Raw genomic sequence first — 72,089 nt, 5'->3', positions numbered from 1 at the left:
GTGACGCAGGACATATTTGACCTATGGGAAGTGAAAACGCGTGAAGGGTTTACACGGAAAAGACACGAGAAAATTCCGTGACACGGCACACGTACCGTGACACGGAAGTGTCCATCCTGGCACGGTACAGAACACCGTGTCATGGTAAAAAAGTGCGCGAAAATTACACGGAACAGCCTCGTGTCACTGACTGGGCACCGTGATACGGGAAATTGTACCGTGACGCGGTGCAAAATCCCGTGGCGCGGCAATATTCCCATGACACAGTGGGTTTAAAGCATGGAAAAACGCACCTGACACGTTTTCATTTACTGTGTCACGGCACCAGGCACCGTGCCACGTCATCAGGCGCCGTGACACGGTGCTTTTACACCGTGCGCGATAATTTCAGTTTTTTACCCGTTTTTAAATCATCATAACTTTTGATCCGTAACTTGGAATAAGGCATATAATATATCACTGGAAATCTTATCAATTCTACTTTCCAACCCAATTTTAATCAGGTCAAAATTATTTGTAGATTTTATTATATGGCCGTTTTAGTAGAAGGGTGTCGGTTTTGGGCCGAGTTTAGTGTTTTGCTCATATCTTTTTCGTTATAGCTCGGAATTGGGCTTATGACATATGGTTGGAAATATTATTTCAAGGCCTATCCAACAAAGTAATAATTGGATCAAAATTATAAGACCTAAAAATCAGTTTCTCTCTTTTTGCGATGTGGACACGAAAAGTGGATAACAAGTTATGGTTTAGGGAAATGAGCTAGGAAATGTATTGGTTTATGAAATGTATTGGATAGAACATGGATTCAAGCACTCCAAAGATTAAATACTTAACTATACCAATAATGGCAGTGAAAGGTGTTCATCATCGGGTTTGGTTTTGGGGAGACATTTTTAGGTGTCTACAGTACACAAGTTCACAAAGTTTCTGCCAGCGTTTCGGGTTATTTTCTGTCTGTTTAAGCCTCGTATTAAGCCTCTATTTATAGGGAATGGGTGCATTTAGGGTTTCGAGCGTTCTTCCACAGCAAGTGTCACGCGCATTAGAATGGGTTGCGCGTGAATGCCCAGTGCAAGTGATTTAGATGCGCTGCTAAGGGAAGTACAACTGAATGTCTTGCGTGCGATATTATGGTAAGATTCGATTTTATATTTTTATGAAATTCTTAATCTTCCGCGAGCGCATCACTAAAGGTTGCACTAGGTGTCACGCACAACCTTGTGAGTTGCGTGCCCCAGACCAGCGCGACTCATTGAGATGCGCACGGATTTTTCTACGGCTGCTTTAATTTTTAACCTAGGCATCTCTAAACTGTCAAAATTAGGTTTTAATCTCAGGCTTAAGCCTAATCATGATCGGGCTTAGTTAATTGGAATTTAATTCATTTTGTTTTGGGTTAGACTAGTCATTTTTCATTCTTGTGATTTAATCAGTTGTCCATAAGTATTCTTCATGTTGATCCAACACAAAGATGGTTTTATTTATCGTCATAGCACTTCCTGTCGGGACAGGAGGCCAAAAGTAGATGTCTACAGTTAGCCCCCACTTTGATCGAGTCTAGAATAGACGAGGATCAAAGTAGCCAAGGAAATAAATCTAAGATTCATTTTGCGAAGTTCCCTAAGAATAGAGAATCTTTCAGTAATGTTAAGGATGTCGAAACGATCCTTGATTCGCTAAGTGTTTGAGAAAAGTAGCTATTAAGGCTAGAAAAATTATTTTCTATTCTTAACACGCTGAAGAATCTAAATTGATACTTTGCAAGTGTAGAACGCTTTCACAAGTAAAGGCTATCCTAAGTGATGTCACATCTGAGAAAATATCGGTTTTAAAAAGAGTAAAGAGGATGATATCCTCTCAATTATGGCATCGTTGATCTAAAGTCCCTCGATATGTCATTGAAACTTTAGTCTATGATTTTAACAAGTTAAAAGATGATAAAAAGGAGAGGTGTTTCAACATTTGTAGCCTAACAGATGAATAGAGGTTTTGACACTCGCTTGCCAAAATGCAGTATTCAGGGTCCACAAGATAGAAATATATGTCTCAGACAAGAGGCATATATCCAAATCCATTGAGAGAGAAGAAAATCGGCAACTCTCTCAGTAGTTTTGTCCGCAGGATGAAAACACACGTTTCAGGACTGGGGGCACGTGTCTAAATAGGTGCAACTTCAGTATGTCGCTCTTTATATAGGGGGTGGACGGACACCCTAATTGTCCGGTAAGCCAGTAAGCTCACTAAATACCGTATTTGCTTCCAATCGAGAAGTGTCTGTTCTTGATGGTTCGGCGTGCCAGTCGACTCGTTAAGCTAACGCCTAAAGTTTGTAAAGAAGTTCTACCGTTTTCGTTACGGGAGGTAGATCACGTTGCTGGGAAGAGGTGAAATTTTACGCAACACCTACGCCATAAAACTTTACGTTGTACGATAAGCTAGTCTTTTTGCTGTGGACGCCAAAAAGAAAGAAAAGAATGTGACATTTCTAAAGTAAGTACAGTAAAATGACAAACCTGTCTATGGGAGATTTTACGTAAAGCACCACTACGGAATGTTTTAAGACATGCTCACGAAAAACGTCCAAAACGTATGCTTAGGGCAGGCACAAAGCACGGTGTGCATTTAGGATGATGAAAAAAACTATCAAAAAAGACAATAAACTATAAGATGCAAAGAAAATTGAAATATTTCGATAATCTGCACGCCGTTACGTCTAATAACGAGCAAAAACCGTTAAAAATAAATCAAACGGATCAAAATCAAAATACCGGTCTTTTAAGTGACAAGTATCCGCGTGCAACTCAGTGGGTCACGCTAGCCGGGCGCGCGCAACAGAGACAATTGCGCGTGACATTTAAATCAGTAAAAGAAAGATCGAAGAGCGCAATTTCAGTTCACTCTCTCTCTTCTCTTTCTTTCGCCATTTTTGTCCCTTTCTCATGCTACAAAGCTCTTAATTCTTTGCTCTTTGAGGCCAAAGGAAGTAAATCTCATCCCCTATTCATATTTGCCACAATCCAATGTAAGTTTTTGCTAATTTTATTTCATTCTTTGGCTGAATTTGGGGAATTTCGAACCGTTAAACCCCAAAATTCGAATTTGGGGGTTTTTTATTTGGTCCATTATTCTTGAAATTGTTTGTTTCATAATGTCATGTTATGTTTAAGGAGTGTTTTGCAACAAATTTCATGAAAAATGGTTGAGTATTGAACCTTGTATGAGCATTTCAAGTGCGTTCTTGGTATTTTGGTCAAATTTTAGTTCGAATTTGTTGTTTTTTCTTGCTCATTTGGTTATACTTGTTGATTATGAAGTGAGTTATAGTATTAGAACTGCAATTATTTTCATGAATCATGTTTCGAAAATTTTTAATCCAAAAAATGGCGCGAAGTATACACTTTAGCTTATTTTTGCCATGTTCGAACCTTCAGATTGTTTGGTAGACGATAATTATGTTTATGTTATTATTATTCGCCTGAAAATAGTTGATTCTTTGAGATTTAGGAATATAATCTCTAGAATACTTTAAGTCAAACTGGTATAGGATGGCTTTTGTGGGTGTTAAAGCCCCATTTACTGAGTTTAACTGCAGGTATCGTAGCCCCCATTTACTGAGTTTGACTACAGATATCGTTGCCTCCAAGCGTGGGTGGCATTCGATTTTTGTGTTTTGCCTTCTCGGCAGTCGTTATGCTGCTGAAATGGGTCTAGAACACGTATATTAGTCTTTTAGGAAAGTAAACTAATAAGGAGTCTTGTCGATTATAGTATGGACTCCCCTCCATTCGTCGATGTTGAGGAGGATCTAGGAGTACCTGTGCTCGACGAGGCGATTCGCCCTCGAAAGAGGGTGACACGTCTTCGTGAGGAGGTTCGAGAGTGATGCGTCTAGGTTGATCGACATCGTCATGAGGATGTGGTCTGGGAGGCTCCTCCCAACTTGGACCCTCAGGTCCTGAGGTGGGACCCAGACCATCACGTTTTGATCCGGAGTTGGCGCGGCATAGTGACTTCTTTTGCGCCTCCGTCCTTTCATCGTTTCTTTCTTTCTCTCTCTTTTTTTTAAAATTCATAACCGCATTTTGTCATATATTTTCTTTAGATCGAGCCTAACATGCGTCTATATGGCTCGGAAGACTTAAGAGGTCGTTTTGCGAGATTACCCGACGTGGTGAAGGAGGTGGTGGAGCTTTCGGGGATCAGCCCCCAGCTGGCGGCTCTTCAGGACTTATCGAGTCAGCCTGCATCGTCAGCTTTCCTTTGCGGGTTACTGGAGTTTTGGTGGGATTCCACCAACACTTTCCACTTCTCGTGGGGGGAGATGAGGGTTACCCCTTTCAACTTCTCTGTGATCATGGGTTTTCCTTTCGGAGGTGAGCCTGTGGTTATAGAGACTGTGAAGAGGTCAGACGAGAGGCTGAGCGACCTCGTGGGGGACCATCTTGCGGCGGCCCTTCATATGTATGCGCAAACTTGTCCGTACACGATTCTTGCCAACGAGCTGTCGGCTGACGAGGTTGATCAGCAATGTACACTTGAGCTGCTGGCTCGGATATACATTGCCCACATTCTTTCCGTCACTATTCTAAGCGATCAGGGAGAGCGTTTTGCTATCGGGTTACTCGTTTACCTTAGTGATTTGGGGCAAGTCGGTAACTTGAGTTGGGCGGAGGTGTCGTATGCCCGTATGCTGACAACTATGGGCAAGGCGACCCGGGTGATGGATTCCGCAGCAGCTAATGAGGTGCCCGGGATCTCCATTTCGTGGCATGGTCATAGCCTTGTGGTGCGTATTTATCTTAATCTTTTTATTTTTTTCATTACCATTTCGGCTCTTCTTGATCACATTGTATTCTTTTTAGGCTTGGGGGTACTCGTAACTGCCTTTCCAAGCCCCCTAGGATACTCGGGGAGGCTCGTTTTCCTATCGGCCATCTTTTGGCCACAATAAGAAAGAAGCGAGCTACTACAACCGGCGACTTTCGCCAGAGGATTCTTTCGGCGACTAGTGCGTCGGTGAGTATGGTTTTGACAACACACATATGTATATTTTTTTCGAGTGGGTTTCTTATGTGATTGTGTCTTGTAAATCGATCTCCGTCCTTGGAGTTTGATCATCGGGGTCCCTGAGGCCGTTCGACCAAGCGCAGTTCGCTACCGTTTCCGGGCCCTTTATCAGGGAATTTCTGTGCCCCAGAGGACAAACGCTTGGTTTTTAGGCGAGCGTGTTCTTTGGCAATTCGTGTTCGAGGAGCCTTTGGTTCCTGCGGATCCTCCGATCCGGATGCTGCGTCTAGATTTGCTGTCTACCAAGGATCGAGCTCAGGAGATCCTTAGTTATCTAACAGAGCAGTTGGTGCTACCGGATGTGTCTTACCTGGCGTTTGTTACATCCAGGCTGATTCCTTTCCCAGCTTTTGTCCCGGTTAGCATTTTTCTTTTCTCTCTTTTTTTTTCTCTCTTTATCTATTGTTCGGAACTTTTACTCTTTTTATTGTATATATTTTAGCGAGTCGAGCTGGGTGGTTAGGTGGGCCTCCCACGGCGGAGATCACATATACTGATGCTTTCGGGTCAGTAATTCGTGAGATTCTTCCTGCGGCGGAGGATGAGGACATACTGTTCGTACCTGAGACGGTTGAGTCAGTATGCTTTATTTTGTATATGTATATATTTTCTTTTCTATATATCATATACATTTGTCTTATAACTTTCCTTTATTATTATGTTTTTTTTGGGAACAGGTTCCGCGAGAGACCGTGAACGGCATGGTGAGGACTATGCATGCTTTCCGAGCTGCTTATCGGAGAGCCCTCGTGGCTTTGTCATGCCGTGATCATCGGATGGTCGCGGTAAGTTTGTTTGCTCTCTTTTTTTTACATCAAAGTTATTACATGTTTTGTGTACTAATCTTTGTATTGGATTTTTCAGGTTGTACAGCAGCCTTCCGGGAGTCACCTAGCATCCTGACTTCCATATTTATTATCATTTTTTTTTTCCTTATGCAAAATGTATATAAACATTTTTATTTTTACTGTTGTACATATGACATATATTTATTTGTATATATCATTATTTATATTTTATTTCCATAAGTATTTTAAAGCGAAAAATTTTTCCGAGGGAGGGAAAGGGTTCACGACTTACCCCCATCGAAAAAAATAAAAAAAAACGAAAAGAAAACAAAGGGGAAGGAAAAAGGATGAAAGGAAAAAGAAAAGAACTTAAAAGAAAATAAAATAAAAAGGAAGTTAGAAAAAGAAAGGAAAAAAGAAAATAAAATAAAATAAAAAAGAATAAAGAAAGGAAACAAAACTGACAAAGGCAAGTGTATGGATTAGTCATAAGATTTCGTTGATATTCCATTATTAAGTAGTCTGAAATACGGAAATAAAACAACCAACATGTCGCGACATAATAGGGCGCGAGCAACTGGATGGGTTGCGCGCAGCTATCGCACACATGTAAATCGGTTGCGCGCGGCAGGCACGCGCAACTCGTGAGATGCACACGCCGCCTGCGGATAAACTTTCCTTTGGGCGAAAATTGCCAAAAAATTACCCCGTTTGGGTCTATTTAAACGTGGTTTCGTGTAGGCTTTTGATCATCTCACATTCATTCGTTGATAGTTTGATTCATAATGAAAAATATTGCTCTCTTTTTTACTTGTTCTTTTTCTCTTTCTTTTGTTTAAATAATGGTGAAAACATTTTACCAACGTTTGAAACAATGGGTCACTTCCCTTTCTACTGAGGATAAATTAGCTTTTAAAATGTACCATCTTGACCCCCTATTAAGTTATATGCAACTCAACATAAATTTCGATTTCCTCCATGCTGTAGTTAATCATTGGGACTCAAACCATCATATTTTCCTCTTTAAGGAGGGTGAAATTGTCCCACTACCTGGTGAATTTGAGGCTCTACTAGGATTCCCTACAAATACTCTCCCCGTGACGTATGCCCCTACCTTGTCAAATTCAAAACCTGTGTTTCAACGATTTTTTGACTTGAATGACAATGATATGGCCAAAATTGGGACAGAAGAAGGTGTGAATTTAATTCAATTTATTGAACACTTCGTCGCCCCTATGACAACTTCACTAAACAACGTTTTAAAATTCGTGATTTGTGTTTTTGTCTTGTTGTTAATTGTTTACTTAGGACAGGTAAAGAATATGGGGATTATTCTATGTGTCCATAGTGGAGCAAATAGAGGGATGTCATTTACCCGCTCTCTTAGCTTTGGCGGAAACTGTACTTTGCTTGAATCATCTTAGAGGAGACCCAAACGAGAACGGTTTCACGGGAATTCCACTCCCATTACACATACGCTTTTTTTCGTCGTATCTTAGGGCAACCTTGAAAGTTGCGCTAGTCTGACCAGCGCAATCTTCCAGGATGCACCTAGTGGTGCGCGCGACTATTTGTCATGCGCGCGCCACCTGCTGGTGTAATGTGGCAAATTAATAAATTTTTTTATTTTTTCAGATTTATCTCATGTAGTGCTTGCGAATTGTTTATCAACCACAAAATCTTAAGGCTAACAGAGTAAGAACGTTCCCAACTCGTCGCATTCTTTACAAACATAAGAATGAGGAAGAATGGACGTCCTTTTTCTGTCATGGGGTTCCTAACATACGCTTTGTGATTCATTGGTTGAACATAAGTAGTATGATTGGGAATAGTTTTGATTGTCCCTACATTAGGCTTTTAGGCCTCTCTAGTACTACTTATATCTTTCCTTGTAGGGTGATGAGACAGTATGAGATGAAACAAATTATTCCCCCACAAGATTGTGATGCCCCTAAAGATGTGAATTTTAAACCTGAAAGGATTCTTCGTTGGATGGAATATTGGTCTAGTCTTCCTAAGTGAGGGTGAAAAATCCCACGACGAGCATAGTGCTATCTTCCTTTTACAAAGCCTGGATGAAGGCGGCGGATAAGGGAGAGCTAAATAAAGCTCGTCAACAAAATCAAGCCGCCTCGGCTCGCAATCCACCCAAACCTTTGGTGCAATCGGCCACAACTACTCCTAGTGGTCAAAACAAAGGAGTGAGAAGAAATTTAGACTTCTCCTCATCACCTAAGGCTCGTTCAAGAGAACCTAAGAGGGAGGTTTCTCCAAAACCCGCGCAACAAGGAATAAACATTAAGGAACCTTCATCAAATCCCCGTAAGAAGACTCCATCCAACGCTAAAGATAAGGGAAAAAGACTTGAAAGGGCCCTTATACCTAAATTGAAAAATAATGTTTGGGTAAAAAAGAAGACAGAAGGAGAAAACTCTAAGGTTGCTTAGAGTACTGCAAATGGAAACTACTCCTCCTTCGACTGTGACAATTGAGGATATAGTAAAACCTTATGGTGTTACACAATATTAGTAGCTTAATTTTTTTTGAATAAAGTGTAATCACTACTATGTTTTTTTTTATTTATTATCTAGTTTTATGATGTATTTTGAATTTTTGTTTGGAATAAAAATGAGCCCTTTTTTTATTTATATAACCGAATAAAAAAAATTTCCTATGTATTTGTATTACGAAATCAGGTCTTTGCAAAGTTATATTATTTTTATTTGTTATTTTTCTTTAATCCTTTTGTAGAAATTAAATGAAAAATTAATCAAACTTTGTTTAAATAATTTAAATCAAAGCTTAATTTTGTTGTTTTCCGAGTACACATAATTCTTGGAAACGCCCTTAATTTAATCGCTAGTAAAAATCAATATTTATTCAAGCGAAAAATCCTAAGTTCGTAGTTCGTCATCAGGTGGCGCGCACAACGTCCAAGGTGGTGCGTGCAACGTCCAAGATTGCGCGTGCCTGTCGCGTGCAACTTATTCTGTTGCGCGTGACATCCGCGCGTAACTCATTTAGTTGAGCGTGACACCTGTCTACGAGCGTTGAAATTATTTTTTTAATCATTTACCCCCCAAGTGTAAAGAGTTTTTTCGTAAAGTTCGAAAAAATCTGAACACTTTGAATGGTACATATTTTTATGATTACCCCCCCCCCCAAGTATTATGAGCTTTACCGTGTGATTCGGTAAAGTGCATAACACTTAGAATCTTTATTTGAATGCTAAAACATATGATTGTTAATTATGAATGAACGAGTTTATCCGGATTTTTATATGTAATACTTTTTAAGTCGATCAATGTTTATTAGTTGACGGATTTCACCGCCACCAATATCCATTAATCGAACGGACCCTCTTGAGAGAATTTCAATTACACGGTATGGTCCTATCCAATTAGGTTTGAACTTCCCTTTTGGATCGGTTGGTGGATCCTAACCTCTTTTAGTATAAAATCACCTTCTTTAATATTACGGGGTCGTACCCATTTGTTAAAGTGTCGCGCGATGCGTCGTTGGTAGACTTGTACATGATGCAAAGCTTTTAATCGTCGTTAATTGAGGAATAAAAGCTCTTCATACCTTGCTCGTACCCATTCAGCTTCCGGTAGCTTACTTTTGAGTACGATACGTAGGAATGGTATTTCTAGTTCAACTGGTTGAACTACGTCCATGCCGAAAACTAAGGATATGGAGTTACTCCTATTGATGTTCGTATGGATGTTTTATAACCCCATAGGGCGAAGTGTAGTTTGTTCGGCCAGTCTATATAATTTTCTGCCATTTTCTTAATGATGATTGTTATATTTTTATTCGCCGATTCTACTGCTCCATTTATTTGGGGTCTATATGGAGAAGAATGATGATGTTATACTTTATAACGAACTAAGAGGGTCTCAACTTCCTCTTTGAATTGAGATCCCTGGTCACTAATTAGTTCATGTGGAACTCCATATCTACAAAATATGTTTCGTTCGAGAAACTTTGCGACATGTTTAGAAGTGATGTTAACCTAAGAAGCGGTCTCGATCCACTTAGTAAAGTAATCGATGGCTACTAGTACGTACTCGTGTCCTCCTGCTCCTGTTGGAGAAATTTTACCAATTATGTCGATTCCCCAAGTCGAAAAGGGCCAAGGGGAAGTGAGATTATATAGTTCGGATGGTGGGAGGTGTTGTAATCTAGCGAACATTTGGCACTATGGACATTTCGTGACATATAATATGCGATCATGTTCCATGGTGGACCAAAAGTACCCTTGTCGTGAGATTATTTTAGTAAGCCTTTTTCCATTTGTGTGAGGTCCACAAACACCTTTGTGAGTATTCTCCATAAGGCGCCTGGATTCAAGGTGGTCTATACACAATAAGCTTTGACCATTTGGTCCGTTTTTGCATAATTGACCATATAATAAACCATATTAGGCTGGGAGTGTTCTCAAAGCTTGTTGGTCTTTTGATGAAGTATTTGTAGGATATGTTCCATGAGTAATGTATTGGAGGATATGATTACACCAAGGATTTTCTCCTTCGATGTCATTTATTTCCTCTATTACGTTGCAATAAGCTGGTTTGTCTCTTCTATCAACGCATAATGGCATCGTATTTAAGTGATCTGGAAAGTTGATTATTAAGGCTAATTTTGCTAGCGCATCAGCAAATTGTTTCTCATCCTTTGGGAGATATTTGAAGTCAATTTAATCAAAATGCTCGATGAGTTGCTCTAGGTGTGCTTGGTATAATATCATTGTGGAGTTTTTAATTTTCCATTTTTTTAGTATATGATTTATTATCAGACTTGAATCTCCATATACCTCTTATTTTTGAACACCTACGCTAGTAGCTGCTTCTAATCCAATAATGCACGCTTCATATTATGCGGCATTATTATTAGCCTCAAAGTCTAGTTTGGCAGATATTGGAGCATGTGCTCCCTCTGGACTTATGAGTAACACTCCTACACCACATCCTTTTTTATTGGACGCGCCATTGAAGTACATTACCCACTTGTCATCTTGTGTCATGAGAATATCTTCATCGGGAAGATGAGTAGTTTCTGCATGATTTGTTTGAATAGGATGTTGAGCTAGAAAATCGGATATTACTTTTCCTTTTATTGATTTTTCAGGAATATATTTTAGTTCAAATTCGGCCAGCATTACCAACCATTTGGATATTCTTCTATGTATGGGTGGTTGTTCAAACAAATACTTTATCGGATTATGTTGTGAAATCACATGAGTGGTGTGGGGGAGCATATAATGTCGTAATTTTTTGGTTGCCCACACTAATGCTAAACTTGTTTTTTCCAGGGTGCTATACTTTGTTTCATATTGGATGAATTTTTTACTTATATAGTATATTACACACTCTAATTGTTCTACCTCTTGTGCTAACATGGCTCCTGTGGCCGTATTTGTAACGGTAATGTATAGCCTAAGAGGTAGTTTGGGTACTGGTGGTGCTAAAACTGGTGGACTTTTGAGATAGTCTTTGACTTTCTCAAAGGCCTCTTGGCATTGATCGTCCCATTTATGTTTTTCTTCTTTTTTCAGTTTTTTGAATATTGGCTCACAAGTCATTTTCAACTTATTGATGAATCGACTAATGTACTGTAGTTTGCCAAGGAACCTTCTATTTTCTTTTTCTATTCGAGGGGGAGGCATATCAGCAATTGCCTTTATTTTGGAAGGATCGATCTCAATACCACGTGTGCTTACTATGTATCCGAGTAACTTGAAGGAAGTCACTCTGAAGGCGCATTTTTGTGAATTCAATCGCATTTTATATTCTTTTATGCGAGTGAAGAATTTGCGTAAAGCTTTTATATGTCCTATTTTATCTTTAGACTTCACGATCATGTCATCCATATATACTTCTATTTCTTTATGCATCATATCATGCAAGAGAGTCTTAGCCGTTCTTTGGTACGTAGTTCTTGCATTTTTTAGACCAAATGGCATGACTGTATAGCAATACGTACCCCAAGGAGTAATAAAGCATGTCTTTTCTTCGTCTTCTTTTTCCATTAGGATTTGGTTGTAACCTATGTATCCATCCATAAAGGATAGCATCGCATGTTCAGCCGTGTTATCTACCAATATGTCAATATTGGGTAGAGGAAAATCTTCTTTAGGGCTAGTCTTGTTGAAGTCCCTAAAGTCGACACACATGCGAACTCATCCATCCTTTTTAGGGACTGGGACGATGTTTGCTACCCATTCTGAATAATTACATACGCGAATGAAACCAGTGTCTAATTGCTTTTGTACATCTTCCTTTGTTTTCAAAGTGACGTCAGGTTTCATTTGTCGAAGTTTTTGCTTGACTGGTTTAGAGGTAGGTTTCAAGGGAATGGTGTGTTCCGCGATTTCCCTAACTATTCCAAGCATGTCCTTGTATGACCAAGCAAACACGTCTTCGAATTCTTTAAGCGTCAATATGAGGGTCGATCGCTCTTCCGGATTTAATGTTAAGCCAATTTTAATATTTTCATTAGTTCCTATATTGACTGTTTCAGTTTCTTCAATTATAGGATTCTTTTGTTCTCGTTCATTCATTAATTCAACCAGTTTATTAACGTTATCATCTTCATTAGATTGATTATTATAGTATTCAAAAGATTCAAGAGAAGGCATATACTCAGAAATAGAGCTCATATTATTGAAATCAAACGAAAGTACATCGAGAGGAGAATCCTTTTTGGGATCCTAGTCCTTAGAACTAGAAAATAAAGACTCGGTTTTGCCCACAAGGCCTAAATTTTCAACTTCCTTAAAACCTAGACTAGACACATCATCGGATTCTTCGAACATCTCTCCTTCGCCTGTGGTGATCTTTAGCTTGTCACCTTTATGGTTAATCCACTTGAAAGTCTTTCTCCATCCATGCTCGAAGGTTTCGTTGGAAGAGGTGATCAATGAGGTTGGGTCAAAAGCTTCATCTTAGATAGCATTTTGATTAGTCATTGTAGCAACATGGTTTTTCTCTAGTCCAAACAGCAAGTTAAATGCTTGCCTATATATCATAGCACCCTGGATTTGGGTGTTTTGATTGGACGATTTTAAATCATCATTCAAGAAGTAGCAATCGTGGAATATTTTGAATCCACGCTTTATGCTACCTTCTAGAATTTGTGGTTTTGGAAAGTCATGGCTTGGGTAATCTTCTCCCTCCCTAAAGAATTGTCTGTTGAGGGTTTGATTGTAGGATGGGAGTAAAGAGATTATACCTTTCTTGTTGTTGTCCCTACGTGCTTTGATCTTAGCATCGTGACATTTGAGTTCCTCTTTGGTTGGCTTATATCCCAATCCAAAAGAAAATCTTTTCTTTGGGATAGGAAGTAAAAGAGATTTCTTTATTCCTATTCCCAAAGGCATCCTAGGAAAGTAACTACTCTTAAATAAGATGTTGTTTACTATTGGGGTGGAATATCGATCAAGCTTGAATGGTTCTTCAAGACTTTCCTCCATTTCTAATTTGCTAATTGCCTCCGTGGCGAATCCCCACATGTGCTCTTCATCATTGTCATGGTTTAATTCCAAAATGGATTGATCATTTATTGCTATTTTAAGAGGAGAAGCATGTATAGTCATAGGAAGACCTTGATAGTTCAACCTAATCATTTGGTGGAGCGAAGATGGTATTGGTCCAAGCTCATGTATCCAAGGACGTCCAAGAAGAAGATTGAATGTAGGTTTAATGTCCATGACATGGAATTCAACCATCTTTTGTATTGGTCCTGTGGTAATTGGTAGCTTAACAGTTCCACACACCGATCTCCTTGAATATTGTCATAGGCCCTAATGCTTTGTGTTATACAATGAAAATCTTTTTCTGGATTAAGACCTAAATATTTCGCAATTCGTAATTGGCATACGTTCACGGAAAACCCATTATCCACTAAAGTAATAGGGATGTTGTATCCCTTGCACCCCACAGTTAGATATAATGAATTGTTGTGGGTAGTGTCTTTTGAAGGCAAATAATCATTAGCAAAAACGATTGATTTGTCGGATTTTTCGCTAGTAAGCAAGTTAGTGAGATCTTGTGGAGTTGTGTCCGTACTTATGGACAAAGCAGTTAAAGCATTCATAAGAGAATTCCTATATTCTTTAGAAGTACTTAGGAGTTCCCAAATGCTAACATTCACCTTATATTAGCGAAGTTGTTTAACCAATGGATCTTCTACCTCAGGTGGAGGTGGTACTGGATTTTGAACTTGATTTTGAGTAGTTGAAGATCCATTTTGTTGCGTTTGATAAACTCGCCCAGAACGAGTTAAATGATCTATCTCGTTTGGGTTAGTTGTAGGGCTCGTGAACCAACTTTGTTCTAGAGGCTTTGAATGTGCCTCCATTTTAAGATGCTCCATGAGTTGTTTTTTATTCTATTGTTCATCCAAGGAGAGATTTGATAAATCTTGTGATTTCCCCAAGAAATGATCTCAATCAAGCACTCCACTTGTTTCGTTTCGGAGACAAGGTGGAGGTGGGACGGCGGCATACTTAGAGACATATAAGTCTTGGAAGTCGTCGTCCAATAACCCACACACTTCATTAGTTGCCCCTATAAGTTTTGTGGTTAGAGGCTTCCTTATGGGAGTGATATAATTCAAAGGACTGAATGTATCACTTCCCATATGATCCACATCAATGTTGAATATTCCCAATGGGGATATATTGTTATTAGGTTTAGGCGTGGGAATTCTCCCATCGTCTACTAGATCATGAATTTTGTGCTTTAGGACAAAGCAACGTTCAGTATCATGTCCAACACCTCTACGATAAGCACAATAGGCATTGCCATACCATTGAGGATTTCTTTTTTCTAGAGGAGTGGGTGGCGTTGGCCTTGTTGGTACGAGCAATCCTTTTTCATTTAGTTTTTACAGCAACTCTTTATAGCTCACAGGAACTTGTGTAAAACTCTTTATCTTGTCCACTATTGCATTGTGCTATTATATTGCATGGAAGTCGCAAATACATCAAGAGAGGATGAAGTGTTATTATTCCCCTTTTTGTAGTTATTCTTAGGTTGATGATGATGAGGCTTGCTTGCATTTTCTTTAGCAAGATCATCTTCAATCCTAAGAGGCATAGAATAGACCTTTTGAAAAGTGTCTAAACCAAGGTAGTGTAGATGTTTGTTGTACTTTTCATGACAATTGTCAATGAATTTTTGTACCAACTCGAGTTCAGCTGGCCTTTGGGCAAGATGGGCCGCCTTTTCTCGCCATCTACCATAGAAAGCAAGGAAACCTTCGTCATCACCTTGCTTAAGCATTTCAAGTTCACGTAAAGTTGATTTGAACTCTACGTTACTCTCATATTGGGTGATGAAAGCCAAAACTACATCTTCCCATGATGTCTTGAACTTAGAATCTTGCCCATAGTACCACTCTCTCGCGGCTGGGTCTAGAGATAAAGGGAAAGTCAAAACATAAAGCTTAGGATCAACTCCCTTTAAAGCCATGGTGCCAGTAAAACTCATTAAAAATTGGTCACCTTGAATATTGGCAAGTTCGTAGCAACGAATTTTTCTAGTAAAGTTAGTTCTGTAGGAGGAGCAAACTTTTCTGCGTCGAATTACTTGTTCCCCATTGTGGAACGAAGAACAAGCTTCTCCAACGACTTCTCTTTTATGGATACTTCAACCATCTTTTGTTGCAAAGCCAAAGGTTTGGCATTTTTCTTTTTAGCTTTTTCAAGTTTCTTAATTCTTCTCTCTTCGGCCTCTTGAGCCTTTTCCTCTCTCAAGTGAGCAATCTCTTCTTGGAGTTTCTCTATGGTTAACATTGTTGTTGGACTAGAGTGAATTGTTGAGGGAAGATGGTTTGAAAGGAGTGAATTGTTTGATGATAAACGTAGAATGCGAGTGCCCGGGAGTCTTTGTTCCCAAGCTTGGAAACCAGCCCTAAAGGAAGTACGAAAGGTTAAGGAAATCAATACCCTTGTTTAGAAGACAAAAAGAAGAAAAAAGGAAAAAAGAAAAGACGCAAGATGCATTCGAATAGATAACATCACCTTTAAACAATTCATTAATAATGATATTGTTTGTATGAGTCAATTGTTCTTGAGGAATCAAAAAGATCTCGTAACAGAAGGCGCACGCAAGTAACTAGGTTGCGCGCGCATCCCTGGCTCTTGCGCTGGTCGTGGTCGCGCAACTGAAGGAGTTGTGCGCACCACCTTCTCATGCAATTTTTTTTTTGAGCAATTTTTTTGTTTGTGTCTCTCTTTTTTTTTAACGATTTTTTTTTCATGATATCCTTCGAATGCGACTCGAAATTGTGAAGGGACAACTTCGCAATTGGGAACCTAAACCAAAACTAAAAAGGCTATCCTAAAACACGTCGCACATAGTCATGTAATCACATAAGCATACTATAAGTCAAGATTCACATAATGCCTTTCTAAGGTCGAAAGCTTGGGTGTCCAAAGGTACCATATATTAAGAAACGATGCACAAATCAGTCACTCAACGTGTTGACTCGTGACATAGCCCTCCCAACATTTTGTTGGCAATATTGGTGGGATGATTGTTATTGATTACGGGATAGAAGCCTCGTGTTGGCAACCCCTAATCAATACGCCAGTCCCCAAGGGTTATAGTGTGCTATGATTATGCATGATGCAATATTGCTTGTTTGGTTTTTACTTTGTGAAGAAGGAAGATATTGTGCGTTCAAGTCTCGCTCTCTAACCAAAGATTATCCAAGTTAATTCCCGTTACAACCCATAGGAAACCTAGTGTTAGAAACCATGGACCATAACTAAAAATTAATCTTGTAACCTCTAAGTCCCCAAAAGAGTCGCCACTGTAAGGAGGGTGTGCCCATCAAGGGATCCTTCTCCTTATATGCCCATGGTCATTTAAAAGCCTAGGACTTTACACTTGTTAGGGTGTATTAGGATTTGAATTCCTGACTGTTTGGGGGACCTTAAATTAGAGTTGATCCTATCATTAAGCTTTTTTGTAAAAAACTAGTAAGGAGTCGCCAGTGAGTTTTAGAAAAACTCACAAACCTCGTTCATGCCTTTCTCCCAAGTACAGTTCAAGAGATATTTAGCACGAATCGTAAGTTTACCCATGCCCAAATTGGTCTACTTATACCAGAAATGAGTTCGGGAGCGAGGGTACTAAAATAACGTTTCCTTTAGGGGGGAATCGTTATTTTAGCCCTAGTGCGGCCTCTACTAGCTCTTCCTTTTTCACAATTTCATTACCAAACAATATATGCAACGCGATACCTAAAAACTAATTTAGTCGATTTTATTTACAAGCATTTAATCCGTAGGAATTACACTGCAAAGTTGTTATTCTTTATTTAATTTATATTCGTGAAAAGAACAATAATAAACAATATTCGCCTTGTCTTAAGTGATCAAACAACAATTAATTATTCAATTCTATTCTTTATTTAACATAAGATGCTATGTGAAATTAATTAATTAAAAGTTTGTTTAAAATGGTCAAACAACACTAATTAATCAATTAAAGTTATTTAAATAATAAAAGAAAAGTGATTTATCTAAGTGATCGGGAATTTACCACTTTTCCTTGCTAGATCTTTGTTTAGAACACTTATGGACTCCTTCTTGTTCGGGAACCTCCACCGTAGTAACAAATAATAAAGGGGGTGAATGTTTAGGACAAGAGGGTTGAGAGTACACAAGTTCACAAAGTTTCTGCTGCCAGCGTTTCGGGTTATTTTCTGTCTGTTTAAGCCTCGTATTAAGCCTCTATTTATAGGGTATGGGTGCGTTTAGGGTTTTGAGTGTTCTGCCGCAACAGGTGTCGCGCGCATCTGAATGGGTTGCGTGCGACTGCCCAGCGCAAGTGATTTAGATGCGCTGCTAAGGGCTGCGCAACTGAATGTCTTCCGCGCGGTATTATGGTAAGATTCAATTTTATATTTTTATGAAATTCTGAATCTTCCGCGAGCGCATCACTAAAGGTTACGCTGGGTGTCACGCGCAACCTTATGAGTTGCGCGCGCCAGACCAGCGCGACTCATTGAGATGCACGCAGATTTTTCTGTGGCTACTTTAATTTTTAACCTAGGCTCCTCTAAATCCGGCAAAATTAGGTTTTAATCTCGGGCTTAAGCCTAATTATGATCGGGCTTATTTAATTTGGACTTTAATTCATTTTGTTTTGGGTTAGGTTAGTCATTTTGTATTCTTGTGATTTAATCAGTTGTCCATAAGTATTCTTCACGTTGATCCAACACAAAGATGGTTTTGTTTATCGTCATAGCACTTCCTCTCGGGACAGAAGGCCAAAAATAGATGTCTACAGCATGTCGGGCTATTAAATATAAACGTTAATTTGTTTAAGATATAAGTAGTAAGTAGTGAAAACTAGTACCGATAAAAGTCATTTAAGTGATTATCAAATCGAATTGTAGTAATAATCAGTGTATTATTAAAAACTGTTATTTTAAATTAAGGTATTGTTATTAATTTATCAAGTATTGTTATTGATTTACTAAGTACTGTTATTTACTTAAAAATAAAATTAAAAAAAAAAAAAAAAAACCTAACGTGACTTGGTATTGAGCGAGGTGACCTATATCGGGAAGCGGTCCATCATTCCCCCTATGAATGATGCTACTACTTGTAACTTGTTTCAGAAGAGAGAGAAGTAGGTTAGCTATTATAAATGAGGAACCTCTTTTTTCCATTTGGACTTTGATTAAAGCGATTTTTTTTTTTTTGTTTTTTGGCCCTCATAAATTGAGGAGCGCTGTGCAATTGCACACCCTCTTCTACAGGCCTGTTAAAGATATTGATGATCCAACCTATACATCGTTATGCATGAAAGTGTTGTGTGTCATTTTTTTTACTTAAAAACTGGATTATATATATGTTTTTCTTTGTACTTCATAATATATATACCTAGATTAGGTTCCGTGTCATGCACGGTAATATTCCCTTTATTATTAGTTTAAACTATATTTTATTATACAAAATTATTTAATTGCAAAAATAAGATGAAAAATTCAAAATTACAAAAATAAAAATTAAATTATACTCGTATCATACTACAAAAAATAGTGGATTATTACATGGACAATAATAAAAATAATTATGGATTACGCCATAAAGCTATATGTAGGAAAATTTATGGCATAGTATAAAACAAAAGAATAATATTTTTGTTGAATGTTTATAAATGGAATATAATTACCAAATATTAAGGGAAATATTATTGCATAGTATTAAATATATATTTAATAAGAAGCTTTGACAAACAAAAAAAATGTTGAAAGTTTTAAAAAGGAGGTGACACATACATATCATTCCTAGTTTCACCTTTAATATCACTATATAATAAAAATATAGTTACAGTTATAGATTTTTGCGTTAAAGTGATCAATTTAATGCAATAAATGTAAATATGTTTTTAAAAATTTTGTACTATTAATTAAATCCATTTGATTGTAATATATCTAGAAAAATAAAGCCATTTTAAACAAATAATATTAATATTAGTAATAAGAATCTTTGATTTCTATTATAATATATTAAATAAATATATATATTTTTATTGTCTTAAATAATTGTCAATAAAAAAAGATACAAAGAAAAATCATATTAATATAAATTAATTTTTGGAAAATAATATTTGGAGGGAAAAAACGACACCAAGAAGTGACATTTGTCATTCTCGATGTCTGTTTTAGTATTATGTTATTGACATGTGTAACCTTGTTAAATTTATTTAGATTTTTGGTTTCCAAATGTTACAATTTTTAAATTTGTATGTGTACATATATGTATATTTTTTAAAACCTATGCATTATAGTGCTTGTTGGTTGACAAAACAAAAGTGGAAAGCTAAACGACACAAAAACGCAAAAATAGAGGGAGTTGGAATTCATGGAAATATCAACTTCTCACAAAACTAAGATTGTACATAGTTTGGTCTAAACCGTAACCAAACCAGACCAAACCGTATTTTAGCGGTTTGGTTTGGTTTACGGTTTATAAAATTACACTTTGGTTTCGAATTTTTTGTAAATACGGTGTACGGTTTGGTTTGGTTTTTCAAAAATTATAAACCAAACCGTAAACCAATAAACCGTATTTTAATATTTATATAATTTTTAAATAAAAAAATTACTACCTTCGTTACATATTAGTTGCAACTTTCACCTGCACGGATTTTAAGACAAAATTTCATAATAGCTGATTAATGAATCAAACAATAGATAATTAAGGGTAGGAGAGAGAAAGTGAAGGTAATTAAAAAATTGAGCACCACCAACAACAGCAGCCACCCCGCAACCGTCACCCAACAGCAGCCACCCCGCCATCGTCGCTCAACAGCCTGAAACCACCTCCTCTCAGCCGGAACCACCCAGAATGTAACACCCCGTCTAAAACATAAGGCATGACGTTAGCGGAAATAATGTCGAGACGGAAATGTCACTCTAAAGGTTACCAAACTAAAGAAAATGATTAAAATATCTGAGATAAATAAAGTAAAGTGAAAGAAATCCCAAATGAACAATAAAAACTTCCAACGAGGGAGAACAATCCTCAAATCTAATAATCCCAAAAGAGTAGGTCCAAAGATAACTAAAGCAAGTCTATAAAACTGCTAGGAAATAAAGTAAACACTCTGCTCTCAGCCCAGACTCAACAGGAACTACTCTTCACCTGCAAATAACATTAAGGTTCCACAATCAGTGGGGAGTAACTAGTAGTTCTCCCAATACTTGTAGAAATACAAAGCTAAGTACAGAAAAGCTTAGACACTAGCGCAAAACTTAACAACATGCGGGAACATCAACTCAAATAATAATTAGCAGTTAAACTCGAGGAAAAAAAATAAAATAAAACATGGAATCATGATTATAATACAGATCAAGCATGTAAATATAACAACGTAAGAAAAATATTACCACAAGAATTCAGAATTAATATAGCAACTCAAAACAAATAGTAACTCATATAGACGATAATTAACACTTGTAAAGGTCCCTTCCCAAAACAATAGTATCTTTAAAATAAATAAATTTTAACCCTTTTGAAAATAAGATTTATAGTGAGGCAAGCATATAAAATATGAACGCCGGTGAAATCCGCAGCCCACCATCAAAGGTTTGTCAAGGCGAACCTACAGACGATTCCGCAGCCGTCTGCGTCTGAGAATGGCCAAACTCCCAGTTTTCCAACTCGAATTCCGCAGCCCGAGTAGTTCCGGACGACAACAATTAACCTAGAAAATACATCTCGAATTCCGCAGCCCAAGATGTTGGCATGTTCCAACCATTGAATTCCGCAGCCCAATGGTTGTCTTACACTCACAAAAATATATAAAATTTATAAACATACTTCTTTAAAATCATTTAAACACATTTAAGGATCATCAACCCCAATTTAAAGTATTGCAGGTCTTTACTCCTAAGACCAGAATTAAACAAAAAGCCCTTCCAAAGAGTTTAACTTCAGAATTCTTCAAAATATATAAAATAACTCATATATCATACTAAGGTGTCACTCTTATTGTCTAGATTTGGGTACGAAGCTAATTATAACAAAATATCACAATACACTCCGTACACAACCCTTGGCGAAGCGGTGCTAAAAACGGTGTGATTCTACTTTAAATCACGACGTCGACAACTTATTTGACACTTTAAAACCATTTTTTTTTTTAAAACTCCCTAGACACTCACAATATAAATTAACATTTGCTACTTGTTCATAGTATCACAGTACCAATTCATGAAAATAGATAAAGATAACCCCAACTTATCAATAATAAATAAAACTAGTTTAAATTAAATTACTCAAGGTACTATACAGTTTAAACACCTCACTCAACTAACTAAGCATGAACATTTCTTTAAACAACTTAGAATAGTACTAATAATATACGACTAACACCAAACATGAACCATCATTATTTATGCTCAATCAAAATTCACCCATGATTATACTATTGGCTAATGACGAAACCAACATTCTTAACATAAGTACTACGCATAAAAATAATCATGATAATACACTTAGACTTGCAGTAGCAACAATAATATGACATGAGCAATAAATCTTGGACTAAATTAATGTAAGTATACAACAAACTAATTTACTTGCTTTTGGAGTATTAATAAGTCAACAAGGCCATGAAATTTATCTTATAAAAGTAAGTGTCTAGTAACCACGCATAAACAAAAATGGCAGCACACATTAACATCAAAGTTCATCCATTATTCATGCTCACCGAAACAAAACGAGAACAAGCCACAGGTTTCAACCGAAATTTCATTTGTAATTGAATATGATCAAACAACAATATATACATATAATCATGATAATAAAGAAGAAAATACGTGATCTGCAACTGCTATAACTCACGCGAATCACTTCATCAAAACAGACTACAAGTTTAATCAAAACCGCAACCGAAAATTCAAACAAACTAATCCTAATTGCATCTAATCTTATCTTAACCCAACCATGATTTCTAGAGTAATGGAATAATGCTAGTTACCTCGATAAACTTCCGATAAAACCCACGAAACTAGTAGAACCCAAAAAGAACTAGTCCTCTTGATGACCTTGAATACCTATATAAAACAAGATTGAAATAAGAAGATGTATGTATAACAAACCATACAAGAGGGGGACGAAAAAGGGAAGGGTATAACCCATTAAACTTACTTATTTTCACAGCCAAATTAAGAGGGAAAATGAGATGATCCTTGCAACAATAAAACCCAGCAGCAATTTCACAAGAATTGAGGAAGAAGGAGATGTAACATGGAGGTGAAAGAAGGAAGAGTGCAAATACTTTTGAGAATTGATTCCCACGGTCAATGGGAAAGGAAATTGATGATTATTTTCTTAATGAGGGCAACAAATATAATGGGTTTGGGAGTTATAAGAGGCAAGAGAATATAAAGTGAAGGCAAGAATTAAGGGGAGCATTAACTTGGCAATTAAAGAGTCAAATGAAAGAATCCAATATCCAACTTTCAAAAACCAATTCAAATACTTGTATACTACTCCAATCCCACGCCAAAATCAGCCCAACACCTCCCAAGTTATAGCCCAAACATCGAAAATTGGTTCAGTCCATAAAAGTAACCTCGGTATAATTCGCCTCAACCGGCTCAACTAAAAACCGTAAATAAATAATTAACAAGTAATATTTCAAATTAGTTTTATACTCTTATCAATCATAAATTAAAAGTGTTATGATTTGAATAGAAAACAACATTATACACATAATAATTCAAAATTATTAGTTCAAAAATATGGGGTGTTACACAGAAACCACCCACGCGCAACTTCTAACAACCTAGAAACCACCCACACGCACATCGAACAACCCAGAAATCACCCAAAAACCATATTTAAGTGTAGAACTGAGGATTTTGTGAGGTTTTGAGAAGATTTCGTGATGAACTCGTGGGTTTTGTGAGCATTTCGTGGGTTTGAGAGCGACTGTGAGGAAATTCGTGACGAACTCGTGGGTTTTGTGAGGATTTCGTGGGTTTGAGAGCGATTGTGATGAATTTCGTGGGTTAGATCAGAGTGCGATTGTGAGGAATTCGTGGGTTAGATGTTAGATTGAGGTAGGAAAGTGAAATTCATGGAGGAAGGAAAGAGAAACTCATGGAAGAAGAAGAACCACTCATGGAAGAAGAAGAACCCAGAAGAACTACGATATTGAAATTTCACCAAATCTGGAAAATAGCAATGAATTGGTTAGATTCATTGAATGAAGTTGGTTGGTGAATAATTAATTTGTTGAGAATCATTAATTTAATAACTTTGGGTTAATGGTTAAGGTGATCAGATTATAATAGGTAATTGAGATTATGATTTTTTAAGTAAGGGTAAAGTAGTAATTTTATATGAAAAAATTTACCAAAAAAAGAAAGAAATAGAAAGTTGCAACTAATAGGTAGCACCTCTAAATGGCAAAAGTTGCAACTAATATGTAACGGAGGTAGTAATTATTATATATTATAAAAGAAAATAAAATAAAAAAAAAAAAAAAGACTACAGTCAGTACTCAATACTTTAATAGGTCATATTTTGCTGCCAATTTGTTGTTGCATGTATTATGAATTTATGATTGTTATGTATTATTTTTATGATGTGTTAGCACTTGATTAGTTGATTGTTATTTTTATTGTAACTTTGTAGTACAATTTAATCCCTTTGGGCTAATTATTTAAACTTCATCATAAATAAATGAAGTATTATTTAACAATTTTTAGAAAAAAATATCATCCCATCATAAACCCGCAAACAAAATCGCACCAAACCGTGTTATTACGGTTTGGTTTGGTTTGGTTTGGTTTCAATGCTAATATGGTTTGGTTTGATTTGAAAAATTGACCAAATCGTATTTTGCGGTTTGGTTTGGTTTAGACTCAAAGCGCACCAAACCAGACCATGTTCACCCCTACACAAAACATAAAAAGTTAAGGTCCTTTTAGTCCATTTAAATTTATGGAAATTTTAACTTTCCATTGTTAAACAATTTCAATGAATTTCATTAGGAAAATAACTTCATATGAATTACGACTTTCTATAGTAATATATTTCACATGTCAACCACTTGAATTGTAGAAAAACTGTGCAAGATTTTAAATGAGACAATTAGAATAAAATAAATCAATATTTGTTTTTTCTATTTTTTTTTTTTTTAGAAATTTGTTTTTTCTATTTTGGATAAGCCTAATTCTTATTTTATTTTGGATAGAAAATAAAATAATGTTGCTAAAGGTGGAGTTCCCCCACCCCCCTGAAAATATTAAGAAAGTAGTGGGACAACACCATGCAATGAATCAACGACTAAGTTGGTAACTAACTGTTATTTGCCCCCCACAAACACAAACCCTTTCATTATCATCAAACTCAAATACTAATACTAATATTCTTTCATTGAATTCTTCAATACTATTCCTCTTTTTTTTTCCTTCTTCTTGGCCTGTAATAACTTTTCTTCATACCCTCTTTGTCAAAACACATCAAATCATAACTTTGCTTCTTTACAAGTTTTAGTCTTTTTAAACCTGGTATATATTTTTAGTTTCTCTGCTACCTATTTATATACTTTTCTTCTATTTTTGCTGTATAAAATTTGTATTCTTCCATGAAATTTTTTAGTTGTACTGCATGATTGTTGTAGTGTTTTTGCTGCCATCGATCAACTAGATTTTAAATCTTTGTGTGTTTTTAGTAGGGTGCAAATTTAAATGGGGTGCACTAAAGAATTTTGGCTGTGTAATTTAAGGTAATTTGATTTTGTAGTTCTTGAAAACTAGAACAGAAAATTTGTATGCACTACATAACCTTGACGTTCAGATTTTGGTCAGATTCCAAAACGTCGAAAAAGATATCATCAAAATCATATGACAGTTTTTTTGTTGGTTATGTTTCATCTAGGATTTTTTTTTTTTTTTTTTTTTAATTTAATTTGGGTGGATGATCTAAGGATTAGAAGTATGTTTTCTTCAGATTTTTAACGAATAATCAACAAATTTGTTTAACTTTTGTATAACAACCAGGTGTTTGACTACATCAACGGATGCGAAAATGGGTAGAAAAGGTAACTGGTTCTCTTCAATGAAAAAAGCTCTCAACGGACCGGAGGTGAAGGAGATTGTTCAGGTTTGTCTTATTTTACTCGTCGTGATAAACCAGTTAGTCAACCTTATTAATGGATTATTACAAATGTTACAAGATTGATGTTTTCTACTTTAATTTTCAGGAGTCAGGAAAATCAAAGAAGAAATGGTTTAGGAAGAAAAAGAGGTCTGGTCTTAACACAACACCAACAGACACTGCCCCTGCAACAACGGCGTTACCTCCTCAGCCAACTGTGGCACCGGTGGTTGTTCCTGCCGCTGAACCAGCAAAAGTAAGTAGTGCAGCAGATAAGGAACAGAAATTAAGTAGTGCTGCAGATAAGGAACAGACGAAACATGCCTATAGTGTTGCTATAGCAACTGCAAAGGCTGCTGAGGCGGCTGTTGCAGCTGCTCAGGCTGCTGCAGAGGTTGTTCGTCTGACAGTAGCTACTACACCTGTTTCTGGCAAGTCTGAGGAGGAAGTTGCAGCCATTAAGATTCAAACAGCTTTCCGAGGATACATGGTATGTTTTTTGTTAAAATTATTATGATCACAGAACTCAGGGTAAATAAGATGGTAATTTTGTTTAGATTGTAAGCATATTAAGTATTACTCTCTTCGTCTCAAATTATATAATAAGCCATATCTGATTTAGGATCATTTTCAAGGGTTTTTAAACTCATCACCATATTCTTCATTATAATGACTTGGTCTATCATTGAAATTCTTATGAAGGTATCATTATGGGAATATTTGAAGTTTTTCTTTTTTTTTTTTTTTTTTTGCACGAACCAAAATAGAAATGTATCTTTTTCGAGGTGGAGTGACTCCTATCATGTAAGGAAAAAATAAATAAAAACGCTTCATACCATGATGAGCTTTTTTTCATTGCCTTTATTTTTTTTTATAGGGGAGGAGAACATTACGTGCTCTGCGAGGGCTGATGAGGTTGAAAGCAGTAATGCAAGGACAGGCAATCAAACGTCAGACTACAAACACTCTGAAGTCAATGCAAACATTAGCACGAGTGCAGTCTCAGGTACATGAGAGAAGACAGAAGATGGCTGAGGAAAACCTGGCTCGTCAGAAACAGATTCAGCAGAAATATGCAAAAGAGCAAGCCAAGGAACTTGAAAAATCACAAGTATGCTCATCCATCACTATGATTTCTGCAATTTTGAGTCAAACTACAATAATTTTCTTGTTTTTATAGTATTATGCTGATGAAAAAATGTGCTGAGCATGTTGCAGCAAAACGGTGATGGTTGGGACAGCAGTAGAAAGACAAAGGAACAGATCGAAGCAAAGTTGCAAAGCAGACATGAGGCTGCCATTAGAAGAGAAAGGACTCTGGCTTATGCATTTACCCATCAGGTAACGACTTAGACTTCTTTCCCGCTTACATGCCCAGCAACAATGCCCAAAGAAAATGAAGGATTTCAGGGTAGAAAATGCAAAATTTAAATCGCGCTGACAATGGAGAGGAGTTAGTGAGTCATGTACACAAGGTTTACCTATGTCGTTATGCAAAAGCATATTTATCAAGCGTGTAAACTACTACATGATTAGGCGTCTTCTTTTCGTACAACTAAGATTGTTTTTTGATTGAGCTAGGCTCAAACTTGGTTCAATTAATAAAAAATTTGGTTCATTTACATATTTATTTCTCCTGTACTGTGTGTTCTATACTTCTATTCAATTTTATTTCTAGATAGTGAGCTATATAACACTTTTTAAAACAACTCTAAAATTTGACACATTCATGTCCTTTAGAAATTGTTTAATTTCTTTTACTTAGGAAGAGTGATAAAAATAGAACACCTTAATAATTTGCAAAGTAGCTGTAATATGCAAGGTAGTTAACAGGAGAATAAGAGCAATCCAATAGCTTAGTTTGCCAACATAGCTAAATGAAATCATATGCTGTACAGCAAGCATGGAAGGCATCATCAATGTCTGCACACACGTTGTTTATGGATGTAAACAATCCCCACTGGGGATGGAGCTGGTTAGAACGATGGTTAGCTGCTAAACCATGGGAGACCGCAACCACTCCTGAGAAAGACTTTAGCAATGATAACTCCCCTCGCATTATGGCCTCCTCAAAGACCACTTTGTCTGGGAATCATGAGCTTACAAAAGCCTATTATGGCCGTGAAAAGCCTTCCCCAACATCCATTCGAAAACAACCCCGTTCTTCAACTGGTGGTCGCTTGTCCACTTCCAATGCTCCTTCAAAGTCCACTGCAGCAACCCGAAACTTGAGATCCCCAAGCCCAAAGATGAGCCCAAGGAAGAGCGTTTGGGGTCCAGAAGATGATGCAAGAAGCACACTGAGTATGCAATCAGAACAATCAAGGCGAAATAGTGTAACAGGTTCATCTGTTAGGGATGATGAAAGCCTAGCGAGTTCTCAAACTGTTCCAAGTTATATGGCTGCCACTGAATCTGCAAAGGCTAGAACACGATTTGGAGGTGAATGCAAGAGGGAGAAGAGTGTCACACCCGACAGAGTCTCTGTCAGTTCAGCTAGGAAAAGGGCTTCTCAGCCTGCTTCTCCTGCACGATCAAGGCGGTCTACTTCCTCAGATCATACTTAGAACCTAAATGAAAACACAATTCTTAATTTTAAAAATAACTGATTTTGATTTTACTACTCCCTTATTTATATCGGTTTGTATTATTGCTGATAAAGTACGTGTTTGCTTGAGGCTGGTCATTAGTCTATTTGGCATAGTCTTTAGAGCTGTATGTTTGTTAAACCTTTTGGTTTCTTTATTTTACATTGAGGATAAAGCATGATGATTTTGTAATCAATAATCACTGGCATTTATTTCTGAGTTTGACTGATACAGCAGGAACTACTATCTATAACAATGTAAGGCAGACTGGTGTTAGAGATACACCAAAACAACGAACACAGCTTTGCTGATTCCTACAGCATATGCTTTTCATCTCCTGCTTTTGATTGCAGAAACATACTTCGTACATTGTTACAATATCAGCAAGACTAATTGGCTTCAGGATTTTCAAGAGCAGGAACTATTATTACCTTTACCTGCCAAATCTGAATTCTAGTAAATAACAGCAAATTCTTTATACCCAGTACAGCAGCGCAATGTATACTGCATTTCTACCACTTGGAAGTAAAATCACGCGATCAGTCAATGCCACAGCCCACAGCTGATCATCCCATAGCTTAAGAGCAGCTACTATGTGTTACCTGCCATAGAAACAATATGATACAGCCACGTTTATTCTCATTGCACAAAGTTCAAAACTAATTTGTTGGAACATTTTTCCGTTAGAATTGGATACATTATAACAACAAATAAAATCGCAGAAAAAATAATTCCTTATGTCCAACTTGCATAACGTATTATCGTATCAATTTAAATTCCCATGTAGATTCTGATGCAGGGATTTATTCTTGAAATCATCAGAGAATTTTTGCAGCACTTGTGCACTTGACAGAGTTGACACTGGCCAAGGAAAAAAAAAAAAAAAGAGAGAGAGAGAGAGTACTGGCATGACAACTGGATGGTGTAAGGCAATCTTAGCTCAATTATCTATGGACCACCCCCCTCCCTTTTAACTCCTCTCTCCTACTTGCTGACAAGCTCTCCAATGGTTCATGGGATTTCTAAAAGCTCTACTTCAGTGTCACTCCTAAGATCAAAATTCAAAAGCCTCACATCTCTTACTTTTCCGCCCCTTATGGAGGTCGAGCTTTTCCCTTCTACTCCCTCAGCATTAGTGGAAAATTCAATTCAAATCTTACATTCCACGCATTTGGAACTCCGGAAATTTTAAAAATAAAGCGCCTATTTCTCTGAACTTATACTGTTTGAACTTACGTGAACTTAGTTTGTTTTAACTTATCTGAGCTTTTTCTTCTTTGAACTTATCCTATCTAAAGCTTATTTTGTTTGACATAAAATAAATATAGATCAAAATAAGATGAAACAAACAAGCCCTAATAAATGTTAATACCTTGACCTAATAAAAAGAAAGTCTATGACAAAAAACAGTGGAGCATATGAAGAGTAGTCCAAGTATCTGGTTTGAATCTAGATTACATCCCTACATTGAGTAGTGACCTATCTTTAGTTATATGCACACCAAATATCTACCTTCATTGCAAAAAAAAAAATAAAAAAAAAAATTAATATAGTAATACCTCTTTATTCTTTTCTTTAAGGGTTAAACTTTGATCGGCATATAGTTTGAGATGATTTAAGTGACTTTAATATAATAAGATGTGAGGTAGTTGTTAGATTAAAATTTTTTTAAAAAGAATAAAAATAATAGTTAATAGATTGAAAAGCGCGTGCACACACACACAGGAGTAGTAAACTAATTTTATTATAAAAGAGCCTAATATGTTACACACACACACAGGGAGTAGTAAACTAATTTTAGTATAAAAGAGCCCAATATGTTGGGTAGCCCAAATAAATCAATGAGCACACTTTTATTTAAGGCTCCCTAGGGTCTGTTAAGATTAATAGGACCAACAGACACTGCAGATTCATGATATTTACTCTCACAAGTAATCTGAAATTAGTACATTAAAACCTGACATGCATATCTATATTGAAGATCATAGCCAAACTCAAAGACAAAAGTAAATAGAACAACGTTGAATCCTAAAAACAATAACTATAATCAGAAATTCTACACAAAACCTATATTCCATTATACCAGAATTATAAGCAGGGTTAGTAATGTTTAATTATTCTAATTATTTATACATGTTATAAAGTGTTAGGCATTAACAGGCTATCAGTTCATATTATTATCAAGCCTCAATAACAAGGTTCCACATAACATAAAAAATCAGACCTATATGACAATTATGCAGACATCCACCAAAAATAAAAAAAATAAATAAAAAATTTAAAGGTATATACAGAGAATTCAGCTGGAGTTCATCAACTGTACAGAAACATTTCTCGTCAGAAGTGGGTGTAAAAGGACTAGTATAGTAGAATTTAACTGAAAAGAAGGGAAAAAATACCTTATTACTTTCCAGAGCATTGGCTACTGCATGGGTAACTTGTTCATCAATCTGGTTGGTGCACTGCTATGCTTTCTGCTGAAGTGGGTGTAAAAGGAGGTCAGCTTCCTCAACGAGGATTCGGGCAAAACTCATCCAAGAGCAATGGACAATCTTCAGCTGCACTGCAACCAAGATAATCCTCATATCCACATCAGCCAGAACTTGTGAGTTGAAAAGTTTTGTTGTGCTCTCTCTATGACTTGTTTCACTTTTAAATACATAAGATCCTCTGCAAACCTTCGACTCTATTGAATCTCAATTCTCCAGAGCTATAGATCGACATACTGACAAAGAAGGTGCCAAAGTTCCATCTTCTGATCTCTCATCATGATCAATCTCAACAACTGAAGATAAAAAAAGGTATAGTTATGGATCAAAAGGCATGTGAGATGGATAGATAAAATCATTACTACGATTTTGATGAAAAGACAAACACTGAATTCTAGAATGTAACTGTGGGACAATTTACAGTGTTTCATACTCACCAACCTTTCCACCACTATCAGATTTAGCTTTTTAATTGCGATGTGGCAGAATCATCTAGTAATACAATGAGCAAGCTAAAGCCAAACAACTCCTTAAAAGCTTCTGAGTATTGAACTATTCACACAAAACTTTATCCTATTAACATATTTGATGAGAACAGTACCCCGGAACATTTATCTCATTAGTTTCCAACCGTAGCCTAAAAATATCAAAACTATGCCTTTGACGCCATTAGCACTAGAAGCATTCCCACCAGAAACAACCGCTCAGAAACAAGGACCAAGCGTCTAAAGCACAATTTGCATACAAAAGGCAGATCTCAAGGTGTTCCACCGTTCAATAAACAACACAACTTACTAACACAAGGCTTCTGACTATCAGAGTCCTTGAAATGTTGCTTAAGCTACCCAATACACATAATCAAAATCATGTTTTCTTATATTCACTATAGTACTTCCTTCAACCCAAAAAGTATGCACCAAGTATAATGTACACAATATAATTTTTGGTTAAGTGGAATTAATGAAAATGTGAAATAGTGGGACCGCACATTTTTCAATGGGCCACATGACCATAAATATAGAAGAGCATTCTTCTAGGAGGTCCAAAAAAGGAAAATTGCGCATATATTATTATAAAAATTAAAACTAATAATCCCACATTTGCGTGGTCCTATCAGAACAATCCCACATTTGAGTAATCGCAAAGCCATCCCACCCATTACCTATATCTTCTCAAACTAGACCCTTGACCAGTTTCGTTAGGTTGGTAACAAATTGAGGGAGACATTCCACGTGTCGCTTTCTAATTGGTTTTTTTATAATAAAAAAAGGGAAATTATCATTGATACACCCCAGGTTTGGGCTTTTATCAATGATACACCTCCTTAGGTTTTAATTATTAGCAGTACACCTATACTTTCAACTAATTTACTACAGTAAGCAATATTGTTTTGGTATCAAAAAAAAATTAACTATAAGAAGCATTCCGTTAATTAAACGTTAGTAATAGGTTAATGACTTCCAATTTTAACTCCTTCCTTACTTTTCCTCCTATATTTAAAGTAACCCACCCACCTCTGTCATTATATAAACGAAGCCCCCTCATTTGCTCTCATTTAAGCAGCAGCTTCTTCATTTGGTACTCAAATTAGCCAAATGAATAAGACACTTCATAAATTAGAGCAAAGAAGGGGGCTTCATTTATATAATGACAGAGGTGGGTGGGTTACTTTAAATATAGGAGGACAATTAAGGAGGGAGTTAAAATTGGTCAAAATTGCAAGCCATTAACCTATTACTAACATTTAATTAGTTGCAAGTACAGATGTACCACTAATAATTAAAACTTAAGTAGGTGTATCATTGATAAATGTCCAAACCTAAATAAAACTCTCCTAGCTAGCCTTAGCCTTCCCCTTCCCTTTAATTTTCCTCTTCTTTGCCTGAACCACACCCCCATTGCTACCCCTTTCCCCGCCGAGCTCCACCCCCCATGGCAACCCCCCTTCCTTGAACCCATCTTCACCGCCCTTCCCTATCCCTTTCCTCTTCTTAGTGTTCTCCTTCCCTTTCCTCCATTGAAGCGGCCTATGGTGAACTTTCTCTTTTGAGGTTCGATTTACTTTTTGCTCGTAAATAGAAAATTTTTCACAATCTAGGACCAAACCCACCACCACCATTACAGAAACTTATAAGGTAAGATGGTGGGGTTCGGTTTAGGGCTGGGGTTGGGTTTTCATGGTGGGGGTGGTTATTTTAAGGGTGGGGATTTTTGTAGTAGGGGTGGTGATGTTAATGGTGGTGACGGCGACGAGTTGGTGGGTGTGATTGGAGTGGTGGTTGTGGTTGTGGTGGTGGTGGTGATTACGGTGGGTTGCCATAGAAGGGGGTGATGATGTGGGAGGAGAGATTTTTTTTTAAAAAAAAAAAAAGATTTTAAACTGTTAAACAGATTATAGGTTAGATAGCTTGTTAAAAGAAGATTGGTGTCAAAGTTGGGATTGTGTTGGAAAGATCGAGCAAAGGTGGGATTAATAGTTTCAAATTTTTCAATATTATTTAGGGACAAAAGAAGTAACTAGTAACTACATGCCAATATAATTGTCATACTTTCTTTTTATGTTTGTCCCAGCTTAACTATCACACTTTCTTTTATGAAATGGACTTACTAATATTTTATTAACTCTCTCTTCCTATCCCAAATACAAAAGTTTGGGTCCCCACACCCTTTCTCATTCAATTAAAATAATCAAATATTTTACATATACATATACGTTGAGACAAATCTTATAACAACCATGACTAAATAAATCACAAAAAAAAAAAAAAGAAAAAAAAAAAGGTCAAAACAACTTATGTTAATAGTATCCAAAATATAAACATGTCAACTAAAAAGAAATAGAGGAAGTTAATAGATAACACAACAAGTTACTCCCTTTGTTTTTTTTTTTTTTTTTGCCATTATATAACTTTAATCATTAATATTTTTGATTTTGTATTAGTATAAATTATAAAACGTTGATATTATGAAAATATACATTATAATTAATTCAACAACATAGTGCAAGACATAATTTGTTTGTTACACATTAGTTAAAAATACAAGTAAAGGCCACTAAATGAATATTTTAAAAGTTAAACTGTTGCAATAAAAAACGGAGGGAGTATCACATAAACAAGGTTGGTGTGATAATTATTTTGGGACGAAGGGAGTAAATCCTTTTCTCAATGCTAATCTCTTGAAACTAGTAGAAATTTTTAAACACTTTGCAAGATCAAGCTTATTTTTCTTGATAAAAAAAATAAATAAATAAAAAAACCAACCTCAACAAATACATAGAACTCCACAATTTATTTATCAATGATAATCGCCATTAACACTCACTTTGATTTACTTCTTCAAGACACTCCATACGTTTTTTCAAAATGAAAAGCTAATTAGCAAAATAGTTAATTCCTTCGTTTTTTTTAGTTGCACAAGGTTTGTCTATTTGTGATATAACCCTTGCTATTGTTTTGATTGAGAAACTCCCTCCCTTTTGGAAGGATTTTCGTAACCAATTGATGCACAAAAAGAAAGACCTTACCCTAGAGGAACTTGTAGGTCACCCGAAAATAGTTTTGCCTTATTTAAATTGTTTTGATTTTTTTAAGAAACCTTCAAACATAATTGCATAATTCAAGGGAATAATTTCTTTACTTAAAATCATGTCATCAATTCACAATAAATTAATTAAACCAATCAGAATTTAATAAAAAAAATAGGAAATAAAAACTAAGTTAAAAGTGGAATACATTTAATAAAAGTAGATCTTTTTTAAACGCCCAAAATAGTATATGGGACTAACAAATTGAAACGGAGGGAGTAATATATATTAACACCTATAAGTGTAAAATTTGTTTAAACATGGTGAATTTGTTTGTAAATTCTAAATTAATAAAATATATTATCGAGTTGCTCACGAGCTTATAACTCGTGCTCGTTAACATCTCGAGTCGAGTTTTGACCGAGCGTTGATCGAGTGGAGCTGATATGCCTAGTAAGCAATCTTTTACTGCTATGTCTACTATGGAATATGAACTTATTGCTCTTGAACTCGCAGAGGCATAAGGCATAATGGTTGAGGAACATGCTTGCTAAGGGAAAGCCAGCTCCTTCACTTGCAATTCATTGTGATTCGCAAGCTGCGATTGCTGTTGGAAACACCATGCCTACAATGGGAATAAGAGACACATTCGTCTAAGGCATAAAGCTGTTAGAAATTTGTTGTCCAAAGGGGTGATATCACTAGACTATGTAAAGTCCGAAAAGAATGTTGTGGATCCGTTGACTAAAGGCCTATGTAGAAAACTAGTTTTGGAAACATCGGAAAGGATGGGGCTAAAGCCCGTTGTATGAATTGTAAAGCAATGAACTCCTAGTCACTATAAGTTCAAAGGGGAACATTATATAATAATTCGGAAGCACAATTTTATTTTTGTTCATCCCTAGATGTCTGTTTTGTGCCTTGCTACAAATGAGTAAGAGGTTGAGCATATGGCTCTTAATGAACCCATATCCATATTTTTGGTGGTGTGTTGTAGGATGAGATTTACTTACTTAGGTGTGGAAGTGTGGCCGCTTCCTATGAGTATTTCATGGGCTTATACTCTAGAGCACCTATGAGCATCCAGGCTCGAACGTATTCCAGAATATTATACATGGTCAATTGTGTGACTCAAGTGATGGGTTCCTAACCCCCTATTAAGTTCAAGACAAAGGTCACTTAGTAGGAAAGGGATCATAAGTTAATGTTCACTATGTGTCAATTCAAGTCGCGAGACATTGGCACTCTAGGAAGCTCGGACTCGGGTACGGGTGTCGGACTCGGGTATGGGTCCAAGTGTCAGACTCGGAATATTATAAAATTAAGGATCCGCGGACACGTTTTAAAAGAGTCCATATTTTAAATTTGGACTCAGGGACACGGCAATTTAAAAAATATTAGAGTTGAAGGTAAGTAAAAATAGGTCAAAGTAGAAGTTTAGAGTAGTACTTATTGTTCAGCTTTTAAAAAAAATATAATAGTACTGTAAAAAAGAAAAGAAAGAAACAGTAAATAAGATTATAAATCACGTGAGTTTTTCACCCACCTCCACATTCACTATTTCAATTTTCAAGACTGCCTACCCCACCCACGTTAAAAAAAATAAAAGAAAACAGAAATTGCAGTTGAAGTTGAATGGTCGAGAACTCGAGACTCAAAGAACCAGTTTTCAGTCGCCGACAAAGAAATCCAGCAACTTCTGGGTGTCAAACTGCTCGTTTTTCACTTTCGATCAAAAACCCTAAGGTTAGGCTCTAGGTTTGGTGAATCTGTCCTCCTATTTTAGATCTAGGGTTCACAATTGGCGAGTCCACTTTTTCACGCAAGGGTCCGACCCAGATTTCGTGTCCGCACCCGGGTCGCGTCGTGTCGACACGGGTACGGCTGGGTGTTTGGGCGAGTCCGAGCTTCGCAGTTGGCACTTATGCAATTGTTTGTTTTGCCAGAATTCATCTTTTTTCTTATTTTCTTTTTCATCTTTCTTCTTATTTTCTTTTTTCTAAGCTTCGAATCTATAGGGGGTTGTTGGAAATTCTTGATGAAAAACAAATTTAAAAAGTGGTATAAAAGTAAGATAAATGTCCCACATTGAAAGAACAAGAATGCTCTCCCATGTTTCAATATTGTAGTACCTTAGTCCTACTTAGTTGATTAAGTGGGAAGTGGGTTTTTGACTATACCACACACGCGCACGCGCACCGAGCCAAGCCGGGTCGGGTCGGGCCTCGGAACTTGGTCTTGGGAATGCAATGCGTGGGTGGGCTGTTTGGAGAAACTTTTATCTCTTTTCTTTACTTTGGTCACAGAATATTGTCAATTATATTTCGGCTATTACAGTTTAATTAGCCCTTGATTATGGCTAATTAATTCGCAGAATTATTCCTTGCCGTTTTAGTGTAACATATCTATTCGCTTGGCTAAACGAACCTCGACACTTTCTTGTGGTAACCGTTGATTGTTTCTTCCCTATAAATACCTATGCTTTCATCGGTCATAACACAATCACAATTACTCTTTTATCTCTAAAATCACAAACACTCTTATCTTATTTCTAGGCAAACATTCTGAGTTATAGTCGGGTTTGTGAGTGCACACAAACTCCGGCGTCGTGCTTATCCTAGAGGGCGACCACTTTGCGTCTACTGCACCAGGAGGTAGCGTGAAATCATCTTTGTGGGTCAGTGGTTATCCACGACGTGGCTACTATCATTTGGTTTGCATCCCATTGAGATAAGTTTTTACTATTTTTTTAGCATATAAGTCTAGCATGCACAATCCGGACAATCAAACATCAAACACGAAGCTATGGATCACCAAACCTCTAGAGTAATATTTTAAGCAATTAAGAGCAATCAAAACAAGCATTGAAAAAAACAACAAAAAAAAATTTTATTTTTTACCAAAATACACTATAGAATAGCAATACAAATTACTTCATAACTCATAACTAAGATCAGATAACCAAAAGCTTTCTTTCTTCTTTCCCATTTTATTTTATTCAGATCTAAATAAAAGTACTAGAAGCAATGTACACCAACCAAGATTTAAGGATGTAAACCAGTAAACCGAATATTATGTTTTAGCAAAATCATTTAAAAGAAAAGCCTAACAAGACAAAGAAGTCAAAGCTTCTCACATGTAAATAGTATAAAAGTATATAAATATTTGGCTTTAAATATATTTATTTCTCCCTCAATACAGCTTCTTCATTACAGTTAATCATTTAATTAGCTCATCTTCAGTTCTTTGGGCTAACCTTCTCCTCTTTCATTTATCCATTAGTTCATTTGTCCAAACACATCATTTTTCATTAGTTCATGTGATCATATCAATACTATTATTTTAAAACAGGAAATTTAAAAGAAAATATAGAGTGCCACATCATCTTTTTTTTTCTAATCCTTCTATTTTCCTTCCAAACAACGCTTCATTCAATTCCAAATTATTTTTGTTTTTTATTTAATTTTGGTGAGGAAGCAGTTATCCTCTTCAATGTTCATTTTTTTTTTTTTTTTTTTTGAAAACAATCTTCTCCATAATTTCCAAACATTGTATCTGTTCGGTTTCAATTTTTTTTTTTAGGTTCTTATCAATTTGTAATTCCCAAACGACGCAATTATCCTCTAATTCCTCCCTTAAATATTCATAGATAAATTGATTTCAAATTCTTCATTGCTACTTTATCAATCATTTTTTTCTCTCTTCACAATTTATTTGATTTTCCGAGGTTGGTTATAATTTTCCTTCCCCCTAATTTCTCATTTTAATTAATTCCTTTCCTGATAATTGTGTTGATTGATGGTGTTAAGGCGACAATTCTTCAATTTGTTGATTAAAATATTTATTTTGGGTGCAGGAACATGATAAATGGATTTCATTGATTGAATGTTGATGGTGTTGGCGTCAATTCTTCAATAATTAATTGGTAATGAATATAATTTATCTTCCGCAATTTAATTTTAGCAATCAATTTAATTTGTATTCCCTCTTTACTTCCCTTAATTAAATTTCGGTAAGAATACTATCTCTCTTACCTTTTTTTTCCCGGTTTGGAGTTTAATCATTATTTTACTTTTTCAAGGTTTTTCATTATTGTAATTTAAGTTTTGGTTTTTTGTTTTTTTTTTTAAAAAAAAAATAAAAAAAATAAAAAATTGAGAACATTTGGTCTCGGATGTTTTGTTTATACAATTTCTATATGGCTTGATTAGTCGATTTGTTAGAAGCTGCAAATGTTTTGCTTTTGATTTTTTTTTTTTTTTTTTTTTTTTTTTTTGAAAAATACGTTTCATATGTGTTAAGGTTGAATTTATTCTGATTCTATGTTTTTAACCTATACAGTATTAAAATGATTGAACATATTTGGTTAGTAATTAAAACTTTATAAGGCTTGGTTGTTATTCCAAATTTATTTTGCTTTAGGGATAGTGGAAAGTTTTAGTTCATTTGATATCTTCCATAATTTTCTGGGCTAGATGCATGAATAATTATGTTTTTTTTGTTAATAAGAGTAAATTATTGTTTGATGGGTTTATTTTTAAAGAAATAGATTGATGAATACCTTTATTGTAATTATTTCATAAAAAATACGGAGGCCAGAAGGTCATATTGAATTCCTCTGTATAATCCTTTCGTTTGTTTACAAATAAAAATTTAATTCAATTGTATCCATAATATAGTTTCATTTTATATTTGGATCATTAGAAGGTGAGGTAAGCAATTAAGCATGGCTATTCTCCGAAATTTAGTGATACTAAAATTTATATTTAACAAACCTTAGGATGAAGAATTGGTAGGTTGATTTGGCTTTACTTCTCTATAAGTATTGTTGATTTATTTATTTATTTATTGTGATTTTTTGTGTTTTGCAGGTGAAAATTTAATACTGAACAATATTTTGGATGGTAGCTACATCAATTTTGTGAGAAGAAATTGTAATAATTTAAGATTTTTTAAATGATTAGTTATGTACAAAGGATTGAATATTCATTTGCATTTTCAACAGTGTTAAATAATACTATAATCAAAATTGAAAGTATTAGTGTTTAATTATGCTTGATGATATTTTTGAATGAATAAATTAAAGGAAATATAAATTGTTCTTGACGATCAATAAATTAAACATGCATAACTTTTATGATATAATACAATTTTTTAGTTAAAAATAATATATTAAATTATAATTAGCATTTCTACAATGCAATTTATGTAAACACATAATTTGATTTAAATAGAATGTAGAGCAATCCGAGTATGCAATACAATAAATTTTTAATCAAATTATTAAAAAAATATTTAACTAACAAGTTTGACCCGTGCATCGCACAGTCTAAATAATAGGTACTATTTTACTAGTATACTTTTCTAGGAAAAACTTTCAATGATTTCAAGAGGGATGTGAAAACTAAAAGGAAAGGAAACATTATCACACACAATAAATACCCTACCCACTCTTAGGCACTGTTCTCTTCACCTTAAAAAAAAATATTAAGTAAAAATAATTTCAATTCATTAAAATTAAGTTCAGTTCAGTAAAATTAATTTAGTTCAGTAAAAATAATTTCAGTTCAGTAAAAATAAAAATCAGTTCAGTTCACTAAAATTCAGTTTTCTTAAAGAAGAATTATAATAGAGAATCAGTAAAAATAATTTCAATTGAGTAAAAATAATTTAAGTTCAGCAAATATAATTTTGTTTCAATAAAAATAATTTCAGTTCAGCAAAAATAAGGTGAAGAGAACGGGGCCTTAATTGTTGTATAATATACTCTTGGGTATGTACAGAATAATGGAATAATTAGTGATAGTGTCATGCATGAGGTTAAGTCCTTGATGCTAAACAATATACGAAGTACATGATATACAAGTGAGAACTGGGAACAGAACACTAGAAAGAGACCCTTTTACGAGAAGGAGTGGGAGGAGGCTATAGTACATGAATCAAATAAAAACAAATACTTACCTTGGCAGCAATAAAATTGTAATTTATGAAGTCCCTTCTAGAGAGCTGCTGAGGGGTTTTTGTACCATGGCAATATTGTACCTCTCCAATGTAATGAATAGTAAACTCATTGCTCCAATCTTTTATGTAATACCAAGTCAGAAATAAAGCCAGTAAGGATGTAAGATTTATATAAAATATTACAATGTTAATATAATACATCCAAGAGTGGAGACAATCATACCAAGAAGCTAAAGCACCATAACTTTAATGCAGTTGATTGATAAATCTCCTATGGTCCTAGAAACATTGTTACAACACATGCGATCGCATGTGTTTTACTTTCTCTATCATTCAATTTGCTTGCTCTTGATATAGGCTATACCATGATGCCATAACGAGGTTTTAGAATTCCAAATAAATTTCAAAAGTTCATTTGTTCCTAAAACTCAATGCCTTTCGTTTTTGACTTAGTGCAAAATGTCTCGCCATAGCAGGATTGAAAAACCTTTTCATGTGCTCTGAAAGTTTATGAATTCTACGAAGATCGTCAATCCTTGACAGATGCCTCAAAAATATATCAAACTTCAGATAAGGTATCTTAATTCTCTGATTTACAACATCATCCAAAAACAAACATGCATTTTCAATTTGGTCACAATCAAAAAATCCTTCAATCATCACACAGTAAGTCTTGACATCTCGATCACATTTTTTCTTGCCCATTTCATCCCAAGCCTCAAGCGCTCCCTCAGGATCACCCATGGCAAAGAACATCTCCAGCAGCATATTAAAAGTGTGTGCACTGGGCATACAGTCCACATCAACCATCCTCCCGTAAAGCTGAATTGCTTCATCAGCCTTCTTATTTTCACAAAGAACCTTGAGGAAGCAGTTATATGTGACAATATCAGATGGATACCCTTTCCTTTCCATCTCTTCCAAAAATTGGTATGTTTCCTTCACCTTTCCAGCTAAGCACATTCCTTCAATCAACTCCTTGTAAGTGGAAACATCAGGAAGACAACCGCTTTGTATCATATCCCCAACTACTCTAAAACACTCCTCCATTTGATAATTCTTAACAAGCGCCAAAATCATTATTGCATAAGTCTTTGCTGTAGGAGGAGATGAGATAGAGGATTTTTGTTTCATCAACTCCAATAAACCAACAGCCTCAGTCACCTTTCCTGCTTTACAATAGGTTTCAATTGCAGCATTATAGGCAAAACTATCGGGAGTAAAACCCATGCGACACATCTCCTCCAAAATCTTCGTTCCTCTAGAAGGGTTTCTAGCCCTACACCACCCAAAAAACAATATATTGAAAGTATTGGCATCTGGAGGAACCTTATTCTTCACCTTCTTGAACAGAATCTCTGCATCCTCAACCAAACAACACTTGCAAAGAGCATCAAGTAGCAAGTTAAGTGCCTTGATCTCCGGCTGCACTTTAACCCTAACTCCTCTCTTTTTCTTTGAACATGTCAAGACTTTCATCAAATGCTTTTCCGTGTACTTTTTCAAAATAGTCAAGAGAACTTCAATGGGTATCGACGTTTTATCATTCCTTTTCATGTAATCCAACACATCACAAACAATCCTAAATTGTTTCACCTTGAACTTTGTAGAAGATAATATATCAATCATTTCATTGTAAGTCTGGTATTCATGGTAATAATGCTGCTGTCGAGCCGCCCACATGAAAAACCTAAAAGCAATTTTCTCCTCGAACCAAAACCTATTAAGGGTTTCTATAACCAACTCAGTTGTCAAGGAAATCCCAGCTTGTTCAAGAGCTTTCTCCATATTCTTATCACAACCCACATTTTCAATAATAATTTTATGCAACCCATCAACACTATTACAGACTAAACTCTTTTCATATTCACTAACAAAGTCATTGGACACTCCAGTTGAGTGAAATTTTCTCAATGGGTTCCCAAATTCAGAGTAACCCTTTGATGAATATGGCTTGGAAATCATTCTAAACCCGAAAATCGAAGAATCGTTACGAAATAAAAAAGTAGAAACAGAATAAAAAATTGGGTTTTGGAGGGTAGGGAAATCAATTGAATTCTTGTACTGCTTAACAATTAAATTTGCAAACGTTCTCCACATTTTGAAGGAAATTAGCTGGTGCTATTTGATAAAGAAAGATTGGAGAAGGTTACCTTTTCACCGATAACAATTGAAAGAAAGCTCAAGAGAGTGGCAACAATGGCGGACCGTTTCTTCCCCATGAAATGCCCGTATACATCCCAGAAATTTCAGTGATTCCTTGTTCAATAGCTGAAACAGTGAGCTCTTTCACTAAACTTCTTCATCTTCACTATAAATCAATCTGCGAATTACTACTCCTAGGAAAATTTTACAACAATAATCTCTTCTTTTGCAAGTCTTATTAAATAGACTAACAACTTGGTTAGTATATATTTAAGTTTTTTTTGTTTTTTTTTTTTAACCAATTGATGTTTGGCAGTTTTAAGTATTATACAAATAGTTACAAAATATGAAAGAGTTGGGAGAAAAAGAATAGACGTACAAACTGTATATATTATTTTATTTTTACAATACAATTATTGTATTACATAAGTAAAGCTTGTTGCAGAACAAATATCTAAATTTTGCTAAACCTATATATGTTATAAAAGTCCTTACATAAATATATTATACATAATATAAACTCTAGAGAGTACACACACACACACACATATATATATATATAAAACATTAGTTATTAAAAATAAGTACATGTATAAATATAATTTAAAGCTTAAGTTTAGTAAAATTTGCTGGCATTTGTTGTAAAAGTTGTTTGTAATTGTGTTCTTCTAATTTCAATTGATAGTAGTTATAGTCGCCAACATCTATGTTGTAAGTTTGCTGAAGAAATTTGAGTGCTTGTCTAGCAGCGTTTTGTTGTGATGGACCAATTCGAGTAGCTGGTGTCCCAATAAATCGTATAGGACATGGGACATTAGGAATACCATTTATATCTATATAAGCTTTTACTTCGTCGTTGGTGACAGCATATATACCGAATTCTGCTCGAGGTAATCCCAGCTGAAGTAGTATATCGTGTAGAATTATTTTGATATTTGTTTCCAGGACTCTCCGTGGTTCATCCATTATATGCTGGTTAAGAACTTAGTATTTTAATGTGAGCTAATGAATTTTTTACGTATGAAGTGAATTTGCAGTAGCTATTGTTTTGAGAGAAAATCTTAGTTTCTATATCTATTTATAGGCATACTTTAAAAGCCTTATAGTGAACCTTTATTACGTATTGAGTTTCAAATACGCGTGTCAAAACAAAAATTGTTTTACAGTACACATGTCAGACATGTATTATGTTTTATGTATACTGCACAAGTGTCTATAGTGTAAATTGTACAATTTACACGTGTGTGTGTGTATTCATTTCTAATTTATTATTAAATCCTATGTGCTTTGAATATATTATATTAATTCTATGTATTTGGTATCCCAATAAATTGTACAGGATTGATTATGTTGTAGAGTAAAGCATTAAAACATGATAAATACGTAAAACAAAAGGTTATTTAATGTGAATCTACACGTAAAAATACATATGTATTCAAACAAACATTATTTATAATACATTTTAAAGTTGAAATTGTCTGAGGAAACAAAGTTCGGACTAAAAGCGTGAAATTATACACATACGTTCATAAATACGACTGAAAATTGTTATACATCTAAGCTTCAATTATGCGTTTAGCTTTCCAGCGGAGCTGTTGAAATCCTTCTCCCAACATGTATGTGGTCATCTCCATGGTAAGCTCCCTGTCTTTCAACGTTGCAATGCAGCTGTCTACAAGAGATCTCTGCTCCTGTAATTGTGCAAAAAATGATTAATGTTTCTCCTAAGTTTGTTTATAGCTTTGAACTTAATATAAATTGTAATTGTTAGGTAATAGTAATAAGTCAAATTATACGTACCTGTAGTGTGAGCGTAGCTATGTGATTAGCGTGATCATGTATCAGCTATTCAGCAAGATGACCAAAAAGTGTAATCGGTATGTCGCCACTATCATCAGCAAAAGTGATATGCAGTACAGTTCTACAACGCGTATAACTACACATGATTATATAGTTTACATAATAAAGAAAAGCAGTGATTGTATGCTATGTTATTAGTAGTGATTTATCAATTACCGTGGTTCGGACGTCCCTACATGCGGGGAGCTAAATGCACGACAGTTAAATACCGATCCCTTTTCAACGTCACATCGTTTGCTACAGACATTGCAAGCGTTGTATACTATGCTGTTTTTGTTTGTGATGTCAATAATGCGTCCAACGATCCGCAGTGTTTTTCCAGACTTGTAAAAAAAATACATGATATAGTTATACAAAACATTATATTGTTCACTCTAATTTATGTAGTGAAACATATTATGTAATTTACCTCTTGTTCAGGTAATTGTGAAACTAGAATCACTAATTCAGATTGCTGCGAGCTTTCTGCTGCTGCGGTTGCGAATGAATTTTTAAGGATTCGAATTTCATCCTTATTATTTTCCGCCCTATAAAGGAACATTGTTAGGTAGGTAAAAATTAGTACTTAAATAGAACCAGTTTCAGAAGTTCTGCTTACCAGTCTCGCAGAAGTTGTGCTTCTGGATTACTTGGGTTAATTTTCACTGTAGAAGCGAAGGTTGTGTTGAATGAACCCTCTGTAAACATATGTGCAAAAGATAATTAATGAAGTCGTACTCGTTATTTTATAAATATTTGTTAATGTTGTATACCATCGAAAGTTGATGCTTTGACGCGAGAAACTTCTACTACAGGCATCGTGTCTATAATGTCAGCAATAGCAACAGCTTCATGTGTAACCAAACTATTCCACATTGATAATTTAACACGCTTCATGCTGGCAAAAATAGAAGAAATTAAATGTTCAATAAGCATAGATTTAATTAAGTTAAAGAACATACGTAGTGGAAAACCAATTTGTATTAATATAGTGTATACACATACTTGGAATCTATTATCTCAATCCTACGCACGTCATTAGGCAGCCCAGATTTCTTAGAGCGAATGGTTTCTGTATCATGTACGTGAATAGCAATTCCAATGATATCTAGGAAAAAAGTAAAACAAAAAATTAATCATATGTCAATTAATTTAGATGTAGTCACTATGCGCACATAGTAATTACAACATTTTAATATATAGTAAGTAATATTTACCTATTCGATCGGATCTGCCAACAAGATCCAAAACCTGGTTAAGTGAGAAAAAGTATGAGCTTGGTTCAAACTGTTGTTGTGTTTCACGGACTCGTGTTGCAGAGTTGATTGTCATCTAATACAATTGCTGTTGTCCAGTAAACATTTCAGATGTACGAGTTATGATAGAGTTGGTAATGTTGTATTCTTTTCCCTCAAGAAGAAGATTACAAAATAACTCGATATCTCGTTCAAAGATCACAGCCCTCATTTGTGTTTTCTGGCAATTTCAATATTAAATAATTGGTAAATATGTTAAGATAATGAATATTCTATAAGTTGTATATATATACCTCTGCGTCTTCAAAAATCAGCTGCTGTAAATTTGTTGTGCCGCTACGGGATTTTTTAGGTGGGTGCTTCTTTATTAGTTTAGCGGTCACAGTAAAGTTTCTGCTCTGGTCTGTCAGTCTTGCGAGGGTAAGTTGTTGAGTAGCCATTATGTTGTTCTGCACTATAATTTGAACCTGTCATCAATGCATTGTTAGTACACGTTATGAGCAATAAAATAGCAACAGCATCATATAATGTAAAGTAAAAGAAAAAATAAGTGTGTTAACCTTCTGCTAATACCGTATACTTAAAAAGAGTGGTTTACAATATTCCAGCGCGCCTTAAAATCTCATAACATACAACATTTTTAGTTCTTTTCCATCCATCTAATTCATCTGTGGTGGGCTTTATCAATATCCGAACATGTTTGCTTTTCTTAGCACGAGACAATGCAACGTACAGCTGACCATGAGAGAAAACTGGTTGTGGTAAATATATGCCAACTCTATCAAGTGTTTGACCTTGAGACTTGTTGATGGTCATTGCGAAGCTCAGATTGATTGGAAATTGCTTACGGGTAAATTTGAATGGGTACTTATCCGTAGCTGAAGGCTGCAACGGGATTCGAGGTATAAAAACCCATTGGCCACAACGATGTCCAACAATAATTTCAGCATCAATAACATTAGGGAAAAATGCTTTGCATACTAATCTTGTTCTGTTGCATAAGCCTGATGTCGGGTCTATATTTCGAAGTAAAATTATTGGACTGCCTACCTTCAAAGTTAAATGATGAGGCAGAAGACCAGACGGACAAAGGCTGTTGAGAAATTCAGTTGGGTACTGTTCGCTCGACTCGTCTGTGCATCCGTCAAAACTTCTGTACTCATAAGCTTTTCCTGGCTGTTGTTGAACTAATAGAGAGTTTATTGTTGCAGCATGTTCATTTTTGGGGGTTAAAATAGCTCTCTTTGTTGCAAAGAATGATTCAGAAGTCGTATTCTCTATATCAGGATAGATATTATTCACCAAGAGATGCAGAGATGACTGTTCATTGTCGTATGGAATAACTAACGGCTTGGGTAGCTCTATATTTTTCCCATCTTCATAAGGAGGCGTGCCATTTCCAATTTGCAACACAAAGTTACAGAAAGGTAGGTCGTTGATTGCTCTCATGTTTTGTGTTAAGTGAATTTTCTGGAGCTCGTGCCATAAAGGAGACATCACAAAACTCGTTGTAACAACTTCACGCAGACTTCCTTTCGGTATGACAGGTAATACTTGTCGGAAATCACCACCAAATAGAACAACTTTTCCCCCAAATTTTTGTTGATTCGAACAAACATCTTGTAGCAATCTGTCAAAGTATTCAATCGTTTGACGCTTTGCCATTGGCGCTTCATCCCATACAATAAGTCTTGCAAGACGAATGATTTGTCCTAGAGAACTTTGTTTAGAAATACTGGGGCTTGGTATCTCGTCAACATCAAGAGGGATTTTGAACCGAGAATTTGCAGTTCTACCTCCAGACAAGCCCGATGCAGCAATTCCAGAACTCGCAACTGCTAAAGCAATCATACCCTTTGCTCTTACATTAGCAAGTAATGTAGAATATAAGAAAGTCTTTCCAGTGCCACCAGGCCCGTCTACGAAGAAAGCAGTTGGTTTATTATTTAACACTTTATTGTAGATAGTGTTGTACGCAAGTTTTTGTTCATCATTAAGCAACTCAACTGCATTTATTTCTTCTGGACGTATAGGGATCTGAAGTTCTTCCTCAATTTCTTTCATTCCTATTTCCAAGTCGTCTTCTTTGAGTTCTAGTAAGCCAAAATTGTAAGTATCAAAAGACTTTCCCATCGATTCAACAAGGTAACAAATGCTTTTCACAGTTAGTTTGCGAGCCTTTTTTTTGTCAGTAGGGAAATTATGATTGTAATCTTCAGAGAGATATTGGTAATATTTTTCCCACAAACTGTTAGGGTCTTCAGGGTTGCAGTGTACTAACAATGTAGCAAATAGCCGTCGCAAAGCAAACGACATCTGGCTTTGACAAGCTTCTTGTAAGCACTTGTCTATAGAGTCATCCGCTTCAAGTAAACCTCGTTGGAATGCTGCTTCTCGAAATGAAGAATATCTTATGTTGTTGAAGGTCAGCAAATAATCAAAAGAGGTTGGACCACGAATGTGTGCAAGTAATAGCCGCAAATAAAAGCGTTCACCTTCTGAGGGATGCGCATGTACAATACGGCCAATCGCAGCAGCTTTCGATTGACGTCGTTGCCAGAATTTTTCCCTTTTTTTTGGATGCCATGTGTAGTGTTGAGGAAATTCCTGGTACAGTAATGTACGCGCAAAAGCATCAACTTGGTTGATCTCAAAGAATGTAGTTAGCATAGTTCGTTGGCTGGCTGAAGCTGATGCAATATTCTGTAAGTTCTCTTGTGCACGGAATGTCACTGTTTGCATATTCGGCAGATGTACTTGTAGAGAAACAACGGGTGGGTGTATGGCATTCAAAGGGAATCTGAAAATCCTCCAAGCAGCTTCTGGTGGTGATATCCACCTTGCTTTCTGAAATGATGAGATCTCGTCACCTACCATGCTAGTGTCGTCGGGGTTAGATAGTGCGAAAACAACCCGGTCATGACCTTTGTATATGTATTTATACAAATATTTAACAGCCTTTACTGTAGAACACACTTCTACGTTTATATGGCAATCATTTTTTGCAAGTAAATATGGATTATATGGTATTACCCACCTATTGTCAAGCTGTACTTTTCGTACCAAATGTTTTTTTCCATCATCACAGCGCCGATATATAGGGTATGAGTTGTGACTCGTTGATGTTGTCTCCGCAAAGCTTCGGGGGTAATGATTTTTACACTTTCCATTTCGCATGCATACATTTCTTGGATTATCATTTCCACAGGGGCCGTGCATCATATGCTTCAACACAGCTTCATAAAGATGAGGATTATGTGCTTGTTCGGGTATTTCTGCACAAACATGTTCATCGAATTGATCTAAAGTTCTAATCTTAGCGGATGACTCTAAAATAATAAGAAAGTGTGCATGTGGTAATCCTCTTTTTTGAAATTCAATCACGTAAACATACGCTGCAACCTCGCCAAACAGTTTCTTTTCAACAATGTCTTTTTTTAGTTCTGCTAGTTTTGCATGAAAAACTCGAGCAATTAGATCGGGCCTATTTTGCGCCTCTTCAGTTGACAGCAGTTCGTCTGTGATTTCAGGCCATGATGGGTTACAGGTCATGGTTAAGAAAATATCAGGTTTGCCATAGTGCTGAACTAAAGCCATCGCATCAAGATATCTTCGCCGCATATCTCGTGGACCACCAATAAACGATGGAGGGAGAATAAAGCCACGTCCAATATTTGAGCCGTGTAAGATACCAGTATTCAAGCTGTCGAGAATACCTTGGTAAAGTTCGGCTCTGATTGTGTCCTGGTTGCGGCGAATAAAATCTAAACGTGAAGTTTCAATTTTGATGTACATATCAACAATGAACTGCTGTAGTAAACGACCACATCGCAAAAGAAAGGAGGAATCTTTTATGCGAATCTGTAATCGATAGCAGTAATACTCTCTGCAAGAAACCTTTTTCTCAGATACGGAAGAGTGAATTCCTACATTAAAAAAGACAAAAAATTGAATTAGCCTTTTTTTTTGTTACTTAAAAGTAACCTTGTTTACACGTAACATGGTAAATAGTGCACCTTGTTCTTCAGCTTCAAGCAGATCGTCAACAGTCTGAACCAGAACCTCATTGATTGGAAACGTAGGACATTCTTGTCGTTTTTGATACTTTGTTTTGCATCTGTATATCCGTCGATGCCAACCAGTTTGTCCGTAAGGAAATAAAAGCGGATACTGTAATGGATCATAACATCCATAATAATGCAGTATGTGATGGTTTACACCTGAATGTGCACGAACCACAATATCGTGCTCAAGTGGAGCAGATGAACCTGCATCCTCTAACCAAATTGCTGCAACTTGGGAAGTAGTAGGTGCATTATGAGTGCGTTGATCTTGATTTGGATCAGATCGGATTATAATTTGACTCGTGTCAGTCATGTTAGCATCCTTGAGCGAGCGAAAAAATTGGGCATACGGATTTAGCTCCATTAGTCGCACTAATTGGCCAATAACATGTGGATCAAGGTCCTTAAACATCGACACCCGAGTTGAAACTCGACATCTGTGTCGTAGAAATATAGTTGTAGATATCGTGGTTGCTCATCATTTCGATGTATATCATTTATGTAATGATAAACTTGTCCTTGAACTCTAAAAGTATAAATACCACGATGTCGTTGTGCTAATTCCTTGTCTTTTTTCACACCCAAAGATGTGAACGCAAACATGTTATTGTATAGAATAATGTATTTGCGGAAACTTTCAGAGCTGCTGTCTAGTGACAAAAAAAGGCTGCGCAGACTATCTGGTATATGGATAGGGACAAGTCGAATCTCCCCTTGGTTGCAGCATAGGTTAATTGTTTCACCTCTGAACAATTTTGCCCCACAATGCTCACAAAGCGTTGGGATCGGAAGAACGTACGCACGTTTCGGAGGTCTTTTCATGTCGTTAATACTGATTTGACTTGACATATTTAGTATTACTAAATAATAGCAAAAATAGATAAAACAAATGTAAACATACTAATTTTAATTAAAGAATTGGTATATACAAAAATTAACTATCACATTTATTTGCGTAATCTATTTAGTGTAAGTAGTTTTAAATTGTAAAGGATGGTATTGCAGTAATCTAAAGATGTATTGGCAATTATATTAATTGCTTTAAAGTATTTGAGTTTGTTTTAATTAATTTCTCTGTTTTATAAAGTAAAGTACTAATAATGTCAAAAACAATTACTTCTTTTTTTTTTGCTACAGTATCTCACCTAACCATTGTCATCATTTAATGGATATAAACCCATCATGCGGTACACTTCTCCCATCTAGATTAGAAGGAAGTATTATAGTGAAGTAAATACCCAGTAAGTGTTATCAATAAATCAATTGTCTAACTTTTATAAAACTTAAATTTAGTTTTTCTTGTTGTTTGTAGAGCGACAACTACTCCCTCCGTCCCCTTTTGATAGTCCCTTATGGACATTTTTCACGGAAATTAATAAACACAAATAAGAATAGTAAAAGTGCATTGAAAAAGTAAATTGACATTGGGTATGCAAAAAAGTAGAGAGATAAAGTAATAAAAGTACATGAGAAAACAAATCAGTAAATGTGAACAGGCCCTTAACTTATCTAAACTCATAAAGGCTGATATGATAACAAAATGTAAACGCATGCATATATGATTTAGAATATACTTGTATTTTGTTGGACTCTTCTTGAAACAAATGATATATACCAACTTTATACTCTTTTATGCGAAGTATACTTGTAATGTGTGGAATAATGATATCATTACTACCCTAATATATTCCTTTGATTTAGTTTCATTTTAAGAATATGGTATGTATGGATGGGGTTGCTAAGTTGGTTTCGTTGTAGTTAAAATGGCTAATTAATTAGTTAGTTGGATCTAAGGACAAAGTAGTCATTGCATGCAAGATAATGAAAGAATTTTAACAAAGGGGGCAAAAGGGTTCATGCATAAAGCGTGATGCGTATGCGAGTGGTATGATTAATCAACGTATTTAGGTCAGACATGAAATGATTACACCCATCAGTATTTTTGGTTCTCCAAATACCAATCACTTCAACTTTTCATGTAATTGGTTGGTCCCCTTTTTATTTACTCCTTAATTTCAACCTTCTATTTCATGGGATTCTTCTGAATCTAAACCCCAACACCCATCTTTTAACTTCAATCACTAACATGATTTTATGTTGATTATGATATGATAACTTTTCTTTTTTTGGAGAAACATTATGATAAGATACAAAACTATTACTCCCACCGTGTATTAGCTAGACATATCAAGTAGATCATCTTATTAGTGTCTCTCATATTATACACCCAATTACTATTTAAAATCATATGCTTATGTGAGAGCAAAGTATAATAGAACTAATTTCAATTTGTTGTGTAATTAATGGAAAAAAAAATTATTATTCACTTGAGGGAATTGATTTTGGTTTTGGCACACCATAAGTTAATGGTGCCACACCTTATGTGAGATCAAAAGTTTTTTTTGTATACTCTTCTTACATGAAGGTGTGCCAATATCAATCAAGGGTGTACCAAAATCAATTTCCTTCACTTGGGCACTTAGATTTGTTCATATTTGAATTCATTAGTTGTTATATTGCAATTTAATATTATCATTTTTCTGAAGTTCTTTATGTTTAGTTCTTTTTTTTTTAAAAAAAAAATTAAATTAAATTAAATTGGTTCATAATAGTTGTTGGGAAAAACAAATGGGGTGAATATTTTGGGACTAAATTTTGCCCATAAGGGAATATCAAAAGGGGACGGAGGTTGTATAAAATTTTAAAATTGGGAATTGATGTTATTAAATTGTCAATAATTATTTGTATTTAGCTTTGACCTTTGACTCATTTATGTAATACCAAGATTCAGGGCTAAGTTTTGTACTACGTATAAAAGAAACCATGAAGTTAATTCATTAATTATGAGAGAGGAAAAAATATCTTTTACATTACTCCAATGGCAGTGCTTGCATGTAACATGATTTATTTATTAATTTCTAAAACCATATGGTAGAAACAATATTTGGATTTACAAGTTATTTTAATACAAGTACTAACTAACAAGTCCTCTATTAAAAAAACAAGTAACATTAGAGAGAGAAAAGAGTACAAAATTGTTTCTAAGAAAAGATTTTGTTTTTTTTAAAAAACCAAATAAAGCTAGTTCCCACTACTGTATATAATCAAAATCACTTTTAGCCTTCCTCTTCTCTTCTCTCATGTCCTCATTTCTTATTTGTTTGTAAGGTAGTTGGTAATTACATATATAACTTATTACCGAAAAAAAAGAAATACATACATATATACATATAAAAAATATTATAGTTCGAATTCATTCATTCTAGCAACAGATGAGCGGTAATGGCAACATCATCGATGGGGGTGGTGGTAGTGGCGAAGGAGAGAGCAAAAAATTACAAATGAAAGGTGATATCTTATGTTGTCATTGCTTGTATTATTGTTGTTGCTACTGATGGTTCCTTATTTGGTTATGCTACTATATATAATCAAAATTTATTTCCTTGGGATTTTTGGTGTGGTGTGAAATGGGTTTCAATTACTTTTGTGGGTTTCTTCATTTTTTTGTGAGAAAAAAAAATTCATTTTTTCAATCGGGATTTTAAAAAAAAAATTAAAAAAAAAACATACATTTTTGAGAGGAGAGAAAGAGGGATGGCATTGGGTTCTATACTTTGTTGCGGCAACAGTATCGGTCGGTATGTTTTATTCGTTTTTTTTTTTTAAAATCTAATTTTTAATGCTGTCTTAATTTTAATTTAGAAAATTTGGCTAAAAATGGTGAAAAAAATCTAATTTTTAATGCTGTCTCAATTTTAATTTAGAAAATTCGGCTAAAAATGGTTTCAGATTATTGATACTATTTGCAAAATGATATAAATTGAGCTCTTTTTGTGTTACGCCATATAATTTAGTGTATCAACAGTCTAGACTTTGAATTGCATGAAATGAATAGGTTGTATGCTTTTCTTATAAAACAAAAAAACAAAAAAACAAAAAAAAAAAAAAATTGTTGTATGTTTGTGCTCTTCCAATTAGATCAAGTACTATTAAATGTAGCTAAGTTGATTTATCAATTACTTAACTATTCCAAATTACGGTCTTATTAAGTCAATGTTTTTTTAAACTCAATTTCCAAGTCATTATCGCTACAGGGACTAATTATTGTAGTAGTGGTCTTCACAAGTTAATAATTATTTGTAGATGGATTCATGTTTTTTTTTCAACATGTTAAAATACTCCAGGAAAGTTTATAAAATGATATGGGTTATTATTTTAGTTAGTGACAAAGCTTGTTTAATTAGTCCGTCCTACTTTTTTGTTACTACTCATTTTACTTGTTTTTCCATCTCTAAAGTACAACCAAAGACTATAAATAAAGTAATTACGGGATATAAAGAGATATTGGGCCATAAAATATAAATGTAGGACACATATATATGTGCAATGCCTTGATTTTGAGGGCGAAATAATAATAAGCATGCAATAGTTATATATTATGGTGACAAAACCTTAATAATTTGTCTTTTGGTATTGTCATCATATGATTGTCTCTTGATGCTACTTGTTGACGAAATTATTGGTTTCAGGATTGCCATCTTGGATTTTACCACCATAAGAATCAGTGAATCATTGATGACATATATGAAAATAATCACTCCCTTCCGCCAGAGATTATTATTTATTATTTATTCTTTCAGAATTTTGTTTTACATTGAATTAGTACGGATTACTGTTTTAAATAAGCATAATTGATACATAACAAAGATATCAGCTCTTAAAATATATGAACATGTTTATAAGTAACGAATATCTTTTGTATATAAATTATTACTATAATAAAGTTAAAAACTTACCTACAACAACTGGATCTCCAGAATATTTTGAGTAATAGCCTTTGGTACACAAGAACCTCTCCTACATAAATAAAACAATAAATTGTAGGAATTAAAATACTTTGTCAATGAAAAAAATGAATTCTTATAGAGAAAAAACAAAAAAGAATTTCTATTCTTTAATTAAAAACATGGTACTTTAAATATGAAGTAGTTTATTTTTTTTTTCGAGGTGTACAATTATTACTATATTAGTCAATATACTACACAATTGGCCTTTTTTATAACTTACTATCCCTAATCATAAACTCTCCAATCAAATCCTTTTTTCTGTTTAAAAGATTAATTAATTAATATTCATACACTCCCTAATCAAACTTTGGTCAATATATGTAGGCTAAGGTAGGGTATGTAGGACCCTTAAGAAAAAAAATACTACCAGTGCATTGTTACTCTTTCATGTGTAAGACCACACGAGGTTTTAGGTATATCTTTCATGTTAAAGCTAAGTTAATTAGTATAACCACCATAAATTTAAACTTTAAAACACCTAAAAAAAATAAATAATAAATTGTTATGATAATTACGAATGCTATAATCGTACAATAATCTGTTAATAGTACCTTCTTATGTGCCGATTCTGATTAGTATAATCACCGGAACGGAAAGAAATTAATTTGATATATCAATATTTTTAGGACGAAGATGGAGTGATATGTGATCGTTGCATCGAAGATTTACTTATATAGACAGTCAAAAAAATACAAAATATGAACAGTAACTCGGTCATTATCATCAACAAAGAATGCATGGCAAAAGATTGATACTCTACAACACCTGTACATATCTTAACAATACAGAACCTTATCAATTCAGATTTGACTACTCCTATAACTGCATGTAAATCTTATGACTGAGAATTATCATTCACCGAAAAAAAAGCGGGGTGATGCCACGTGTGGAACAAAAGCCGGAAGAATGAGACACAACATTGCCACCAAAGAGCAAAGACCATAAATAAAACAAAAAATAAAAAGGAAAAAAACAAAAAAATCACTGACACATGACAACTGATGAAATAACACACACACTTACTATTGCTAGAAAAAAACAAAACCGTAAATAAAACCACCCCAAAAAAAAAAAAAATTGCCACGTGATGGGTTAACAGGGAATCCTTGCTAACCTTGCTAAAATACAAAAGCATAATATAAAAAAAATTGCAAAAAGGATAAAGTATAAAAAAAATAAATAAAATAAAATAAAAGAGCCCCAAAAAAGTAAACAAAACAAACTTTGCCAACACCACAACCCATGAGAATGGTTGAACGGTAGAAAATTCTATACAAATTTTTAAAAAAAAAGGAAAAAAAAGGGGAAATAAAAAAAATAAATAAATAAAAAGGGATAAAAACAAACTTTGCCAACACCACAACCCATGAAAACGGTTGAACTGTACAAAATTCTGTACAAATTAAAAAAAAAAAAGAAAAAAAAGGGAAACTGTACAAATTAAAAAAAAACAAAAAAAGGGAAATAAAAAATAAATAAATAAATAAAAAGGGATAAAAACAAACTTTGCCGACACCACAACCCATGAGAACGGTTGAACTGTAGAAAATTCTGTACAAATTTTAAAAAAAAAAGAAAAAAAAAGGGAAATAAAAAATAAATAAATAAATAAATAAAAAGGGATAAAAACAAACTTTGCCAACACCACAACCCATGAAAACGGTTGAACTGTTGAAAATTCTGTACAAATTAAAAAAAAAAAGAAAAAAAAGGGAAATAAAAAAAAAAGGGACATGGATGGAATTTATAGGAAACAATATACTGTGCAACTACCGTTTTGATGCAAACCATGTTTTCTCTTTTTAGAAGGTTATAGAAGTATAGTCCAACTTTACAAAAATAAAAGTCTGTACAATAAAAGAAAAACGGAGGAAATACTATCTTTTTAAAATGAGAGGCATATTAAAAGGAGGAAAGATTGATACATAAAAACAGCATAGTGGTAGTAGATTGCTAAACACCGCCAACAAAAATGATCACCACCGCCAGCATTTGGTGTGAATGGACAATCGTACCCTTACTACTCCACCATCCTTTCATCCTCCCGACAACCCACAACCCCTTCCAACCGTTGATCCATAACCCCATTTGATCGACGACCCAACACACCCCCCTCTATGACAACCCACCACCTTCCCTGGCCGGCGGGAAGGTGGTGGCTTTTTTTTTTATTATTTTAGGCAATCGAGGTAACCGGGGCCCAAAACCGGTTACTGTGCGTGGTAACCGGAGCCCAAAACCGGTTACCCTGGATGGTAACCGGAGCCCAAAATCGGTTACCATGGATGGTAACCGGTTTTGGGCTCCAGTTACCATGCACGGCGACCGATTTTGGGCTCCGGTTACCATGCACCTTAATCAATTCTATGGTAACCGGAGCCCAACACCGGTTACCATGCACGGGAACCAGTTTTGGGCTCCGGTTACCACACACGGTAATTGTTTTTGGGCTTTGGTTACCGCGGTTTCCTGAAATAAAAATAAAAGTAGGGAAGGTGGTGGGTCGCCGGTCCGGGTGGCAGCGGCGGTGATCGTCGCCGGTCAGTGTGGTGGTGGTGGTGTTAATCGTCAATTAGGGTGGTGGTGTCAAGGTGTTAGTGATTGATGGCAAGAGGGAAGATACTAGTGAAGTACTAAGGACATGGTTGTCCATTCACACTAAATGTTGGCGGTTTTGATCATTTTGGATGGCGGTATTTAACACCCCTCTAATGGTAACTTAGTACAACAAGAAGGTGATGGGATCACATACATCATCTGTTTTTTTTAGTTACAACACTTTTCTTTTCACGCTTGCCGATGCATGTTTTCAATCGTTAATATCTTTGATTACCAATATGTAAAAATTATAAATTTTAGATATTTGTTATAAAATAAGGAGAAATGTGAGAGAAATTGAGAGAGAATCGATCGGTGTATTTTTATTCCATATGTACAATATAGATAGGATTTGTTTTGATAAGAATATAAACCCTAGACTTATCTAGAATATTCTAGAACAAAACAAGTAGTACAATGGGCATCCACATTATATTTCATAACACTCCCCCTAGGATGTCCATTATCGAAGATTGTGCCTCGTTAAAACCTTAATAGGAAAAACCCTGTGGGATAAAAACCTAATTAAGGAAAAAGAGTACAACATTCTTCGTAATACGCTCCGGATGCTGCCTTATTAAAAACCTTTCCAGGAAAACCTAATGCGAGACAAAACTATGGTCAAGGGAAAAAGAGTGCAGCGCGTATTTTCTCCCCCTAATGAATACATAACGTGAAATCTTCTAGTGCAATAAATCCAACGTGATATGGTTCGTTGGATAACTTCTCCCATGTAGCAGAATACCATTTCTTGATAATTAATCCTTTCAAATTGAACTTGAATATTCAAAATCTTCACATGGACTTATTGAGGCGTCTTCAATTCTTCATACTTGTGGAAATAATATAAGTGTTTACTGTTTAGGGTAATTTTACCCCGCCATGTGGACCAACTAGAGGGTGACGTGTCAGTCCCAGCATGGTCCAAAGTGGACCTATCCCTGCTTGACATGTGTCATCCCAGATATTTGGGAAAATGACGGCCTAAAGGCTCAAATCCCGAGAAAGCCGCAATGCGGCGCAGCCCACCCCTGATTAGGGTTCTGTGACCTAATCAGGGGCACAATTCCCAAGGACCCTATAAATAGGGAGATTCCCCTCTTTTGGAGGGCACGTTTTTCCATTTATTACAAACTGTCCCTTTGATAGAGACAACTGAGCTTGGAATCCGAGCAGATCCCCACCTAAATTTCCGCACCTTTTTCTCTCCTTTCAAGTTACTAACTTGGTCGTAGGAGGCGGAGCACCTACCAACTAGTGTCTCCGTTTGTCTTGCAGGTACAGGCCGCACCGGACCAGTCTTCGAGCTGTAACTCTCCCGAGGGACAAAAACACGCAAAACATTTGGCGTCGTCTGTGGGGAGAGTACCTCAAAGATGGTTGGAGAGTCTGTATCCATCCCTGATCTTACCAACTTACAGCCGGTTATACAACCGGAAAATTAAGAAAACCCTCAACCGGCACCTAAGCCGGGAGGTTCTGGAATCCCTCAGTCGTTCCCTCGGCCTCCACCTGAGGTTGTCACTGAGGATGAAGCTGATGATGAAGATGATGATGACGTGGAGACCTATACCACAAAGGATGGGTCCTTCATGTCAAAGTACAAGCGTTCCAAAGATAGATTGGATCGCAATCTCGACCAGGCGGGCCCTATCAGGCGCCCCTCTGGAAGGCCAGAAGGGGAAACCCAGAAGGCCAAAGGTCAAGCCCTAGTCACCAGAGATGAGCTCATGAAATTCATGACCTCTTTCAAAGGTGAAATCAAGGCCATGATCAACAAAAACAAGGCAGGCTCTAGTAAGAGTCCGCCGGCTAAGAAGTCTCCCACTCCTGGGAAGAAAAAGCCCGTCAAGGACAGACGTCCAACTCCCCATCCCAAAGAAAAAGAAAGGGAGAAGGAGAGGATGGCCTCCAGACTTGACTGGTCGAAAATTCTACTGCCTACTGGTCCTCAGAGGCAGCCTCGGCAAGAACAGCCGGGGACCAGCAAGAAAACAGCCTCCGACGCTCGACACATCATCGAGCGGAGGAGAAACCAGCAGCTGTCTGAGTCAGCCTCTACTTCGAGCTTTCCAGACAGCTTCAAAGAAACTTCTGTACGGAACTCACAGTCCTTACTTGAGAGTCGGACAGGCGGCAAAACCGTCAATACCGAACCTCAGCTGATGATTGGGTCTGTCCCATATGCGCCTCAGGCGCAGTATGGGCAATATGGCCTACAGTTCATGCAGCTTCCTCCTTTTGGAGGACAGGCGGTATACACCCCCGTCCAGCCTCTGGACTGGCAGCTCCGGCTGCTCAAACTTGGTGAACAACCCTCTGCATTTGCCAAGAATATAACCGAGGCGGCTCAGCCGTCCAAGGTTAAGAATGTGTTGGTGGGCACCTATGATGGTACCACCAACCCAGAAGACCACCTGATGGCATACACCAACCTCATGTGCTTACAGGGTTGGGACGATGCCACCTGGTGTCGATGTTTCCCGGCTACACTGAAGGGCATTGCCCAACAGTGGTTTGGCAATTTGCCAGCCGGCTCAATTGATTGCTTCAAGAAGCTAGCCTTCTTGTTTGCCACCAACTTCTCAATGAACATCCCTGCTAAGAAAACGAGCCTTGATTTGAGCACCGTTAAGCAGGGTGAGAAGGAAGGGCTACGCTCATATTTCAGGCGGTTCAACCTGGTCAGAATACAGATCCAGGGACTGTCTGACGAGGTAACTTTTACAGACTTTTTCAAGGGTCTGAGAGACGGGTCAGCTTTTAAGTTCGACCTTGTCAGAAAGGGGGCATTTACGCTACAAGCGGCCCTGAGGGAGGCGGAGAGCTACATTCAAGCTACCAACCTCTGCACGCTTAGTACTCAGTCAGACTCCAAGAAGTCTGACAAACAAAAAGAAAGCCGGTCTGCTCAGCCGGGTAACAAGAAAGAAGAGAGCAAAAAGAGAAAAAAAGTCTGGGTGGTTAGTGATTCTGACCAGCCGTCCCAGAAGAAAAAGAGAGATTTTAAACCGTACGTCCCCAAGTACGAGTTTAACAAAGACTGCAACTCCATCCTCATGGAGGTAAAGGACCGGCTGTCCATTGAGAAGCCGAATCCAATGAAGAGTTCCGTCCAGTCAAATAAAAATAAATTTTGCCAGTTCCATGAGGAGGTTGGCCATGACACCAACGACTACTTCAGTCTACAACGGACGTTGGACCGTCTGGCTGACAAAGGGCTTCTAAAGTCCTACATTTCTAAGTCCCCAGCTGGGGTAAAGAAGAAAAACAAGGGTCAGTCCCCCAAAACTATCCATCAGCCTACTAGTAGCTCGGATACCGACAAGGATCCGATCTACACTATAGCAGGCGGATTTTTATGTGGTGGCCCTACCATCCGGGGCACCAAGAGCCATCTTCGAAAGATGGACAAGGATTATGATGATGAGCAGGCGTCTGCCAGTTCCACCTTCCCAGACGTCCTCATAACTGAGAAGGACAGGGGCAGCGTCCGCCGTCCGCATGACGACCCGGTCGTCATTGAATGTAAGGTTGCCAACCAGCTGGTTGGACGGATCCTTATTGACACCGGCAGCTCGTCGGACATTATCAGCCTCCGGTGCCTGCAGAAGTTAAAATACAATGTCAGCTGCATGCATCCGGTCACCCACCCCTTGGTTGGCTTTGGAGGTAGGATGGTCTACCCAGCCGGAAGAATTGACTTGCCCATCCGGCTGGGAGAAAAAGGCCAGGAACGGCATATTGTCGTCAGATTCTTGGTCGTTGAGGAGTTGACCGCCTACAATATCATCCTTGGTAGGCCAACCCTCAACGAAGCCAAGACGGTGATCATCCCATCTCTCATGCTCATCAAGTATGAGCGGGATGATGGCTCTGTTGGTTCCTTGAACGGGGATCAGAAGACGGCTCGGGAGTGCTACCTCTCAGCCGTTAAAGACACTGTGGCCTCAGACGGCCAAGAGAAGGAACCAATAGACCTTGACGTTGTCAAGGATGCCATTCTTGCCCCACCAGCCGTTGGTAAGAAAAGAAAAGCGCCTCTGCTGGTGGAGGTGAAGAAAGAGAAAAAATAGCAATCACTGACCGGGAAACGGTCAGACGAGCTCCGTCCCCAACCGGCTGGTGAAAATATTGATCTCATTTTGGATGACAGCCGTCCAGAGCGTAATGTGAAGGTTGGGACGGTTGCTTATGCTACTCTGGGTGCAAGCTTGCACCTTCTGCTGAAAGAATTCAAAGACATCTTTGCCTTTGAAGTGGAAGAGATGCCAGGCGTCAGCCCAGATCTCGCTGTCCACAAACTCGCCGTGGATCCTAAAAAGAAGCCAATCCGGCAAAAGAAAAGAAACAATGGCGAGGAAAGAAGTCAGGCGGCAGTTGCCGAAGTCAAAAAGCTGCTAGACGCTAGGTTCATTCGGCCTTGTAATTTCCCCGACTGGGTGGCCAACGTGGTCCTTGTTAAGAAACCAAATGGGACCTAGCGCATGTGTGTTGATTACACAGACCTCAACAAGGCGTGTCCAAAGGACAGTTACCCGCTTCCAAAGATCGACAGTCTGGTCGATTCTACAGCCGGTCACGCCTTGATGAGCTTTATGGATGCCTACTCCGGCTTCCATCAGATACTCCTCTGGAAGAAAGATCAAGAGAAGACGGCCTTCGTCACTGATTTGGGGTTATTCTGTTATACTGTGATGCCGTTTGGCTTGAAGAATGCGCCTGCCACCTTCGAACGGATGATTAATACGGTCTTCATTAATCAAATTGGGAGGAATGTGGAGGCGTACATTGATGACATGATAGTCAAATCCAAGCAACAGGCGGATCACCTTGCTGATCTCCGAGAAACATTCACCACCCTTAGGCGGCATAAGGTCATGTTAAACCCCAAGAAATGCGTTTTTGGTGTTGAGTCTGGGAAGTTTCTCGGATTCATGAAGTCACCCCGTTCTGTCAAGGAAGTTCAAAGACTAACTGGTTGCCTAGCCGCCTTGGGAAGGTTCCTCAGCCGGTCAGGCGACAAATGCCTTTACTTCTTCCAAGCAATTAGGAAGAAGACCAGGTTTGAATGGGGAGACGATGCTGAGACGGCATTCCAGAAGCTAAAAGAGCACTTGCATTCTCTGCCTAGGCAGGTCAGTCCTCTTCCTAGGGAGACATTGTACATGTATTTGGCCGTCTCAGATCATGCTCTCAGTGCCGTTCTCCTTGCTGAGCGAGACGGCGTTCAGCTCCCGGTTTACTTCATTAGCCATGTTCTAAAAAATGCTGAACTCCGGTACCCCATGGTTGAAAAATCTGGTCTTACTTTGTACATGGCATTCAAAAAATTGAAGCCTTACTTTCTGGCTCATTCGGTGGTGATTTACACCGACCAGCCACTCAAGCGGCCAATGTCTACCTTGGAGTCAGCCGGCAGAATGTTGAAATGGGCTATTGAAATGCAAAGTCTTGAAATCACTTACGAACCAAGGAAGGCAGTGAAAGGTCAGGCGTTTGCCGACTTCATTGTTGAAATGACTCGTCCGGTGGCTCCGGATAATCTTGATCAGGTTTGGAAAGTGTATGTAGACGGGAGCTCCACAAAGAACGGCAAGGAAGGCAGTGAAAGGTCAGGCGTTTGCCGACTTCATTGTTGAAATGTCTCGTCCGGTGGCTCCGAATAATCTTGATCAGGTTTGGAAAGTGTATGTAGACGGGAGCTCCACAAAGAACGGCTGTGGTGCAGGCGTAATTTATGAGTCTCCTGAGGGGGACAGATATGAGTATGCACTACGGTTCAAGTTTCAGGCCTCAAACAATGAGGCGGAATATGAAGCCCTGCTAGCCGGAATCCGCATGTGTAAGGCGGCAGGGGCAACAAAAATTGACGCCTACTCTGATTCACAGTTGGTCGTTAGCCAGTATGAGGGAAAATTTGAGGCAACTCACCCGGCTATGATCAAATATCTTCAGGCGGTCAAAGAGGAGGCTGGGTCACTTGAGGAGTTTCATTTGAATCAAGTACCCAGGTCTGATAACAACCAGGCGGATGCACTGTCAAAAATTGCATCTTCCGCCTGCCATGATACGCCTTGGTTAGTCTTTTGGGAAGTTCTTGAAAAAAGAAGCATCTATGAAGATCCCATTGGAGCCCTGGACCGAAGCTCTACATGGATGGATGGCATCCGGGCATACCTCTCAGACGGTACACTTCCTGATTCGCCACATGAGGCAGCCGTTCTGAAAAAGCGAGCCGCAAGCTTCGAGTTGAGAAATGGAGAACTCTTTAAGGAGGGGTTTCTTAAGCCTCTTTTGAAGTGTGTAACCCCAGAAAAGGGGAAAGAAGTTCTTGAAGACTTGCACTCAGGATTCTGCGCCTCTCACATAGGCGGCAGATCCCTAGCCGTCAGAGCCAGACGACATTACTTTTGGCCCACTCTAGAGGCAGACGCCAAGGAGTTGGTGAGGAAATGTGACAAGTGCCAGAAATTTGGCAAACTTATTCACCGTCCGGCTACTGATCTGACGGCCACCCACAGCCCAATCCCGTTCGCAAAATGGGGCATGGACATTTTAGGTCCTTACACGCCTGCACCAGGCGGAAAGTGGTACATCTTGGTGGCTGTGGATTACTTTACCAAGTGGGTAGAGGCTGAGGCGGTAAAGAATATCAAGACATCAGACGTCATCTCTTTCATCTGGAAGAATGTCATCACCCGGCATGGGGTTCCTATGTCCATGGTGTTTGATAATGGTCCTCAGTTTGAGACGCCTCAGCTAAAAACTTGGTTGGGAGATCAAGGGATCTCAACTTGTTTTGCATCAGTCGGTCGTCCCCAAGCAAACGGTCAAGTTGAAGCTTTCAACAAACTGATCTCAGATGGCATTAAGAAGAAAATTGAAAGAGCCGGTGGCTTATGGTCTGAGGAATTAATCCATGTCCTATAGGCCATCCGGACAACAGCAAAGGGGGCAACCAGTGAAACCCCATTTCTCATGGTTTACGGTGCTGAAGCCGTCTTGCCCATTGAACACTATGAGCCGACTCTCAGAGTCATGCTTTATGATGAAGAGGCAAAGTGGGAGGCAATGCGCCTGGCATTGGACTCACTCCCAGAACGCAGGGGCAATGCCGCCTTGCGTCATGAGATTTACCGTCTGAGAATGACAAGAGCCTACAACAAAAAAGTACACAAGCGTCCTTTGAAAGTGGACGACCTAGTGTTACGGAAAATGGAGGCAACCGGTAGGGCCAATAAGCTTGGAAAGCTAACTCCAAATTGGGAAGGCCCCTACCGGATTTATGAAGAAGTAAGAGTCGGCACCTACCGCCTGGAAACTCCAGACGGCAGGCGCCTGCCTAGAACTTGGAATGTAGACAATTTGAAAAAGTACTACTTCTTAGATTTGTAACTTTTGTAAACAAGAAGTAAATTAATGAGAAATTTCTTTTTGTTTTCACTTTTGTTTTGTTCGTCTTATGCTCTGTCTGAAGCTCAGACGGGTTACTTATTTATTTCTTTGAGTTTGTCACTTGGAAATTGAATTAACGTCTGATTGACGAGAGGCCAATGGCCAGATAATTAAGCTAAGCTCAAAACCGCTTAGTGGCTATACAGCCGGTCTCAAACAAGACCAGAGGCCAATGGCCGGATGACTGCTTTTCCCATAAATTCGCCTGCCCCACACATGGACAAAGGCGTCCGGCGACACCCCTCCGGGTGCAATCGTCGTAGAGAGAAGCCAACCTGCTTACTCTACGTACCAATGCAGGCGGCCACAATTGGACGGCTGAATCAGCCATCCATAGCTGTCTGACCTGAACAGTCTAAGGAACGATCAAGTTTCGGAATCCGGATGTCCAAAGACATCAGTCGGCGACCGACTGAAGTTCTTACTTAGCATTTTTTCGTTTTAAATTGCATACATCCTTGTTTGGGGCAAAAGAGTTGTGCAATGGCTATATGATCTCTACCTAGACGGTCAACACCGTCTAGCTAGTGACTGGAACGCCTGTTAATGTACGGTTGTGTACTTGGTTTGGGGCAATCACTACTGTGATTGATTGACTCACAAACGTATCATGCTCTTTGCAGCATCAGACGTTCCCAAGTCAATCAACCAAATCCATTTGAAACCAACCACACAGCCGTCCAGGGGCAAGGACAGCCGCATACTTTTGACAAGTTAGGCAGTGATCACTGCATGCTTTTGATAAGTTAGGCAAAAATTGAAAAAATTGAAAATGCAAAATTGAAGTGCAAACACAAGCGCAAAGTAATAAAAACCGACTCAGTCGGTGCATTCATTGAATTTCCACCCAGCCAAACGGCTGTGATGGATTAATTGTTATCCGGACCCCGTCCGGGAAAGAGAAATTGTTTGACAAACACGGCTCCTCAGCCGGTAAAGATACACATATACTCGGCACACAGGCCGAAAAAGCAAATAATGGCATACTGCCGCAAATAAAAATAAAAAAAAGAAGTTGGCACACAGCCGCTGAATCCTGGCCCTTCTCCCCTTCTTCTTCATTCTCGGGAGCTTCAGGCTCAGGGTGCTCAGTGTTGGCCCAGGCGAGGAAGGACTCAGGCTCTGGCTCACCCTTCTCTCTTAGGTATATTACCTCTTCAGCATATTTGTGAGCCAGAGCCCAGACGCCATAATCCTTGTTGGGATACAAGGCAGCCTAGGCGATCTTCATCATAGCCTCACTATCGGCGGCCATCTCAGCAACCAGGCGGTTTTGATCCGCCTGCAGAGTCGCTCGAAAATTATCCTGAGTTTTAGCCGCCTCCTTTTCCAGCTTGGCAACCTTGCCCTTCAGATTAGTGTTCTCTGAAGAGACACCCTGAAGTTTCTCAAGGTCTTCCTAGGCCTTCTTGAGGTCCTCCCTGAGCTTGGGGAGGTCCTCCTCCGCCTGTTTTTGGGCCGTCTCGGCATCCTCAGCCCTCTGCTTGGCCGCCCGCAGATCCGCCTCCAGCTCTTGAATCTTGGCCGCCTGTGTCATTTGGGTTGCTTTAGTTTCAAGATCGTCAATGATACACGAGTATAAAGCAACATTATCGGCGTCTGTGGCGGCCTGCTTGGCCCGTCTTACCTCGTCCTGCTTGCGGGTGTAAGGACGCTTGAGCCCGTCTACCTGCAGAAGAGCCTGCAAAAGCAAACAAGGTTAGCACTGCAGGCGGAGAAAAACTTGGAAAAAATTATTGAAAATTATTCAAGTCTTACCTCAGCCAGGAGGGTCAGGATACGTTCAAGATTGAACGTCTCAATCCCCGGGATAGCATCCTTATCCCGCTTGCTGACAGCCTCCAGCATGGCCTTGGCGTGCTTCTGGACGTCTGGCCAGCGGGGTGATTGATCTGCACCACAATCAGCGTCAGAGTGAGAAACTAAAGCAGCGCCAATCTGGTTCCTACCGTCTGAGGATGACGTCTGCTGGGAGTGTGATTTCACTTGCAACGGCCATCCCAACTCAAGCGGGGATTCAAAAGGGTTCTTACCTGCAGAGCCGGCCAGGCGAGAGCCGCTGGCAGGCGTGGTGAACCCCCCAGTTGCAGATAGGGGGTTGGCCAGGTCAAGGCCTAGAGAGCCACTCACCCTCTCCGTCCTTCCCCCTATCCGCATTTGAGTTTTCCCGCCTGGGGCGTTGGGAGTTGCGGTGGAGGCAGCCTTTTTTGAGGACTTGCTGGGGTTGGAGGCGGTGGTCTCCTCCCTAGCCCGTTTGAGTTTTTTCTCAAACGTCTTGTCCACCTCTCCTCCTTGAGAAAATAAGCAAGTTAATGTTAGCAGTCGAAGAAAGTAAACTTTGAAAGCAAACTTAAGAAAAGAGTCAGACGTTTACCTTGGCCCTGAGCTCTCGCGCCTGGGCTTCCGCCAAGTCTCGGCGGATCTGTGCTGAGGACCGTCTGGGGGTCTTCTCGTCTGGCAGCATGTTCAGAGCTTCTTCTGCAAAAACAAAAAGGGGAATCGATTAGTACATCATCAAAAACGATTCCGACACAAAAGTACTACAGACGGAAGTGTATTCAGGCGCATACGTCTGGTGAACATGTGTCCTAGCCCGCAGGCGGCTAGGAAGCATTCATCCCTAAGCCAGGCGCTCTTAGGGATCCAGTTCTTGGGGACTTTTATTGTCTCCCTAGTTGACATTGTGGCGTCTGTGAGGCCGAAGAAGTCAGCCTCAATTATTTTATCAAAGTCCTCATCCGGGATCCGGGGAAGACAGCATTTCCGACCCAGAAGGTCAGGCTTTTTATTGTACTGGCGTAGCTCGCAGTTCTCCCGCCTGGTTGGGGCCGTCAGCAGGTAGAACCTGTGCTTCCAGCCATCAAATTTTGAGACCTTATCCAAAGTCATCATGTATTAAGGGAACGTGGTCAAAGTATACCACGCTCTGTACCCGCCTGGGCTGCGGCTAAGATAGTGCATCTTAGCAAAGGCTTCCCAGCCGGGGTGAATTCCTTGGAATTCACAAGCGGCAACATACCCCAGAATGTTTGCCCAAGAATTGGGGGTAAGTTGCCAGACTCCAAGGTCGTAGCCTCTCAAGATTGCCTTCACCGCCTGGTGAAGGGGGAAGCGCAGACCCGCCTTGAACGCCGCCTCGTAACAGCCGAAGTAGCCTTTGGCGTTTCGTTCAGTATCTTTCCAAGAGATGGTGCCGTCTGGAGGAGGCACCCTTATTTTCCACCCGTCTCCCATTGGGTGCACCTTCAAAAAAATTTCAAGGCCTCTTATCATGAGGTCCCTGTCTTTCATGGAGACGTGGATCTTGTAGGGATCGTCCTTCTCGTTCCATTTCTTCCTCTCTTCTTCCTCGCTATCCTCAAGCGGGGGAAGATCATCACTACTCTCCGAAGAGGAGACGGAGAGTCCGCTCCCCGTCTCCTCCCCAGATTGGGAGACAGAAGCTGAGGCGGCCTCCTCACCGCCTTGGTCGCACTCGTCCAAAAACGAGTCTGGAGGAGTTGGGGGGCCACGCGAAGGGGATCTCTCCGGAGTCGTCTGGTGTTCTGAGCCAGACGTCTCTCCCTCAGGCGTTTGGCCGCCTGAGCCTTCACTCCTATAATTGGGATCCTGTGCCGTCTGCATTGTTCGAGCCATTGTGTCCTGCACAGACGCGCAAATGGTCGGAATCCAAGCATGAGGATGGTCCCAACACCTTGAGATGGCACTACCAGTCCTAAACTCAGCCGTCCCTGGTGAACGGCTGGATTCTACCCTAGGTTGTGTCGTGTGTGTTGGTGATGAATCCATTTATTCAAGAAATATGTACAAGCGGTAAAATGAAAAAGAGCTGAGAGAGTTAGAGACGGTACCTTTAGATTTGAGATTTGAAGGTAGACGGGTCCGCCTGTGTTGATGAGGCTGAGTTTTCTTAAACTTGCGCTTGACTCAGACGGATGACTTCTGCTCTCTCTTTCAAGATTCTCTCTAAGTTTTCCCTGAAAATTTTTGTGAAACGTACAAGAATAATGAGGGTAAACGGCTATATAAGGAGGGTAAATTAAGGGGTATTCCTGTAATTTACTCAGATGGTGAACAGTAAAATTTAGGCGGTAAAATTACCACCAACCAGAGAGTGACACGTGTCACAGATGCCACGTGGCGTGCCACGTCACATCTGTGAGGGGCAAATGTTTAGGGTAATTTTACCCCGCCATGTGGACCAACCAGAGGGCGACACGTGTCAGTCCCAGGATGGTCCAAAGTGGACCTATCCCTGCTTGACACGTGTCATCCCAGATATTTGGGAAAATGACGGCCTAAAGGCTCAAATCCCGAGAAAGCCGCAATGCGGCGCAGCCCACCCCTAATTAGGGTTCTATGACCTAATCAGGGGCACAATTCCCAAGGACCCTATAAATAGGGAGATTCCCCTCTTTGGAGGGCACGTTTTTCCATTTATTACAAACTGTCCCTTTGATAGAGACAACTGAGCTTGGAATCCGAGCAGATCCCCACCTAAATTTCCGCACCTTTTTCTCTCCTTTCAAGTTACTAACTTGATCGTCGGAGGCGGAGCACCTACCAACTGGTGTCTCCGTTTGTCTTGCAGGTACAGGCCGCACCGGACCAGTCTTCGAGCTATAACTCTCCCGAGGGACAAAAACACCCAAAACATTTACCACTATTTGTTTCGAATTGTCATAACAATTATGCCTTCTTCTAGAGGTCATATATACTACAAAATGATGATCAATTATCGATCACATTATCCAAACATAATTTCATGGCAAAACTTCATATCATCATATATATTTCATTTTCTAATATCATATGAATTAAGAAATTAAACTAATTACATATTTTGCTCATGGCTCTTCTAGACTATAAGAATATTATTCTCACTCAATGAAATCTCAACGTTATTATTTAATTAGACATTTCATGTGTTTATATGAGAGTTCGTCAATGAATACAAAGACTTGTTGAATCTCACATACTCAAATTTCAGGTTGAGATATCGATGATGTAGTCATATTGATTTTTCAAGAGTTTGATGATAATTGCAATGTTCAAGATATAAAATATGTAGGGCTAGGTATTTAAATACGTCGTATATAAGTTATTCAGGAACTCTTCTTACATGAATCATAACAAGTTATTATTAAAACGACGTCATCAATAATTTCATCACTAGTGTAAGCCCATTGGAATATAAATATTTCTTTGTAAGTTCCCATCAATGTTGTATATACGCCTTACTATACGTTGGACAGACATTCACACGTACCACAATTATTATATAGAAACTAGCTAGTGCATGCAATATGAGATATAGGAATCCTGATAAAATATTGAACAAAATATAAAATGAGTAATGCATCTAACAACTTCCTAAACATGCAATAAGTAATCCATTAACCTATGACTCATGCATGCACATGGACACAATATTCAAAATAATGCAAGACAATGTACAGTGTGGATTTAAAAATCCATATTTCATTGGACTTCTGGTCCATGATAAACTTTTGATCATTATCATTGTGTCGACATCAAAATGGACAAATATTTCAGATCCCTTATTCACTAGTCCATTCTATCATGCATATGCATATTATTTGTCGGTTCCATTGTGTACCGATATCATAAAATTTATTTAATGTATATTTTGCATGCTATTTTGCAATGATATCTGAATACATTTTCAATTGGTACCATTACGACTTTCTCATATCATAGGCCATCTATTTTAGTTCAAATATCAATACCACTTCTATCTGGGGTATTTCTCACACTATGGTATTAATATACTATCATTACATTTAAAAAGCATCAACTACACTATCTTGCCATATATCACATATTTATATTGGAACCGATCATACAATCTACACTTCAGGTGTAGTGATTCAAAGAAAAATTAGCAAAATTTAACTTAATATATGCACATAATATCATTATCACTATGACAAAAAAAATGTATCTCTCTATGCCTCTGGATGGATCATAACTGTATAAAAATTAAATTATAGATTTGCAACATATCGATCTCAATACAAAAGTTGGCATGTAACTTTACAAAGTATCATTATAGGGATCAACTAATATTAATTATATAATTTTGCCAACTTACTCTTCTTCTCTCCCTAAGTTGGTAAAATATCTCAAATATTGGGGAAATTGTTCACCAACTTAGAATATAATTTCATGTGCAAAAATTTCATCTCGTAGGACAATCATATTCAACAAATTTATCTCTTTTCGGAGAAAAATGAAATTTCATTTTCTTCTGGTGATCAATATTAATAGGGGTCATGAATTGTGCAGTTGTCTATTTTCTTATTCTATTTCTTATGTGCTGACCTAAAATAGCCCCAATCAAGAGATTAATCACTTGTATTTAAAGTCACTAATTCTCCAAATACTTTAATAATGAGTTTCCAGTTAGTCAAAATCTCTACACACACAAGTTATTTTAGTGAGCTTCTGGTTACTTATTACTTGTTCACATTCAAAATTGTTCAAAACTAGTATATAATCTCTTGAAATATCTTCAAAACAAACTACTAAAATCACAATCCAAATATAGCTCTATCTCAATGTTCTGTCTTGCCATTCAATTCATTTCACATCTTTAACATGAGAGAGCGTCAACACTTTATATTTCATGTCAAATGAAACTTCGAGTTTCCAAAACGGGTAATTATTAAACCCAGATGTCCTAATTTAATTATCACATCCAATCACTTTTCTGAATTCAAATTATGGTCAGTTTTCCAACACTAGTGATTAATTTATTAAACATATTTGCATGGCCATGAAAGTGATGTGATATTAGAACACAACCATGCGTTTCTTTATACAATTATTGGCAAGACTATCAACTAATACTTGATCCAATAATAGTAACTCATGCTTTATTGAAACACTTTGAATATAGTCTTGATACATGCTAATCTTGTTGGACATTTTATACTCTTCTGGAGTAATTTATATAATCATGAAACATATGAAATTTACTAAAAGTGATTTCTTGTAGAAATATAATGGGATATATCACTTTCTCAAATTTGTCATTGTCAATAGTGTCTCCTTTCCTTTTCGAATATACTTAATTATCATTAAAACTTATTGATATATCACACTTCAAGCGTGCTATAGGTTTATCAGTAATTGATGTTGTCCTTCTGGGATATCAAATTTCTTGGAGCATTTACAACTAGTATATGATCAATGACATTTATTTATATCCATTTTCAGGATGGTATCATTTCAAAATATTTAATTAACATGTGGCCACTTCTACGAAATAAATCGTTGATATTTAAGTTAATGTATGTACCAAACTGACCATCAATATATTTTATTAAGGATTACATAAAATAATGGAATCAATAAAATCTCCCCCTAATCCTTGCATATGGGGCATGAAATGAATCCAACAACCTTTAAATCTCTTTCACCTTTTAAGGCATAAATTCTTTTAGTAATGCATGTATCAAGCATAATAAAATTATTCTTATAAACTCTTACTCGTAATTCTTACCCAATTATATAAATTTCTTATAAGTATGAGCATAATAAATATATTTTTACAAGTAAGTTTCCCACGATATCATCTATCTCTTGCTCAAATAGATATTGTGCAATCAAGTTTAACTTGCAAATCATATAACTTTTGCATGAATTGAATTCATCACAGAGACATGGATTTGTGTATCATCTCGATCATATAATTGTTTCTCATTCATTTTTGGGAATAAAAAAAATCTAGTAATTTATGAATCATTAATACTCATCCAAAGTGTGGTATCTATAATAACCACCAAATTAAAT

The 72,089-nt window shown here is 37.3% G+C and overlaps 2 protein-coding genes, 2 long non-coding RNA genes and 1 pseudogene across 5 annotated transcripts; 2 read left to right on the top strand and 3 right to left on the bottom strand.

Annotated features, from left to right (window-relative positions):
* Nucleotides 1-20,332: 20,332 nt before the first annotated feature.
* On the bottom strand, nucleotides 20,333-22,771 carry LOC145572338 (uncharacterized). The gene is made up of 3 exons (XR_014096794.1): nucleotides 22,540-22,771; nucleotides 22,370-22,445; nucleotides 20,333-20,529 (listed from the first exon to the last, which is right to left on the bottom strand). It is a non-coding gene; the product is annotated as an uncharacterized LOC145572338 (long non-coding RNA).
* A 2,061-nt stretch (nucleotides 22,772-24,832) lies between these two features.
* Nucleotides 24,833-28,287, top strand: LOC145572337 (protein IQ-DOMAIN 2-like). Of its 2 annotated transcripts, none has more exons than XM_081631322.1 (6): nucleotides 24,833-24,911; nucleotides 25,404-25,506; nucleotides 25,607-25,990; nucleotides 26,378-26,611; nucleotides 26,719-26,841; nucleotides 27,399-28,287. In XM_081631322.1, exons 2-6 carry the CDS (start codon nucleotides 25,432-25,434, stop codon nucleotides 28,065-28,067), a joined length of 1,485 nt encoding a protein of 494 aa, XP_081487448.1. In that variant the 5' UTR covers nucleotides 24,833-24,911; nucleotides 25,404-25,431; the 3' UTR covers nucleotides 28,068-28,287. The 2 variants fall into 2 exon arrangements, with proteins under 2 accessions (XP_081487448.1, XP_081487447.1); XM_081631321.1 differs by lacking the exon at nucleotides 24,833-24,911 and adding an exon at nucleotides 25,092-25,129.
* Nucleotides 28,288-37,681: 9,394 nt separating this feature from the next.
* On the top strand, nucleotides 37,682-39,104 carry LOC145572336 (uncharacterized). The gene is made up of 3 exons (XR_014096793.1): nucleotides 37,682-37,830; nucleotides 37,960-38,028; nucleotides 38,975-39,104. It is a non-coding gene; the product is annotated as an uncharacterized LOC145572336 (long non-coding RNA).
* Nucleotides 39,105-40,131: 1,027 nt separating this feature from the next.
* LOC145572335 (pentatricopeptide repeat-containing protein At1g73400, mitochondrial pseudogene) lies at nucleotides 40,132-42,460 on the bottom strand (annotated as a pseudogene).
* A 1,305-nt stretch (nucleotides 42,461-43,765) lies between these two features.
* Nucleotides 43,766-49,780, bottom strand: LOC145571134 (uncharacterized). Its single transcript, XM_081630215.1, has 10 exons — nucleotides 49,321-49,780; nucleotides 45,938-49,230; nucleotides 45,598-45,771; nucleotides 45,266-45,380; nucleotides 45,054-45,156; nucleotides 44,822-44,946; nucleotides 44,668-44,746; nucleotides 44,479-44,596; nucleotides 44,279-44,392; nucleotides 43,766-43,900 (listed from the first exon to the last, which is right to left on the bottom strand). Exons 1-10 carry the CDS (start codon nucleotides 49,778-49,780, stop codon nucleotides 43,766-43,768), a joined length of 4,716 nt encoding a protein of 1,571 aa, XP_081486341.1.
* Nucleotides 49,781-72,089: the final 22,309 nt, after the last annotated feature.

The sequence above is a fragment of the Chenopodium album genome, chromosome 12 (genome assembly GCF_948465745.1).
Source record: "Chenopodium album chromosome 12, dcCheAlbu1.1, whole genome shotgun sequence".
Lineage (NCBI taxonomy): Eukaryota > Viridiplantae > Streptophyta > Magnoliopsida > Caryophyllales > Amaranthaceae > Chenopodium > Chenopodium album.
This window is presented reverse-complemented; position numbering and strand designations above follow the sequence as displayed.

What these genes read in the sequence shown, in the direction of transcription:
- LOC145572337 (XM_081631321.1), top strand. Translation starts at nt 25,092, where the DNA reads ATGGGGTGCACTAAAGAATTTTGGCTGTGTAATTTAAG. An exon ending in CAGCTTTCCGAGGATACATG is followed by an intron (nt 25,991 to 26,377) that starts GTATGTTTTTTG and finishes TTTTTTTTATAG; the next exon opens with GGGAGGAGAACATTACGTGC. An exon ending in AGGAACTTGAAAAATCACAA is followed by an intron (nt 26,612 to 26,718) that starts GTATGCTCATCC and finishes AGCATGTTGCAG; the next exon opens with CAAAACGGTGATGGTTGGGA.
- LOC145571134 (XM_081630215.1), bottom strand. Translation starts at nt 49,780, where the DNA reads ATGTTTAAGGACCTTGATCCACATGTTATTGGCCAATTAGTGCGACTA. An exon ending in CAAAGCATCAACTTTCGATG is followed by an intron (nt 44,747 to 44,821) that starts GTATACAACATT and finishes ATATGTTTACAG; the next exon opens with AGGGTTCATTCAACACAACC. An exon ending in CACAATTACCTGAACAAGAG is followed by an intron (nt 44,393 to 44,478) that starts GTAAATTACATA and finishes TTTTTTTACAAG; the next exon opens with TCTGGAAAAACACTGCGGAT.